This window comes from Oncorhynchus masou, chromosome 20, assembly GCF_036934945.1.
Source record: "Oncorhynchus masou masou isolate Uvic2021 chromosome 20, UVic_Omas_1.1, whole genome shotgun sequence".
Taxonomy (NCBI): Eukaryota; Metazoa; Chordata; class Actinopteri; order Salmoniformes; family Salmonidae; genus Oncorhynchus; species Oncorhynchus masou.
The window spans coordinates 4,564,245-4,636,333 of record NC_088231.1 but is presented as its reverse complement, the minus strand read 5'-3'; the positions used below and the strand labels follow the sequence as shown (position 1 = coordinate 4,636,333).

The 72,089-nt window shown below is 41.1% G+C and overlaps 1 protein-coding gene across 2 annotated transcripts; it reads right to left on the bottom strand.

Moving 5' to 3' along the window:
• Window positions 1-48,926: 48,926 nt before the first annotated feature.
• LOC135506504 (leucine-rich repeats and immunoglobulin-like domains protein 1) lies at window positions 48,927-64,327 on the bottom strand. 2 transcript variants are annotated; one of them, XM_064925872.1, is made up of 6 exons: window positions 64,203-64,327; window positions 51,535-51,852; window positions 50,846-51,124; window positions 50,588-50,704; window positions 50,093-50,163; window positions 48,927-49,198 (listed from the first exon to the last, which is right to left on the bottom strand). In XM_064925872.1, the coding sequence occupies exons 1-6, from the start codon at window positions 64,252-64,254 to the stop codon at window positions 49,082-49,084; spliced, it is 954 nt and encodes a 317-aa protein (XP_064781944.1). In that variant the 5' UTR covers window positions 64,255-64,327; the 3' UTR covers window positions 48,927-49,081. The 2 variants fall into 2 exon arrangements, with proteins under 2 accessions (XP_064781944.1, XP_064781945.1); XM_064925873.1 differs by having other exon boundaries at window positions 51,706-51,852.
• Window positions 64,328-72,089: the final 7,762 nt, after the last annotated feature.

Sequence of the window (72,089 nt, the reverse complement as noted above, 5' to 3'; positions counted from 1 at the left end):
CAGAAGTTTCCAAAGCCATGACATCATTTTCTAGAATTTTCCAAGCTGTTTAAAGGCACAGTCAACTGAGTATGTAAACTTCTGACCCACTGGAATTGTGATACGGTGAATTTTTTGCGTCTGTAAACAATTATTGGAAACATTACTTGTGTCATGCACAAAGTAGTTGTCCTAACCGACTTACTAAAACTATAGTTTGTTGACGATACATTTGTGGAGAGGTTGAAAAACGAGTTTGAATAAACTTCCGATTTCAATTGTAGTTCTTTGATCACGTCCTGTGAATTTCAGATTTTCCAGATATATACTCAGCCATTTGTAGGTGTTTAGTTCTGTATCTTTCTTGTATTGCCTGAATTGTAAAGTTGTTAAACTTGGGTAGCTGGAATTTAACCAGTCACTGATATTGGGTAAATGAGGGACGTCTGTTGAAATCAGAAGGGTTGCATACAAAATGCTGTGCAGGCCTGGCTGGCTGGCTGCCTAAGCATGGAGTACACCAAGCATTGCACCCCCCCCCACCCCTTTGCCCTCAGAACAGCCTCAATTTGTTGGGCATGGGCTCTACAAGGTGTCAAAAGCTTTCCACAGGGATGCTGACCCATGTTGACTCCAATATGTCCCACAGTTGTGTCAAGTTAGTTGGATGTAATTTTGGTGGTGGACCATTCTTTATACACACGTCGAAACTGCCAGGCCCACCCACGGCCCAGCCAATCAGAATTAGTTTTCCCCGCAAAAGAGCTTTATTACAGATAGAAATAGTGCCGGAGAAAAAGGCTGACATTTTACGTGTCCCAAACTGATTGTTTTTCTTTGTTCGTTTATTTGCGTTGTTTGTAACTTATTTTGTACATAATGTTGCCTTCTGGACATCAGGACTGCAATTACTCACCACGGACTGATGAGCCTTACGCGAATGATATACTGCTTTCTCGGGAACAGGCCCAGATCCCCATGATGTGTGAAGAAGAAATGGGGCCAGAGGGCAGCCTGCTTTCTGAGAATACGTAGGCGATCAAATAAACCCCCAATTCCTTCCATTTTGCTAATCATTAAGTTTGCAGATGACACAACCGTGATCACCGACAACAACGAAACAGCCTATAGGGAGGAGGTCAGATACCTGGCCGTGTGGTGCCAGGATATACACCTCTCGCTCAACGTGATCAAGACAAAGGAGATGATTGTGGACTACAGGAAAAAGAGGACTGAGCACACCCCCATTCCAATTGATGGGCTGCAGTGGAGCAGGTTGAGAGCTTCTAGTTCATTGGTGTCCACATCACCAACAAACGAACATGGTTCAAGCACACCAAGACAGTTGTGAAGAGGGCATGACAACCTATTCCCCCTCAGGAGACTGAAAAGATTTGGCATGGGTCCTCAGATCCTCAAAAGGGTCGACAGCTGCACCATCGAGAGCATCCTAAATGGTTGCATCACTGCCTCTGACCTCAAGGCTGTATATAACCTCGCTATTGTTATTTTAATATTAACATTATTATTTTTATTTATTTTTTAAGTTTCTCAAAACTGCATTGTTGGTTAGGGGCTTATAAGTAAGCATTTCACTACGGTCTACACCTGTTGTATTCGGCGCATGTGAAATACAATTTGATGTTGTAGAACTATCCCAAAGATGATCAATAGAAACAGGATGCACTTGAGCTCAATTTTGATTCTCGTAGCAAAGGGTTTGAATACTTATGGAAATCATTGTAAATCAAAGGTAAGATACATTTACTGTAACACAGTTCACTTATCCTGTACGTGTCCCTCAAAAATAGCTGTTTCTGTCTAACTTATTCTATGTGCATTCATCCTCTTACTTCATATTCTCCAGAGAATCTTTGAATGTTGATGGAGCAGAGATCAATGTTAGTGAGTAACCCAACGCTGTTTGGAAGCCTTTGGAATCTCCCTGATATAAAGCTTGTCTGCAGGTGTCTGAACTCAGCCATACGTTTGGGAGGAGCAGCCAGATCGTGGGAGAGTTTGGGGCCTGTATGGGGTAACCAGAGATCCGTGTGCGTATGTTGTGTCAGCTAACTCAGCCAGGTGAAACCTTGAAGATTATACTTGTTAGGTGTGGGTGGGATAAACAAGCTGTGTGGGTGGATGAAATGTTCCTTGGCAAAGATCTCATCAACTGATTTAACGTTTAACAATCAGACGTACAGTGCAGGGGGCCCTAGGACCGAGTTTGGGAAACCGTCCTCTAGATGACAGATTGATATTGCAGCTTATCTATTGATCATATTTTCAAACAGCCTATGAAATATGATGCAATAGATAGTTTTCCATTCTGTCTGAAGGCCTGCGTATCATGCCAGGGTATTATGTAGATTACAATGAAGGTTACTGAATGTTAATGTCCATCAGAGAGAATGGTAAATGGTAGTTCATGTGTCAAGACAAATAAATGCAGTTCAAAAGAAAATGCTATAAAAAGTGCAGCTGCTACATCTTTTCAATAATGTATTTGAAGGTTGTTACACGTTTCCTCTATCAGATCAGAGTAGCATGTCTCTTTCTATAAGCATGGTGTGGTCCTGATAGAAATGTGTTGTATAGAACTTACTGTACAGACACCTCTTCTGTACATCATTCTGCAAGGTTCTTTGAATAAGGCCCTGATGTTAGTCTCAACAACAGCCCTGTGGTTGCTATATCTCAAGTAAAGCCACACAAATACATGTATCAAAATGAACATGTCAACATACATGGATTCCGTCAACCCCCACAATACACTCATATTGTCTGTCTGTGTGCGCGCGCATGTACGCCTCTCTATCGCCATCTATGTCAGCGTATGGTTATTACTTATTTGTTCTCTCTGAGGTCAGTAACCTATGTGTCAGTGGCTGTCATTCTCACTTGCTTATATGGGAGATGTGGTACCTCCCTCTATCTCAGCAAATTGGATGCAGTCTATTGCCATCCGTTTTGTCACCAAGCCCCATACCACCCACCACTGCGACCTGTATGCTCTAATCGGCTGGCCCTCGCTACATATTAGTCACCAGACCCACTGGCTCCAGGTCATCTTTAAGTCTTTGCTAGGTAAAGCTCTGCCTTACCTCAGCTAACTGGTCACGATAACACCCACCCGTTGCACACGCTCCAGCAGGCATATCTCACTGGTCACCCCGAAAGCCAACACCTTCTTTGGCCACCTTTCCTTCTATTTCTCTGCTTCCAATGACTGGAACGATTTGTAAATTGCTGAAGCTGGAGACTTATATTTCCCTCACTAACTTTAAACATCAGCTATCTGAGCAGCTAACCAATCATTGCAGCTGTACATAGCCCATTCAATCTACCTACCTCATCCCCATATTGTTTTTATTTACTTTTTGCATACCAGTATTTCTACTTGCATATCATCATCTGCACATCTATCACTCCAGTGTGAATTTGCTAAATTGTAATCACTTCGCTACTATGGCCTATTTATTGCCTTACCTCCTAGACTTTCTTTTTTCTATTGTGTTATTGACTGTACGCTTGTTTATTCCATGTGTAACTTTGTGTTTGTGTGGCACTGCTTTGCTTTATCTTGGCTAGGTTGTAGTTGTAAATGAGAACTTGTTCTCAACTATCCTACCTTGTTAAATAATGGTGAAATAAAAATAAAATAAAAAAGCTCTGCACAGCTTCTCTCAAGCAAGAGAGCTGACACCAGAAACCATGCTCTCAGTCCCCTGCACCTACATTAGCAGACACTTACTCACAGTAAGTGCCTACAACTAAAGTACAGTAGGTATGACAACATACAGTATCACAATCATTCCAAAATAACCACCATCAGCAAGTTCTGTGCTAGTAAGCTAGTCAAATTATAGACCCCTGTGCCTAACTTTCAAGCTTAGTTTCCCCTGCTTTGAAAGGAAAATTAACAGAACTAAATGGCGGCCAATGTTCTGGGGTCAAAGGCAATAGGACGGCCACCTGCTACATATAACCAGAATTCGCTTGAATCGTGTGGTAATAATGGTTTGCCAGGCTTAGCCCGAAACTGGAAAGTGTGTGGTTGCCATGCACATGCAGTAGGGCAGACGGATGGGGTCTTAGTGTTTGAAATGTGTGAGAGTTTAAAGCAATCTTCCACTTGCTGTGAAATACATAATGACAAGCTCTCCAATAGTATCTTAATTGAAACCTGTACTGCAAGATCATTCTCTCATAAGCCCATTTTAACAAAAAGAGGGTATGAATGATGTTTATGGAGATGTGTAGTGAGGGTCTGTCTCTAAGCGAGACCGGATGTGGAGGAGCTACAGAGAGTATAGATGGAGGCATAGAGAAATATACAACATCTGACTAATAGCATCAACCACATGACCAAGGTGACAAACACCAAAAAAACTGTTCAAACTAGATCCATTGAAAGTGTTAAAATGTGGGGTTCTCAGTAGACCTAGTGCCAAAGTGTTGAATTATATATATAGATTTTGACCTTTTGAGGAAATGGTAAGTGCTTTATTTGTCTCTTTCCCATGGTGGAGGGGGGATAAACCCTGCGATACAGGGAACAAAATAAGAGGAACAACTGAAAAGTGTAATTAAGAAACCAGGAAATAAAGGAATATACATGCAAGATGCACAAAAGCCCTTTCCACACTGACCTGGAGGATAAGAATGCGGCAGTGTTGAATACTATCGTCTAAGGGGTTGGACTTTTAACGAAATCCACAAAGGAGGAAGTGGTACAGTGATCGTCTGGTGGTCAGTGAGCGTGAACAAAACAGATGACGAAAAAGTTGTGGGAAGCAGACATTACGCTACGTGTTGCTGTATAGTGCTCCTAAAAGTCCCTCAAACCACAGCTCATCCTCTCTCATAGTCCATAAAGTGCTCTAGGCTATAGCAGGAGCAACATATAGAATACAAAGGCAAAAAAATGATAGAGATCTGTTATCAAGTGACACTGCTGTTATCAAGTGACACTGCTGTCCCCAAGCAAGAAATTAGAAACGGCTTATTCCTGGGAAAACAGAAGAGAACCACATAAGTCACATACTGCCCAAGAGAGGTTACCACGCAACCCTAGCATCAAAGATGGTTGCATACTGTATAGGAGTGAATGGTTGCATCCCTATAATCCTTTCTATAATCTCTTTTCTACCGAAGTGTGCACTTGTTAATTTCCCACCATGGATTTAAAAAGGAAATTACTGGTTTAGCCCTACACCAATCCAAAGCGTTTATATTTGTAGGCAGTAGTAAACAAGTGCACACTTCAGGAAGTAGGAGATATTATTTGGAGGCATAATTACTCACATGACAGTAGAGTGAATGGTCACTATAGCTCTGAAGTGTGTTCTCCTGTAATCCTCCGTCAGATCAGACCACAGACAGTCTCATGAGGCTTTATTCACACACACATTTAAAGAACCCAGTGAGACCAGGTTCTCACTTCCAATGGTGCCCTGAGAACAACAGTTTAACAATGTGAGCAACAATTCAAACAAGATCACTACAGTTTCAACATTTCAAATAAATTAGTAGAAACAGTAGAAACAAATATATACAGTCAATCAATCAGAGCACTAAATTCACATGTCCCTTTCAAAGCAGAAAATGTATCATAGGAAGCAGAGTCCACTCTGCACTTGATGCTTTGTTTCCTGAGACGGCCGCAGTGCTTGCAGAAGTGACCGAAGGACAAGAAAAGTTCACCTTAGCTACAATATCGCATGACTCTCAAGGAGGAGGGAAGTTGCTCACTCAGACTACTGGCTCGAAATCATTAAAAGAAAAGTCAATCAGGTTTGCTGATTGACTCAAGCAGACATTATGATATCACATTCACATTCTGCACCAAGAGGTGTCAAAATGTCTTTTTCCCCAAGGGGTACTGTCGACAGGTGCCTCTTGTAAATGTCGCAGTCAGCGTTAGGAGAAGACAGTGTTGTCAGTGGATACGGCAAGGTTACCTGTGACCACAATTGGTCGTGTTTTCAATCCATCAGTGGGACCAATCTATCCATCAAGTCTGCTCCGAGTAGCAGTTGTTCAGTTTAGATTCCTGGTAAGATACACAGGGTGAACAAGCGATACGTCTTGGAATTGTGGTTTCAACATGAGTCGCATTGTGAGAGGCGAGGTACTCTGAGTGAAACCTCAAAGTTTAGTGTCGCATCATTCCGTTTTTAACCAACGTTTAGCTGGGTTCAAAGCCCTTTTGAGATCATTGAACAATGTTTGAGAGATGAGTGATATTGTCGAGCCTGAATCAATTAGCGCATCACAGGTTAAGCAGTCCTCCAGGGCTTTTTTGAAGTATGGCCTCTGAGTTGCTTTTTGTGGTCATATTCACCACAAAGTGTTGCAATGGCATGATGTGTCATTTGTGTTCATGGTTAAAACAGATCGACTCATTGGAGATTGAATGGAATTGGCTATTGCAATGTTTAATTTGATTGTTGCAACATTTGTATCGGAGTCTATAGTCAAAGCCTGTGGGCTTGTTTCTAAAGAGCGGGAGTAAGTTTATTGTTTACGTCCTCACTAATGGAGTTAATTTTGTCTGACCGGTTGTCCGGCAAATCCACACCTACATGATGACTTAGCGATCTCCATTTTTTTCAAATAGTTGGCGCTTTTGTACTTCTCTAAGCAGAGCTTCTGGAGAGTATTGGTCTATGCTTTGGTCGTCATTGAACCTTTTGTTAACCTTGTGCCTGACACTGTGTTGGGTGCAGGAACGTAGTGATCAAGTTGATTGTAGAGGTAGTTGTTTCGCTGATGACGTACTTTATAGATGTTTTGACCACGGTTGTTATTGGTATCGTGGTTTCGTGATAGATACCTTTGTTGTGCGTCAAAACTCAACGCTCCTATCTCTGTTAACGCACATTCTAACTGGAGTGAGTGCTCCTGTTCAACTTTTGATGCCTCAAAAGAAGTGCTCGCAAGCCCTCAGTTCTGAGAGCCAACGTTGGCTGTAGGGCCCAAGTAGTTAATGAAGATGGGAAACGTGCGACAGAAACATTTGTTTGAAGGGGAATAGCTCTTCCATTCGTTTCAGTGAGTAGGCCAAAGTAAGCTGAACGAAGCCTATAATAAAATGCTTGTGGGTGTTATTCCTAGCTTGTTTGACAGTTTTAGCCAGCGAACTGTCGAACCACTGATTTCTATTTTCAAAGCCGTGGCAAGTTTCTCGTAGCCGTTTTGCACGTGTTGCTGTTGTAGACGGATGAACCTTGTCACGTGTCTATTTGACATTCACGTCAACAGGTAAAGCACGTCAGTACCCGTAGCATTCAGGTAGCCATCCAAGGCACGGAGAGGTTGGCTTCATCCTGTGGGGAAATTGGGGCCAAGAGGAGAAGACAAGCTTTGGCTTTGTTAGCGAGGAGGCACCATATTACGCTGTGCCGAATGGCCAAGAGGAGAAGACCGAGGGACACCTGGGAGAGGCAAAGTCTGAAACCTTTTTCGTCTTCACACCTTTGTGTACTGAGCTCTGGTTGCGAGCTTGGTTGCTTGGTTTGGTAGTGACGCTGTAGTGTGTGACTGTTCTGGAATTCCTCCAGATGGTACCTAAGTGTGGTATTCAGCTGCATAGCAGGGTCCACTTGGGCGCTTAATATACTTATTTCAGACACTTGAGTGTCGCACTGGCTCTGTTCGGCCTCATACTTATCGGTCATGGTTTGCAGGTAGAAGTCTTGAGTGTGGAGCGAGAGATTCAGTGATCAGATTTCCTCTGCTTGATTGGAGATACATTTTTCCATCATTCTCACCTTGGTTCTCTCAATCATTTGAACAGCGACTTCAATGAGTTCAACTGTTTTTATCCAACTTGGTCATTGTGTTCATTAATTGATTGTCTTTGGTCTGCAGCATTTGGACTAGAACATTATTTCTTTGAGCAAATTTCATCAAAACTGCATGCATATTATCAAGTTGCGCACCCCTGTTTGTAGATAACTCGTCAGATTTATCTATTTTTGCATGGACTTCGTCGTATTTAGTTTTGGCTAAATCAAGATGTTCCTGTAGAAAACAATTTTGCTCCTGTAGAAGATGATTTTGTTGAAGAGTTTGTGCTCCTTCGTCATCATAAGTTTTCCCGGTTCTCTCCACCCGTCCCTTCATGTCAACTGTTTCTTGCTTTCGTGCTTCTGCTGTGCACTGCGTTTCTGGACCGATGAAATTCTGTGATGGTAGCCATACGTCAGGGCTAAATTGGAGAGAACCTTTACAAGGCCTGCGCCTGATGGTTTATTTGGGAGGGTGTTTTTCGCAATTTCAGCTGTTTTTTTCAATAATGTCATAGTTGGGTTTATATCGCTGCAATTAATTTCAATCCTTCTATGAGTGAGTTCACTAATTAGCGGGGGAATGGGGACCACATTCTTGATAGCTTTCACATTATAAATGTTTTTTTATAAAAATGTTTTAATCAATCATCAATACTTGATCAGTAATGTGGGAGTTGGGCTTCAATGAGCTTGCAAAAGCAAATTGAATTGATTTATCAATGTTAATTTTACCTTTATTTAACTAGGCAAGTCAGTTAAGAACAAATTCTTATTTTCAATGATGACCTAGGAATTGGGTTAACTGCCTTGATCAGGGGCAGAATGACAGATTTGTACCCTGTCAGCTAGGTGATTTGAACTTGCAACCTTTTGGTTACAAGCCCAACGCTCTAACCACTAGGCTACCCTGATGAATCATACCTGTATAGGCTATCTGGAAATTAAACTTAATTTAACCTGAACGCGTTGCTGTATCGAGGTTAATGTGGAAAAGTTTAAAATGTCTCATTGGTTGTTACAATTCATTTGGTCCTTATCCATAGATCAACCTGGTAACAGGTGTGTTTGGTAATTTAACTTCCTTGTTAAATAGAATGAGACAATGATATCCAATCAGTTGAGATTCATTGGATATTATAAAGTGTTACACTTCACACATGTGAGGAGATCTTGTCCCACACAATGGATTTTTTACTTGCAATTCTTCACCACAAAGGGTCAATTACCCCTGAAAGCTGAACTCACAAGGGATTCCCACAAGGCGGAACTTCTGTCACCCAAATCACAGGGTAACGCCTTGAAAGCTGAAATCACACAGGATTCCCGCAAAGCTTGGGATTTCGCTGTGAACAAAGAGAAATGGCTGCTCTCCCTTTATTAGCTTAGCATCGAATGCAGAGCTAGATGTCCTTTTCAAGAATGTTCACTTCCAGCACAGACAGTAGTCCCCGTCAATACAGGACCAGGGGTTTACTAATGACGTCTTACTTTCAACCCAATCTGCGTTTCTTTGCTAGCAATGTTTACCGGAGTACGCAGTAATAAGAAATACTCACCGTGGTCTACCCACGCTACTGAAACGCGAGCAATAGAGAGACAATGCTTTGCGTCGGCCAACAAATATATATCGCAAATTTCTTAAAATCGTCTGGCCCAATATGTCCCAGCTCTTAGAAATTCGGTAATTCACCCTACACCGATCCTTACTCAGTATGCAACCCTGGAGGCAATCCTCTTAGTATCTTGTTTAAATGAAAACGCGCACACACACACCACAACAATCCTGCCCACAGCGTTTATTGGTGTATAACGTAATCTGCTACACATTTCATATAGACTGAATTCAACAGCAATGTCTAAATCTGTTTTAGGTTCCTCACATGGGGGCTCCAATGTCATGACGAGACTTTCATTAATCTGATGACTAATTTATTTAATCCACTAACTATGTTTAATTGTTACCCGATTTAAATGAATCATGTATAACAATGAACTCATTAGGAATTTGGGGCACCACGGAAGTTGTTAAACGAGTTACCGTCTCCCGAATTCAACTCTAGAAGATAAGTTATATATCGATAAAAGTCACTTATTAATCATTACCTCAGTCTCATTTTAAACAGTCGTAACTTTATTGGATCATTCCGTACCACCCAAATTGGTTTAATTATTTATTTACTAGATAAATAATAACACAGAATACATATACACACTTACATGAGACAAAAGGTCCCTAGTGGACTGTCAAGATATGAAGGCTTATTACAACAAAACGTTAGATGAAGAGGGGAAGAGATAGAGACAAAGGGACATTTATCGTGGATACATTCTAGGACTGTCCTCACATTAATCATACAGTTAAAGTCGGAAGTTAACATAAACAAGTTAATGACTCCCACCTAAGTGTTTCAACCACTCCACAAATTTCTTGTTAACAAACTATAGTTTTGACAAGTCGGTTAGGACATCTACTTTGTGCATGACAAAAGTAATTTTTCCAACAATTGTTAACAGACAGATTATTTCACTAATAATGCACTGATTCACAATTCCAGTGGGTCCGAAGTTTACATACACTAAATTGACTGTGCCTTTAAACAGCTTGGAAAATTGCAGAAAATGGTGTCATGGCTTTAGAAGCTTCTGATAGACCAATTGACATTAGTTTTATACATCAACACACTGATCATTTCCCACAATTGGATGTTAGAAATATTGTTCCAAAGTTCACTTTTTGGACGTTAAGAGTTTTTGAACAAAGACATTCCTTTGGTTCATACTTGAGTGCCAGAGAGTCCTATGCTACATAAGATGTATGACTCCCGCTCTTCTGTGGGTGAGAGAGGGCCTGATTATTTGTCAAACATTGCCAAGCTGATCTGAGCCACTGGATCCTCACGTGTAGTCATGACAATGTAAAGCTTTTTGCTTTCATAAATAAATTAAAATAAAATCACAATAAAATTAAAATTAAAAAATAAATAAATTAAAAAATAAATAAATAAATTAAAAAAAAAATGTTTTTATAAATAAATATGTGTTCTTCAGAAGGTTGTGGGGCATTCAATGTGTTTTACAATTGGAACAGGTTACTCCAGTATATCTCTAGTGATAGATTGATAAAGCCATCACTTGCTGCTCCAGAATCAAACAGCCTATGAAATATGATGCAATCCACAAACAGAATGGAAAACTGCGTGAAGGCCCATAATAAAGAAACAGGTCAGGGGATTGTGTACATTCAAAATGAAGGTTACTGAATGTTAATATCCATGGAGAGAGAATGGTAAACGGTAGTTGTGTCAAGACAAATGCTGTAAAAACACCTGGCAGGATGGGGCCATTGGCTCACACTGCTTACGCCAAATCCATACTCTGCCATCAGCATGACGCAACACGAACTGGGATTCGTCAGACCATGTTTTCCACTCTTCAGTTGTCCAGTGTTGGTGATTGTGTGTCCGCTTTTGCCGCTTGTTTTTAACTGATAGGAGTGGAACCTAGTGTGGTCATCTGCTGCAAGTTCCGAGATGCCGTTCTGCACACCACTGTTGTCCTGCACTGTTACTTGGCTGTTTGTGGCCCGCCTGTTAGCTTGCACAAGTCTTGTTATTCTCATTTGACCTCTCATCAACGAGCTGTTTCACACAGGACTGCCGCTGATTGATGTTTTTTGTTTGTCGCACCATTTTTGGTAAAGCCTAGACACTGCCATGCATGAAAATCCAAGGAGCCAGTCCATTTCAGAGATACTGGGAGCAGCGATCTGGCACCGATGATCATACCACACTCAGTCGCTTATGTCACTCGTGTTGCCCATTCTAATTGTCGATCAAACACTAACGGAGTCTCTCGATGTCTGTCTGCCTGCTTTATATAGCAAGCCATGTGACTGTAGGAGCAAACTATTTTCATGAAGAGGATGGTGTGCCAAATAAACTGGCCAATGAGTGTACATGTTTCTAAATGAACACATGTCAACATACATGGATTCCATCAACCTCCACAACACCCCCACATTATTGTGCGCACGTGTGTCTGTGTGCTTCTCTATCGCCATCTATGACAGCGTGTGGTTATCGCTTCTCTTCCCTGTGAACAGTTCAAAATCAAATCAAGTTCAGTATATGTATTCGCTTTTATTTTTACTTGCTTATAGGGGAGATGTGGTACCAACCTTCACATCTCTGTATAGTTATTTTCCCGCAAGATAGCTCACCCAACAAACCATGCTCTCCATTACCTGCACACATATGTCATCTACATTTGACATTCTAGTCATTTAACCAGAGCAATGTAAGACAACCAACCACACAGTATCACAATCATTTTAAAATAACCAAGTTCTGTGTTAGTAAAATAACAGTAAAATTAAAGACTTGTACGCCTAACCTTTAACCTTAACTTGGTTTAACCTGTACAGAAAAGGAAATGAACAGAACAAAAAGGCCAATGTTCTGCGGTTAGAGGCAAAAGGACAGCCACCTGCAGCACACAGCCAACATTCGCTAACACTGAACCCAAAACGGCTGTGCAGTGTGCCATCGTGCATACATTTATTTTGTCCCCCAACACCAAAAGCAATCGACACGCAGGTTAAAATATCGAAACAAACTCTGAACCAATGACAATTTGGGGACAGGTCGAAAAGCATTAAATACAGTGGGGCAAAAGAATTTAGTCAGCCACCAACTGTGCAAGTTCTCCCACTCAAAAGATGAGGACTGTCATTTTCATCATAGGTACAATACAACTATGACAGACAAAATGAGAAGAAAAAAAAATCCAGAAAATCACATTGTAGGATTTTTTAATAATTTATTTGCAAATTATGGTGGAAAATAAGTATTTGGTCAATAACAAAAGTTGATCTCAATACTTTGTTATATACCCTTTGTTGGCAATGACAGAGGTCAAACATTTTCTGTAAGTCTTCACAAGGTTCACACACGGTTGCTGGTATTTTGGCCCATTCCTCCATGCAGATCTTCTCTAGAGCAGTGATGTTTTGGGGCTGTTGCTGGGCAACACAGACTTTCAACTCCGTCCAAAGATTTTCTATGGGGTTGAGATCTGGAGCCTGGCGAGGCCACTCCAGGACCTTGAAAGGCTTCTTACGAAGCCACTCCTTCGTTGCCCGGGTGTTGTGTTTGGGATCATTGTCATGCTGAAAGACCCAGCCATGTTTCATCTTCAATGACCTTGCTTATGGAAGGAGGTTTTCACTCAATCTCACGATACATGGCCCCATTCATTCTTTCCTTTACACGGATCAGTCGTCCTGGTCCCTTTGCAGAAAAACAGCCCCAAAGCATGATGTTTCCACCCCCATGATGTTTCCACCCCCAAATTGAGTTACCAAAAAGTTATATTTTGGTTTCATCTGACCATATGACATTCTCCCAATCTTCTTCTGGATCATCCAAATGTTCTCTAGCAAACTTCAGACTGGGCCTGGACATGTACTGGCTTAAGCAGGGGGATACGTCTGGCACTGCAGGATTTGAGTCCCTGGCGGCGTAGTGTGTTACTGATGGTAGGCTTTGTTACTTTGGTCCCAGCTCTCTGCAGGTCATTCACTAGGTCCCCCCATGTGAGATTTTTGCTCACCGTTCTTGTGATCATTTTGACCCCACTGGGTGAGATCTGGCGTGGAGCCCCAGATCGAGGGAGATTATCAGTGGTCTTGTATGTCTTCCATTTCCTAATAATTGCTCCCACAGTTGATTTCTTCAAACCAAGCTGCTTATCTATTGCAGATTCAGTCTTCCCAGCCTGGTGCAGGTCTACAATTTTGTTTCTGGTGTCCTTTGACAGCTCTTTGGTCTTGGCCATAGTGGAGTTTGGAGTGTGACTGTTTGAGGTTGTGGACAGGTGTCTTTTATACTGATAACAAGTTCAAACAGATGCCATTAATACAGGTAACGAGTGGAGGACAGCTGAGCCTCTTAAAGAAGAAGTTACAGGTCTGTGAGAGCCAGAAATCTTGCTTGTAGGTGACCAAATACTTATTTTCCACCGTAATTTGCAAATAAATTCATAAAAAAATTCTACACTGGGATTTTCTTTCTCATTTTGTCTGTCATAGTTAGAGTGTACCTAAGATGAAAATTACAGGCCTCTCATATTTTTAAGTGGAAGAACTTGCACAATTGGTGGCTGACTAAATACTTTTTTGCCCCACTGTATGTATGGCAATTTAACTAGTTAGATCGCACTTGCTAACAAATTTGTCCTATTTCGCTAGCTTGCTGTTGCTAGCTAATTTGTACTGAGATATAAAACATTGAGTTGTTATTTTACCTGAAAAGTATAAAGGTCCTCTACTCCACCTATTAATCCACACATAAAACGGCCAACCTAATAGTTTCTAGTCATCTCTCCTCCTTCCAGGTTTTTTCATCTTTGAACTTATATGGTGATCGCATCTAAACTTTCATAGTATTACCACGACCACCTGCAAAACAGTTAGTCTTTCAATCACCCACGTCGGTATAACCACTTAGGAGATGGCACGTGGGTACCTGCTTCTATAAACCAATGAGGAGATGGGAGAGGCAGGACTTTCCGCACGATCTGCGTCAGAAATAAAAGGAGTTCTATTTCAGCCCTTGGCATCGCAGACGCTCGTTGGTGCGCGAGCAGTGTGGGTGCAATAATTGAATACCATGGATTTCTACATTTATTTTGTGACACTCGCGATGTGTCCGGTCTGGTCAGCATGTTAGATGTTTCATGTCCTTTATGACTTCCACCTGTTTACGCAGGCAGCCCAATTCTGATATGTTCCCCAATTATTGATCAGAATATGGTTGTATGTGAAAAACGCAGCTTTAGTGTTTGACGTGTGAAGGCTTCAGTCTATCTTCCACTTGCTGTGAACTACACAACAACAAGCGCAACAATAGCATCTTAATGGAAATACATACTGCAAGAGCATTTGCTCATAAGCCCATTTTTAGATACAAAGGGTATGATGAACTAAGTTTATTTCAGCTCATGGAGATGAGGGTCTTTGTTTGTATTTTTCAGTGTTGTACCTTACTTTGCTAGACGTGGGCTGATAAAAATGCAACTTAAATGTTGTTGTTTCCATCCTAACATGTGTCAACTACAGCGTTGACCTGATCCTGGTGCTCCAGCTCAGAAAATTACATTTCCACCAAAACAAACAGCTTTTGTACAGATCTGACATTTACTAATTTCATTATGACTGTTATATGATTGAGTAGAGTTCATTGCACATACATACTGTATAGCACTGGTATTTATTTGTCAGTTGCATGCTGTGTGCATTTTTTCATTGTGCTTGATGAAAATGCGATATTATTGTTTTTTTTAGGTCATTAACATTTGTTTGAAAACCGTGATTAGTAGTATGTAAACAAGTAAATGAGTTAAATCATGGCACCACATCCACACCCTGAAATGCGGACTGCCAAACCTGATGATCTCATGGGCATGTTTAAACGTGTGGATGAATGCTTTTATGTAGGTTTGTCCTACCTGTATCTCCGCTCTAGAGTCTCTGTTATGTTCTCCACTATTTACCAAACTGCATTAAAGCCTGATAGGAAGGTTTCTGTAGTGTTCTTAACCATATTGGACATAAGTGTCATAGTCATTAACTTATTCACTTTATATTAACTTCGTATGTATTTGACACTATTGTATTTCAACCAGACACAGCATACAACTACCACCAAACTTAGTGATGTAAAAAAAAAAACACATGACAACTGAAAAACATACTCAAAATGCAAAGCCTTTTAACAGTTCCACCCAGAACAAGCTGCCATTTATGGTTAAAAAAAAAAAATTACTCTGCAAAAAAGGCTGAGGCCACCATGGCATTAGCTATCGCTGAACACTGTTCTATGCTGGTATGTGATCACATTGGAGAAGCTGCTTTCTCAGAAAAAAAGGATCCAATCCTTAGTACAACGCAATACAGATAAGAAAGATTCAAACATGATTAAATGTTTCTTTAGACACAAATACCCCAGTTTAGTTAATAACATACAGCTCATGAGAAAGTGCAGACATACAGCTTAGAAGTTTATCAACTTTCAAAGAATAATTACTTTCCCATTGTTCCTCAAATGCAGTGTATGATATACCATTGTGTAGCTCTGTGTCTCTGCTTTTATCCAACGTTAAAAACACAATTTCAAATTTTGCTACATAAGACCGAATCAAGGCGGTCGGTCACATATGTCATTTACATAATTATTGCACGTTCAGGTTTCAGTGGCAATTGGTGGGGCAAATTCAACTTATTTTTTAGATGCATGCCAGCAAAGCCACTACAGAACACCACACCAAACAATACATTAATTGCACTATAACAGTGACAAACGGAGCCCACAAACTGTTAGGGCCTACATGTCCCAACAGCAGAACTTTCTTTTCAACCCCATGGAGTGAATCCTTACCACCGCTACACCTGGCTGTCAGTGGAGCCTTGTCTGGCAGCGAAACAGTTAATTCAGCCTCATTTACTGCCTTTAAAAAAAACATAGCTGATATGGCTGACTTTCTCAAACAAATGTGTTTTCTACTGACAATTTAAATGTACAAACTATGGCAAAAGGGAACGATGAGCAGATGAGGCAATCCGTAATTTCGATTAAGACATTAATGAGCAAGCTAAAACGGACGTAATCAATCTAACTATTTGTTCAGCACTTTTGAAATGTATAGCGACAGAATTCAGAACATGGGTCATCCTTACAGTATTCTCGCTGTACACCAAGTCAGAACTGTAGGATATATAAAAGAGACATAAGCAGACAATGAAAGCTCTTACAATATTTGATTGATGGGGGGTGTATGTGCTCAAACTAAACAAATTGCACACCCACAGACTCTTGGGGAATTATTACAAGAAGAGGGGAACGCAGCATAATCTGAGTAAATAATTTAGCAAAACTGTTTTGAACTGGAATAGGCACACAATTCCAGTCAAAATAGAAGACTGTCAGAAATATCATTACTATATCCAACCCAACTCCATTTGTTGCCACTATCATATATCAGTGGTTTTCAAACTTTTGATCCACTACCACCAAAAAGTAATGTTGCAAAACTTGGGACCCGCTCGCAAGTCCATGTATGTGTGAACACTAAATCATGCGCACAAAATCGCTGCGCAAATGTAGCTTGTCATTACAGCATAAGGGTTGATGCATTTTCAAAACGCCAGATACAGAAATAAACTGTTTTACACCTGCATTTGGAGCAGAAATTAATTCATTTTAGGATCCAATTTCAACTAGGAGTACTCCTTGCCAGCCGGGTAGCCCTGTTCTTCCTCGTTACCTAACCACGACCAACACCGATGTAATGGATTAGTAATTATTGGTAGATTACATTGCCACAACATTAGGGAAGATCATGTCATGACATTACCAATAATTACCAATCCATTTGTTGGGGTTGGTTGCGGTTATGTAATATGTTTGCTGGACTAGGCCCATCTGAAATATTAAACTGATAAATCAGATCGCCAGGTAGCCTATTAGTGTTCTGGCAAAAATATCTCCCTCGTAGTTTTTTAAACGGTATTTTATATGTATAAACTATTCTTTCGTCAGGTGAAAATGGAGTAAATTGCCACATCCAACGAGCATCATCTCCTGTTGTCTGATTTTCCCAATTTCCCAGTATTGGTTCACCACTACATTCTTACATGCCAAACCCACATCCTCACACAATGACTGCAGAGTGCTGTGTTAGTATCAAGCAGGTCACACATGACACAAATCAGTATTTGAAGTCCATCATCACTCGGTCTAATTTCCAAGTATAATGATATCCTGTCCAGTCCATTATGTGGTACAAAATAGAAACAATGCTGTATTAACAAAGCTTTCTCTCAAGCTTTTAGTAGCCACTATCAGAGTCAGTACGGTTTTCAGAGGACTGGGGAAACAAATCAACAAGTCCAAACCTGTTCATAAGATGAACAGGTTCAGGCAGTCAGTTGATGGTTGTCTTTTGAAAATCAACACAACACATCACATCACTACCACTTCATATTTTCAAACATGGTGGTGGCTTCAATGTGTTATGGGTATGTTTGTCATCGGCAAGGACTAGAGCGATTTTTGGGGATAAAATAAATGGAATAGAGCTAAGCACAGGCAAAATCTTAGAGGTTGACTCAGGGGTGTGAATACTAATGTAAATGAGATATTTCTGCATTTAAATTGTCAGTACTTTTTTTAGATTTAAAAAAATATGTTTTCACTTTGTCATTATGGGGTTGTGTGTAGCTGGATGAGAGGAAAATAAATGTAATCCATTTTTAATTCAGGCTGTAATACAACAAAATGTGGAATAAATCAATGGGTCAAGGGGCAGCAGGTAGCCTAGTGTTTCGAGGATTGGGCCAGTCACCGAAAGGTTGCTGGATCGAATCCCTGAGCTGACAAGGTAAAAATGTCATTCTGCACCTGAACAAGGCAGTTAACACACTGTTCCCGGTAGGCCGTCATTGTAAATAAGAATTTGTTAACTGACTTGCCTAGTGAAATAAAAAAAAGTAGGAACTTCAATTTCCATAAAAATCTCCCTTTTACATCAATTAATGGTTTACACAAAAGTAAGAGTTGCATCTGCAGATCTCAAGTCAGAACACCGCCATGTCTATACTCCAGCAAGTATGGTCAAGTTATTAATGGTAAACTAAGTAAATACCAGACAGACATTAATTACAATCTGTCCTAATTAATAAAAAGTGTCAGGTGTGCAGTGCATTTTAAGCCTAGCATCACTCATCTCATCCACAAAAAGGTATAACATTGGGAAATGGCTCATTCTCGGGTTGGCCAAAACATTGTTAATAGGTTGAATGAGCCTGATTACAAACAGGCAAGTCTACAAGATCATTTTGTGGGTGTAGTCTGATATCACAGATGAAGGTGATGACATGCCAGCATAAAAACCTAGTCCAGAGAGCAGCAGCCGGCAGGCTTTGTTCCAGTGAAGCACTAACAAACTGATTAAAACAATTAGCTTATTATGGTCTTCATTCAAAAGAACCATTCATTCAGTTGAGCTGGAACAAAAGCATGCATGAACTTCAGCCCTAGCAGACCATGGATTGGACACCTTTGGTGATGTACTCACCATGGGTTCTATAATCAACTCTATATTCTAAGATGTCAAACACAGTTGTGTTCTTTCATTTGCAAGAATACATATGTGTAAACTGCAGTACGAGTTACACAACTATTGTAGAACAACCAGTGAAGTTGTGAAATCTAGTTTAGTTGGGAAGAATGCCAACCCAGTATGCCTGCTTTGCCAACCCAGTATGCCTGCTTTGCCAACCCAGTATGCCTGCTTTGCCAACCCAGTATGCCTGCTTTGCCAACCCAGTATGCCTGCTTTGCCAACCCAGTATGCCTGCTTTGCCAACCCACACCACTTGTAAGCTAATACCAGACATTAGATTTCATAATGTGAAGAAGCAGGCCGACACTAGCCTCATATAACCATCCTGATCTTACAATGTGTTTCGCTACAAAGATAGTGAAACACTTTGTAATGCTTGCGAGATCAGGATGGTTATACCAGGCTAGGCCTATACCCCAAGCACATACCGAGTTGTTCTGAAAAGCCGAAAATGTTGTTTACAAAAATGTAAATGTTAAGAAGAAATGGAAGCTCACATAAGACGGATTGCAGCTTCAGTTACAGTAATGCAGCAATGTGATTAGCAGTTGCTAAACATTCAGGACCGTAAGGGACAGTTCTGAGTAATGAAATGCCATAGACCTAATAAGGCAATATTATGAACAATGACTATGGTCATCTTCAGTGGGTTGTCTAATGCGAACACCTGAGTAAAGTTTCTTCAACCCTCTGAGGCATCTGCACCATCATGTCCTCCCTACAAAAAAATAACAAAGTAGTTCTTTACTTTAACACTTAAAGCACAGAGACCGAGAAAAAACATTACGTATAATACTAACTGACATTACACATTTCTGTGAGTGTTCCGTTTTTTCCTTGTGTCAGCTGTGGTCTTTTCTGGACAATGTGATTCCTAATTTTACCAAGCGTCTGTCTGTCTGTCTGTCTGTCTGTGTGTGTTATGATATACATATATACATACATACATACATACATACATACATACATACATATATACATATATACATACACACATATATACATATACATATTAGAGTTCGAGAGAAGATAAAAGGAGGGACATACTGAACTCCTACAAGCATGCCTTCTTCCATTTACTTAGTGTAGGCTCCATACACTATACATAAATACATACAGTTGAAGTCTTATGTTGGAGTCATTAAAACTCGTTTTTCAACCACTCCACACATTTCTTGTTAACAAACTGTAATATTGGCAAGTCGGTTAGGACATCTACTTTGTGCATGACACAAGTCATTTTTCCAACAATTGTTTACAGACAGATTATTTCACTAAATCACAATTCCAGTGGGTCAGAAGTTTACATACACCAAGTTGACTGCCTTTAAACAGCTTGGAATTCCAGAAAATTATGTCATGGCTTTTGAAGCTCTGATTGACTCAAATGATGTCAATTAGCCTATTGGAGGTGTACCTGTGGATGTATTTCAAACCCTACCTTCAAACTCTGTGCCTCTTTGCTTGACATCATGGGAAAATCAAGACATCAGCCAACACCTCAGAAATAAAATTGTAGACCTCCACAAATCTGGTTCAGCCTTGAGAGCAATTTCAAAACGCCTGAAGGTACCACGTTAATCTGTACAAACAATAGTACGCAAGTATAAACCCGTCATACCGCTCAGGAAGGAGGCGTTCTGTCTCCTAGAGATGAATGTACTCTGGTGCAAAAAGTACAAATCAATCCAAGAACAGCAAAGGACTTGTGAAGATTCTGGAGGAAACAGGTACAAAGTATCTATATCCACAGTAAAATGAGTCCTATATCGACATAAGCTGAAAGGTCGTTCAGCAAGGAAGAAGCCACTGCTCCAAAACCACCATAAAAAAGCCAGACTATGGTTTGCAACTGCACATGGGGATAAAGATTGTACTTTTTGGAGAATTGTCCTCTGGTCTGATGAAACAAAAATAGAATGGTTTGGCCATAACGATTATCGTTATTTTTGGAGGAAAAAGGGGGATGCTTGCAAGCTGAAGAATAGCATCCCAACCGTGAAGCACGGGGTGGCAGCATCATGTTGTGGGGGTGCTTTGGAGTCTGCAATCATTGCCCAAATCGGGATTCGCCTGCAGTTTTCTTTAGTCCACCAACAGCAGCCAGGGGCCGTCAACATGGTGACAAATCAAATGTTTTCAATAGCTCTTTAACCATTACTTCTAAAACTTTTGAAACTGGTTCCAGCTAACCCGATGGCAGAGACACATTGTACACACTTTGTTGATTTACATCTCACACTATTTTAAATTATTTATTTAAACATTTTAAATTCAATAGCTCATTATGAACCTGAACACAGTGTGCCTACACATTGCACACACGTTTGTTTGTCCATTTGCATCATGAGATTTTACGATAATTTTCTAAAGTTTTAAATTTCAAAAGCTCCTTAGTCTCATGACCTACTACCCTCAAGCTACTTTCAGAATATCTACCGACTAGCCTTATATATTGCACAAACTTATGTTTGTCCATTTTCATCTTGCATGATTTCACATGAATTTTCAATGTTTTTCAAGCTTTCTAATTTCAATAGCTGCTTGGTCATGTGACCAACTGGACTCAACCAAGGTTCAGAATGTCCACGGACTGGCGGAGATGGACGCGCAGGCGTCCAGTGTGGTAATGTGACTGTTCCCGGAGGAACGGGCGGGAGCCCCGGGGAGAGTTCTCTTTTCTTTGTGATAGCAGGGAGCCCTGGAATGGGTTTGCCAGAGAGGGGGCCCAAGCCTTGAAAGCGTTGCGGTTCCGGCGGTGTCTGGTGAGCTCTCATTGGCCCTTGAAACTCTGGGGGAGATGGTGTAAATCTTGCGCCGGGCTTTAGCCATATCCGCAGCAGGTCTCCAAGGTGAACAGCCACTGGCATGTTAGAACAATGTAGGTAAGGGAAGTTGGAAAGTCACATCCTAAACTTCGGGATAAGGATTGGATCTAAGGGCTGGGTCGGTTGGGCTGGGGTGTGAAGTGGGAATCGAGTCACAGCTGGGGAGCAGTCGCTCCTTCGCCATCCTCTCGCCACTGGCTAGGAGACAAATTGTCTCCAGCATGTTAGGACAGTGGGGGTAAGGGAGATAACAAGGTAACCTTCTAGCAGGGCTCTTCTAATCCCTCCCAGTATGTCACCTGTTTTCAGGTGTCGCTAACGATGCAAACCAAACGGCAGTTACCTCGGCACTAGTCCGTACGCAAAGAGTCCTGCAGATGGTGACGGCTGTTGATCGTTAACGGAAGGCGGCAGTCGGTTCTGGAATATGGGGCTTTCAGTCAAGCATGAAAATAAGATGGTTCCACCAGACTCAATGATTTGCTGTGGGGCTCTTGTAAGTTAATCCTGACCTTGACAGAAACCAATCAGTGAATGATGGCTTGAACACATGCCTGGCTTTGGCTAGGAGGGGGGGGTTAAATCTTGGAAGACGGCTGATGAAAGTGTACTACTGGCATCAGTCTGATCAGAGCATATGCGGTGAAACGTTTAAACACACGTCCCCGTATACTTATCTAACTCTAAATCGTCAAAGTTTGAAACCAAAGCTGGCCTCGGCTGGACCCGTTAACAGTGGAGCACTAAATGGAGATGGAATGTGCTTAGTGGTTATAGACACTGCCAGGTCTCAGGTCTGCCTGCGGGACTCTATACATTCTATGTGGGAGCTCTGCTCTATGCTCCTTGGATCATGTAATGGAGATGGCATGTGCCTTACCATTTGCTGACACTACCAGGCCTTAGGCCTACCTGAGTGTGGGACACCACACATTGTAGGTGACGAGGTCTCCTCTACACTCACTAGACTAGAGGCGGAGACTAAACCCATTGGCCCCGCAGTGATATGGAATTGCATGGATCTGACTCATGCCCTACGAAGTGGGGAGAAGTATCTACAGCTTTTCTGAGGAGGGAGGCCTACATTTATGTGGGTAGTACCATCCATGCCAATTGATTTGCTGTGGATCCATAAAACAGATGGAAGAAGCCTAGGTTCCCACCGGGCACAGATCACTGAATGTAAACTTTGATGAAGTTCAAAGGAGCGTATCCACCTGTTGCGTTTGCACTCAAATCACCCAAGTACATATGTGCTTGGCTGAGGAGCCAATGGTGTGAAGATACCATCTGTGGAACTATGACTGAATGCCTCTAAGTCAGAATCCCCCATAAATGTAACGATACGTAGCGCCACGGATCTTCGGTTGGCCTGGGATAGCCTGCCTCTTTTGGCAGGTGAGATGAACCATTCGTGATGATGTTGGGGTGCGGCCGGATGAGTTGCCGCCCCTCTCCTAATGTGCATAGCATGTTTGTGGGGAACCTGGTTCTAAACAACTCGTAGGCGACCTGATTCTGGGTCAGGGTTTCGTATGTAGAAGAGCAGCTCACTCGCTGCGATCTATTGAAAGTCAGCCCTCGATCCAAGCTTTTGTTGTGACGAAAGGAGTCTTCCTCCACCATCCTCATTCTTTACTTAGGGGTTACCAGGTGCACGCAGAAGAGCCAGACAGAGTGAGAGAGAGCCCCAGCAGGCGGGTAGATGGATATGGATGGGTTAGAGGGCTAGGTGATGGTCACCCATCCAACCAGGCCCGTCCTCTGTTATATGACTGTGAGTCAGGTTGGGACTCGCTGTGGAAGTCAAAGGGTCACCAGGTGCACAAGTAGGCCTCCATACAAGGCGAGGGGGCACTCAGAGTCCGAGCAGGGGTAGCCGGACTCGGGGGCTAGGGGCAGCACTCAAGCCATAGAGGTTGGAGTGGGGACTTAGTCTCTGAGCTGGAAAAAAAGTGGGTGGGTCACCAGCCTGTGTCGGGTTACCAAGTGCATGTGGTTCCTGACAGCCAAAATATAGACATCTTAGTGTCCCAGGAGGGGTGCTTAAGTATGGGTGCCCCGGTTCACCTGGTGGGCAAGGTTATGGAGCTGGCTGAGCCCCTCCCGGGACATGGTGATAGATGATGCCCAGTGAGAGGGGTGTTGACCGGGTAGGGAGAATAGGTGTGGAGGACTAGAGATCTGTAGTTCCAGGGAGTAAGCTCAGGCCTAGGGAGAGGGCAGGCAGGCGGGCAGGGAGTGTAGGCTTAGAGGCCTGGAGTCAGAGGTCCCCAGGTCAATGGGGGCATGCCTGGAGGTCAGGAAGGCTCCAGGGGGAAGGCCCAAGTGAATAGGTGTGTGAGTGGCACTGTCCTTCAGGGGGCAGAGCAGGCAAATTCATGTCAAATTGTGTGAGATGAAAATGTGCAAATTAAAGGGTGTGCAATATAGGATAGTCAGTGGACATTCTGAACCTTGGTTGAGGTCAGTAGGTCACATAACCAAGGAGCTATTGAAATTCTAAAGTTTACAAAATTAATGTAAAAACATGTGAGATGAAAATGGACAAACTAAAGGGTGTGCAATGTGTAAGCCCACTGAATGTACATTCTGAACTGTGTTTGAGGTCAGAAGGTCACTTGACCAAGGAGCTTTATAGAATGTAAAAAAAGTTTGTTTGCGCTCCCCTAACTAATTAAACTCTGAATAAGGAATGTTGCTCACATTTCCAAGTGTTTATTAGCTTTGGAAAGTGAATTAATGTCAAAATCGTGAAAATAAGACCTGTGCAATGTTGTGCACAATTTTTCCAACATCATGACACTTATTTGGAGTCTGTGGCCTAAGTGGTTTGAAAGCCCAAATATCTGGTGAATATCCATCCTGAAACCGTCTTTATCTTGGTCTTAAGTTAGTAGGCTAAATAGTGCATACAAAACAAAAGAAAAGAGTTGGCTATAGACTACATGGGGGCAAAAGCGCACTCTGATAAATTATAATGAGGTAATCAGTCAGCACAAGTTGTTGCATCTCCATGTGACTGACTGCTTCTATATACCTTTTTTAAAGTATTTCAATAAGGCATCATACAAATTGACACATTTTGATCTTATGAAAAGGCAGAGGCTATATGAGTAATTTAGTCTACATTCAAATTTGACACCAATTATTTTTGGAATGCTTTTTACAATTTGCTGATAGCCCATGTTTGGTTAGCATGTTCAGGTATGACATTCCTCTCCTTGTACTCCGTGTCATCTGGTATCATAACTGGCGATTTCCCCCTGGCAGTGAGAGCTGTTCAGTGGTGTGTTCTGTGGACATCGGGAGAGATGTGACTCTGTTGTGGTACGGTAGAGAGGAGAAACTGAACCAGACTAACAGCACTGTTCTCACCCACAACCTCTTACCGGGGAAATGGCAGGTTTTGATACCAGAGCTGTATACTTTTTGCGCGACTTTATTCGTGGGGAATGGTGTTCAAAAAGGACAAGGACTATAGGCTAAACAATAGATTGACAACGAATTAAATGTATAAATTAATAACAGTAGGTCTAAAAGGCTAGCCTGTACATTGAGAAGACATGCCTGTATATTACAACAGTAACAAACACTAACACAAAGTACTTCTACATGAATAGCCTACTTACCGATGAAGAAACGTACTGATATTCCCAAATATTGAAGCGTTGTCATTTTCGAGTTCTCTATTGCTGGGACTTCAGCGGTCTCTTCACAGCCGCTTTATTTGCACCACTGTGTTTCGTCCTTGTGTTCACCTACTCAACATGGCATTGTATTGGCTGGTTTGGGTAGTTGCTTACGAGGGGGATGTTCCAGTTAGAATCGTCCCAGTGAACAATCACCAAACCAGCGGTAAGTTGTTGGTTGCCAAGCACTGTACATCAAAAATGATTCTTATACTCTCAAGTGATGATTTAAATGTACAATTTATATCAAATTGTTTGTAAATGTTATGCGAACATCACATATAAGATGCAGCGGTTTTTGGAGAATATTTGTTGTGCATTTTGTTGTAAAGAATTCCCGCCAGTACTTGCTAGCAACTTACTGCGTCTGGTGGGGGGGGGTTCATATATTTTGTACAGTGCGTGAGTGCAGAGTTGGATGGTGAGACGTGTATTGCATGACGTGCAATTTTGTGCCGTTCCTAACAGGTACATTGTTAAAGATATTATATTGTAATTGTATTATTTTGGCAACTGGCTCAGTGAACAAGCACCAAACCACCGTGCGTGAGTGCAGAGTTGGGTGGTGAGACGTGCATTGCATGACGTGCAATTTTGTGCCGTTCCTAACAGAATCAGAATAAAGCTACATGACTGGTGCTACATGTTGGAGTTCCGTGTCGATGACCGATTGTACACAACGCAAGAAGAGTACTGTTACACTTGTTTTGATTACTTGTGGCAGTATGCCAACCTGGGCGATACTGGGTTTGGTCTCGTGGTATTGGGGCGCTGAGGGTTTGTTTTAGTTGTCTGGTGATGTAGATGCAAAGTAAACTGTAATAGTGGGTCAATTGCCACATCCTGGTCCCAAAAGCCCAAAACATTTCATTTATATGGCCTTTATAGGAACATCTTTAAATCTCCGAGCTGTTTCCTAAAGCAATCTTTATTAATGTTGCACTTGATAAAGCTCGTAATCTAACGCTGATAAATAGTCTGAGTCCAAAGTGGACTACAAATAAAGTTGCCACTCTTTGCAAACCAGCGATGTACAAAAAGATGCTTCAAATTAAAACCGAGATGACTGCATTAAAATATTAAGTACAGTGGGAGAATAACATTCAAATGTATTTCATGTTCAATCAATTGAGTTATATATTTTGATACTCGTAGGTTGTAATATATCGAGACAAATTACAGACACGTGTAGCCTAACGTGCAATGATTTGCAGCCATAAGTGAAAATATATTTCTCGGAGCAATTTGTCCTGGGATATAAACATCGAGTATTTCAGGTAAACTACCAACTCAATGTTTATATACCAGGACAAATTAGCAAGCAAGTGCTAGCTAGCTAAATTGCCATAAATGTTTAATGCTTTTCGACCTTTCTCCAAATCAGTGTTGCCAACTTCTCATTAAGGAAAGTAGCTATTAGCTGTCCTAAAAGTCGCTAGAAGTTGCGAAATGACATCAACACCTACTTTGCATAATTGACCATGTAATTGTGATGGACGCAGAATGAGAGTGTCAGGGTTTACCAGAATTGGACCCAGAAGCAGACCAGGACAAGGTGAGTATAAAGATGGTGAGTATTTATCAATGAGAACGTGGAGGTAGATAGTTCCGGGTGGAGGAGCGGGCAGCGGAGGTGGGTTGATGGGAGTGGATAGGCAGATCCAATGGATAACACACTGGCGACGAGCAGACAGGGATGGGGTATGGGTTCCGGGCGAATGGCTGTAGACAAAACAAACGGCGGTAAGTTAAAGGCAAGCAAGACGTACAAAACAATAAAACAAACTCTATACACTGGAGGCTGGTTCGTAGGCACAACATACTGTTCATAGCTAACGATCCGGCAGGGAATGGATGTCAGGTCAGAGCTTTTGAAGGGGAGAGGTGATGATCAGGACAGGTGTGCAGATTACTGATTTGATACAGGTGCGGGTGAACATCGATCTCCCAACAAGCAAATTCGCACGGCAACCAGACAGGGTGCGTTCCAGGACACCGGAAACACACTCCAGGACAGAAACACAGGCAAACACAGACTCAGGAAGCGGGATTCGTGACAGAGAGAGGAATAAATAATGTTTAGAACTACAAATGAGCAAGTTACAGAGAGTGAATAAGAACACACAGCGAATAAGAACCAGATATTTGAGGCCATACTCCTCCAGAACATTATGGACCCCATTGTTAATCCCCATCATAACAGAGGCATTAACAGTCCCTATCCCCAGGGGTTTCTCTTTTTAAGACAACACTTCGAGGAAAGCCACAACAGCACTGACTATAGATTTGGCATCTCCTCCTCCAACTCAACAAGCCCAAGAAATGGTGATACAATTGTCTGCTTGGTGTCACTAAAGTACCTTATCACAACCTCCGGGTACTTAGAAACACTTACATCCATGGACTCTTCAAGGAGGAGGCTGAAACGCTGCTCACCCACATCTGCCATCAACCTTGGTGCTAGAACACCATTAATAATTTCTGTGCACTTTGAAGTGGGTAGCAGCAGTGGAGTCTGAGAAAGCAACTCTACATGCTCCTCCAATGTGATCACATACCAGCATGGAACAGTGTTCAGCGATAGCTAATACCATGGTGGCCTCAGCCTTTTTGAAGAGTAATGTAATTGTTTCAGAGCCTGTTTTCATATTTTAACCTGCATGGCGTGATCGCGTTTGGTGTGGGGGGGACAAAATAAATGTATGCATGATGGTGCATGCGCGCAGGTAGTTTGGGTTCCTAGTTTGGAGCAGCAAGCAAGCTAGCCTCCATCAGGGTGCTCTGTTGTCCCCTCACTAGGTGTCGCTTGTGCCATCATTTGGGTTGTGTCCTTGTTTTTATTAATTGTGACAGTGTACCAACCTGTGTGCTACCAGTATTGCGGCGCTGAGGATTTGTTGTCCTTGTGACTTGCTTGGGGTTCGAGACCGTGCCTACACCCAAGATCAGGAGACGGTATGCTTTGCTCTAGCTGGCTTGCAGTTCTCCCCTGAGACCGAGGTGTAGCGAGGCGCACCATGTTTAACGATACTCCTACTAAGGTTTGAACAAAGAACTTAAGATGCCTTTGGGAATCCGGGCCCTGGCTGCTGTGGAAATTGACCCACTACTACAGTTTACTTTGTGCGTGTACTTCATCTGGCTGAGTCTACCTTTAAACCTAACCTATGACCTGACCCATCAACTTATGCATTACTGCCTCAGAAAGGCAAGAAGTGACATCAACAAAAACTATACAACACATAAATGCCTGTCTTTCTGTCCCCAACACTAAAACTTAAAATAAATATACAAAGAAGTGTTTCTATAAAACTTAAACTAAATAAAAACTAGTCGAGTGGATCTGAAAACTAACTGAAACTAAACTGAATATCAAATATAAATCTATTATAAAAACACAGTATGATTTGTGCCATTTGTCTTTGCTACTGAACAAAGATTATTTTGGGGAGCTGTGAATGCGGAGGTAAATACATTGACACAGACAGAGGCAGTCTGTCATTCTACACACTGGACTAATTGGACTACAGGCTGATAAGATATTTTGGTTCTTTGGTCCAGTCATTCCAAACACGTCAATAGTTGAGAGTCAGGTCATCAGAGGAGAGAACATCACAGAATTAAAAGGAAGATTCCCAGACAGACTACAGCTGGACACAGAAACTGGATCTCACCCTCTACAACTCTGGAGTTTATCAGCTAAACATTTACACACAAAACATCTCAGAAATTCAATCTTACTGTCTATGGTGAGTGTTGGTTTAATATACATATTTTTTTTGTTCAGCGTTTCACGTGGGGCCCAATGCCCATACCTTACAGTTATTGATGTGACACAACACATTACACAGTGCCTGTAATATTCACCACCCTTTGACTTTTTCACATTTTGTTGTATTACAAAGTGGGGTTGACATGGATTTAGACCAATAGGGTTGTTTTGACATTAATCTACACAAAATACTCCATAATGTCAAAGTGAAAAGAAAAAAAAACTCTATAAAATGTTCAAACCCTTTGTTAGGACAAGCCTAAAATAGTTCAGTTGTAATATTGGCCTAACAAATCACATACTCTGCGTGAAATATATGATTTTTGAATGATTTACTCTGTACCTGATAGGCTGAAGGTCCCTCAGTTGAGTAGTGAATTTCAAGCACAGATTCATTGACAAAGACCAGGGAGATTTCCCAGTGCCTCATTAAATCCATCCCATTTTGTAGCATATTAAAATACTTATAGGCAATATAATTTATTATTAGTATTATTATTTAATAGGCTATATTGTAATGCTAGTCAAGTTGTAGTTTTTCAATCACTTTGGCACATTCTTCACATGTTAAGTGTATTTTCAAAACTCTTGGTACAACACTTGTAATGCCCCTTGTCTTATGTTCTGAACATTTGATTGAGGATTCACTGGATGTCAACACAGGATAAGTAATCCTTCTCACCACCCCCCCCCTTAATGATTTAGATGCACTATTGTAAAGTGGCTGTTCCACTGGATGTCAGAAGGTGAATTCACCAATTTGTAAGTCGCTCTGGATAAGAGCGTCTGCTAAATGACTTAAATGTAAATGTAAACACATCTTTTACCCCTGAGTTATTCATGAAAAAGCATGAGAACATTTTTTTTAAATTCACCAATATATCAGCTAATGATATAGGCTCACCATTTAGTCATCTTAACATTTAATCTAATAGCACAAAATACATCATACAGTTTTCAAAACGGATCTTTTTGATGTGCTGAATAGAAGGAATAATAGAGGGTAAATACCATTTTCCATAAAGTCTATAGCTATGTACCAGTTCAAGTTTACTGCAAATCTTCTCTTTTTTTAAATCAAACTTTAGGGCATGTTGAGAAAAAATGTCAGTCTTACAGAAACAGTATCCTTATACAGTACATAAGTAGAAGAAATCGTCAGATATAGGAGTATTGTGGCATGTATTGTAAAACAGAAGCCTACATTAAATGGTATTGATGTAGTGTACTGTATGCCATTTCCAAACAACATTGCACAATATCAACTTTTCTATGTGACTTGTTACTCTAACTGCTACAGTATCATCAGCTAAAATCATCAGCTTACAGTGTACCCCAAACAACATTGCTCCAGCCCTGCAATCTGTTTCTCCCTCCTGTCTGTATCTCCTCTGGAAAAAGTCAAAGGGTCTGAATACTTTTTGAAGGCACTCTATGTATATGATAGTGTGTTTAGACATTGACAGTAAATTAATAGAAAAGGTATGTACAGAATAAAGTATATACAGTTGAATTTGGAAGTTTACATACACTTATTTTGGAGTCATTAAAACTTGTTTTTCAACCACTCCACAAATTTCTTGTTAACAAACTATATTTTTCATAAGTCGGTTAGGACATCTACGTCACGGCTTTAGAAGCTTCTGATAGGCTAATTGACATAATTTGAGTCAATTGGAGGTGTACCTGTGGATATATTTCAAGGCCTACCTTCAATCTCAGTGCGTCTTTGCTTGACATCATGGGAAAATCAAAAGAAAATCAGCCAAAACCTCAGGAAAAAATGATAGGCCACAAGTCTGGTTCATCCTTGGGAGCAATTTCCAAACGCCTGAAGGTACCACGTTCATCTGTATAAACACCATGGGACCACGCAGCCGTCCTATCGCTCAGGAAGGAGATGCGTTCTGTCTCCTAGAGATGAACGTACAAAATCAATCCCTGAACAACAGCAAAGGACCTTGTGAAGATGCTGGAAGAAACAGGTACAAAGTATCTATATCCACATAACCTGAAAGGCCGCTCAGCAAGGAAGAAGCCACTGTTCCAAAACCTCCATAAAAAAGCCAGACTACGGTTTGCAACTGCACATGTCGACAAAGATAGTACTTTTTGGAGAAATGTCCTCTGGTCTGATGAAACAAAAACATAACTGTTTGGCCATAATGACCATCGTTATGTTTGGAGGAAAAAGGGGAGACTTGCAAGCCGAAGGCCACCATCTCAACCGTGAAGCACGGGGTGGAAGCATCATGGTGGTGCTTTGCTGCAGGAGGGACTGGTGCACTTCACAAAATAGATGGAATCATGAGGTGGGAAATTTATGTGGATATTTTGAAGCAACATCTCAAGACATCAGTCAGGAGGTTAAAGCTTGGTTGCAAATGGGTCTTCCAAATGGACAATGACCCAAGCATACTTCCAAAGTTGTGGCAAAATGGCTTAAGGACAACAGAGTCAAGGTATTGGAGTTGCCATCTTAAAGCCCTGACCTCAATCCTATCAACAATTTGTGGGCAGAACTGAAAAAGCGTGTGTGAGCAAGGAGGCCTACAATCCTGACTCAGTTACACCAGATCTGTCAGGAGGAATGGGCCAAAATTCACCCAACATAATGTGGGAAGCTTGTGGAAGGCTACCCAACACGTTTGACCCAAGTTAAACAATTTTAAAGGCAATGCTAAGAAATACTATTTGAGTGTATGTACACTTCTGACCCACTGGGAATATGATGAAAGAAATTAAAGCTGAAATAAATCATTCAGCTTTCGCTGAACACTGTTCCATGCTGGCATGTGATCACATTGGAGAAGCATGTAGAGTTGCTTTCTCAGACTCCACTGCTGCTACAGTTATTTGACATTTCACATTCTTCAAATAAAGTGGTGATCCTAACTGACTTAATACAGGGAAATTTTACTTGGATTAAATGTCAGGAATTGTGAAAAACTGAGTTTAATATATTTGGCTAAGGTGTATGTTAATTTCCGACTCCAACTGTACATATGTTTTACGTATGCAAACATTAATGTGACCAGTGTTCAGACACTGTACACAGGGAAGCAGTCTCTAAGGTGCAGGGTAGAGTAATGGGTCGTAGCCGGCTAGTAACAGCGACTCAGTTCAGGGTGGAGGCTGGCTAGAGGTGACTATTTAACAGTCTGATGGCCTGGGAGAATAGTTGTTTTTCATTCTCTCGGTCACAGTTTTGATGCACCTTTACTGTCTTCACCTTCTAGGTGGTAGCAGGGTGAACATGCCGTGGCTCGGGTGACTGAGGGCCTTGATATAATCATCTTGGTCTTCCTATGATACCGGTTGCTGTAGATGTCCTTGAGGATAGGCAGTAAACTGGGATCTGGTGTTTGGAGGGTGTTTAGTTGTAAACCCAATGTAAGTGATTTAAAACACAAATTAAGTGCTAAACCCACATATTGGTGTTTTTACTAAGTGTGTTGTAAAAAAATGTTTTGTTTTTCATTGATTTTAAAAGGAAGCATCAAACCCCAACTCTGTTTCTTATTCAGTCAATGGTTAAAACTTCTTTGGGCTCATTGGGACGCTAACGTCCCACCTCGACAACATCTGGTGAAATTGCAGAGCGCCAAATTCAACTGACAAAAATAGTAATAAACAATCATGAAAATACAAGTGTTATACATCGGTTAACAAGTCACATAATAACTTGCATGGACTCCCTATGTGTTGCAATAATAGTGAAGTGTTTATTAACATGATTATCATGATTTTCTGTAATGTTCCTCAGTCTAGCAGTGAATTTCAAACACAAATTCAGCCACAAAGACCATGGAGGTTTTACAATGCCTCAAAGACGACCACCTATTGGTAGACGGCAAAATAAATAATATGATATTGAATATCCCTTTGAGCATTTTGAAGTTATTAATTACACTTTGGATGGTGTATCAATACACCAGTCACTACAAAGAAACAGGCGTCTTTTCTAACTCAGTTGCCAGAGAGGAAGGAAACCGCTCAGGGTTCACGGTTAGGCAAAGGGTGACTTTTAAACATTAGTTTAATGGCTGAAAGGAGAAAATTCAGGATGGATTATCAACATCGTAGTTACCCAATAGACAGTGAAAAGGAAGCCTGTACATAATGAAAACATTCCAAAACATGCATCCTCAAAACACTAAAGTGTTACTGCAACAAACAAAAAAATGGTGGTAAAGCAATTCACTTTTTGTCCTGAATACAAAGTGTTATTGGATTTGCCCTAAAAACTGTATAAAAAAACATTACTGAGAACCATATTTTCAAGCATGCTGTTGGCTGCATCAGGTTTTGGGTATGCTCGTAAGGACTGGGGAGTTTTTCAGGATGAATGGAAATGGAATGGAGCTAAGCACAGGCACAATCCTAGAGTAAAACCTGGTTCAGTCTGCTTTCTACCAGACACTACAAGATTAATTCACATTTCAGCAGGACAATAACATAAAACACAAGGCCAAATCTACACTGAAGTTCCTTACCAAGAAGACAGTGAATGTTCCTGAGTATGCGAGTTACAGTTTTGACTTAAAATTTGTAAAACCTGAAAATGGTTGTTTAGCAAGATTTTTGATAAGAGTAATGGGCAATTACTGCACAACGCAGGTGTGGAAAGTTCTTAGAGACTTACCCAGAAAGACTCAGAAAGACAGCTGTAATCTCTGACAAAGGTGCTTCGACAAAGTATTGATTCAGGGGTGTGAATGCTTATAGTACCAGTCTAAAGTTCAGACACACCTACTCATTCCAGGGTTTTCCTTTATTTTGACTATTTCATGCACTGTAGAATAATAGTGAATACAAAAACTATAAAAAACATATGGAATCATGTAGCAACCAAAAAAAGTCTTAAACAAATCAAAATATATTTTATATTTGAGATTCTTCAAAGTAGCCACCCTTTGCCTTGACGACAGCGTTGCACATTCTTGGCATTCTCTCAACCAGCTTTATGAGAGTCACCTGGAATGCATTTCAATTAACAGGTGTGCCTTGTTAAACATTAATTTGTAGAATTATTTTTCTTCTTAATGCATTTGAGCCAATCAGTTGTGTTGTGACAAGGTAGGGGTGGTATGCAGAAGATAGCCCTGTTTGGTAAAGACCAAGTCCATATTATGGCAGGAACAGCTCAAATATGCAAAGAGAAATTACAGTCCATCATTACTTTTAGACATGAGGGTCAATCAATCTGGGAAATATCAAAATCGTTGATAGTTTCTTCAAGTGCAGTCACAAAAACCATCAAGTGCCATGATGAAACTGGATCTCATGAGGATCTCCACAGGAAAGGATGACCCAGAGTTACCTCTGCTGCAGAGGATACGTTCATTAGAGTTACCAGCCTCAACTTCTCAGTGTTCAAGTAACAGACACATCTCAACATCAACTGTTCAGAGGAGAATGCTTGAATCAGGCCTTATCGCCGAATTGCTGCAAAGAAACCTCTAGTAAAGGACACCTATGAGAAGACTTGCTTGGGCCAAGAAACACGAGCAATGGACATTGTACCAGTGAAAATCTGTCCTTTGGTCTGATGAGTTGAAATAAGATTTTGATTCCAACCGCCGTGTCTTTGTGAGACGCAGAGTAGATGAACAAATTATCTCTGCATGTGTGGTTCCCACCCTGAAGCATGGAGGAGGTGGTGTGGTGGTGCTTTGCTGGTGATTTATTTAGAATTCAAGGTGTAATTAACGAGCATGGCTACCACAGCATTCTGCAGCGATACGCCATCCTATCTGGTTTGCGCTTAGTGGGACTATCATGTGTTTTCAACAGGAAAATGATCCAACATACATCTAGGCTGTGTAAGGGCGATTTGACCAAGAAGGACAGTGATGGAGTGCTGCATTAGATGACCAGGCCTCCGCAATCACCCGACCTCAAGCCAATTGAGATGGTTTGGGATGAGTTGGACTGCAGAGTGTAGGAAATGCAGCCAGCAAGTGCTCAGAACATGTGGGAAATCCTTCAAGACTGTTTTAAAAGCATTCCAGGTGAAGCTGGTTGAGAGAATGCCAAGAGTGTGCAAACCTGTCATCAAGGCAAAGGGTGGCTACTTTAAAGAATCTCAAATATAAAATATTTTTGGTTGCTACATGATTCCATGTGTTATTTCATAGTTTCTACAATTTAGAAACTAATAAAAATAATGAAAACCCTTCAATGAGTAGGTGTGTGCAACTGGTACTATATATATCTGTATTTCGCTTTCAATACATTTGCAAAAATTTCTAAAAACATTTTTTAACTTTGTCATTAGCAGCTGTCTTTTCTCTGATGGGTGAGAGAATTATATGTATGTACATATTTTAAATTTAGGCTGTAACACAAAATGTGGAATAAGTCAAGGGGTATTAATACTTTCTGAAGGCACTGTATGCTCTTCAAGAGGTGATGATTTTACAGCCAAACAAGTCAATAAATGTCAATGGTTTTAGTGGAGCTGTGGTCTCCTTGCCCCACAGCAGGCAAATCGAACACTCTGCACTGTATCGTGACGTCTTATTGAAAACGACCTACAGAAAAATATAAAAATGAAATAGCAGAGTACAACAACTCACTATGGTATCGACAGATTTAGTTCAGACCATGGTAATCTAAAACAAATTATTGGCACCCTTGACAAAGATGATAAAGAAATACTGTATGAAATAAATAAAAACTACTGAGCTATGTAGTATTTTATACTAATACAATTGCTCAGAGAAAGAGATTTTGTTTAACAACTCCCCCAAAAGATTTTTCAAAAATAACCCTTCAATACCTCACCTTGCAAGGATAACGACCTTGATCCATTTTCTAAAATGTTTTGTCTGGAGACTGAGATGGCCATTGCACAATATTGATTGTGGTCAGTTTATCATTTCTTAGTGGATTTTGATGTGTGCTTGAGGTTATTGTCTTGCTGGAAGATCCACTTGTGGCCAAATGTCAGCCTTATTGCAGACGCAACCAGGTTTTTGGCAAAAATGTATTCGTACTGGGTAAAGTCCATGATGCTGTTGACCTCAGCAATGGCCACAGGACCAGGGGAAGCAATTAATATCCCCATTACCAGGGTCTGAGTTTTGGTGATGACAGGAATAATGGAAATGCCCCCCTGCCCCCGCAGCTCATTTACTGCATTTCTATACAATAAAATTTTTTGTTTTAAATGTATTTGGAGAACAGCAAAAACAAGACATTATCCTAGCCATTACCACCTTGGCTGCTGGAAGTTTATTCACCTGAGTTGATCAACAGACCATAGGTGAAGGCAAGGATGGGCCTTGGTGCGCCAGGTCCACCCAATCAGATTGAGAGAAAAATAAAAACTTTTTGTCAGTGTTCCAAACGGGACATTATTTATCTTTTTACCTAAACACAATACTTAGGCAGGAGCTCACCGGAACTGAGTACCAGCACCTCATATTTTCCTCTGCTAAGAGTTCCTGCACCTCTTCTCTGTCTGCATTAACAAGGACAGGTGTCCTCTGCTTCCTCCTGCATGCATTGCAGCCTGCCTCTGCCTCACCACTGAGAGCTACTTCAATGTTTGTCTCAGTATTCTGCTCTCTGTAAAGCAAAGTTATTAGAACTTAGTAGGGTATTTCTTTGCTCCTGCTGAGTTAGGCTCCATTTAATGTTAGCTTCTTACTTCATCCTTCTAGCTGGCTAAGTAATACTAGCCAGAGCTCTTCAACATTACTGCAATACAAGTATCTGGCAGGAGCTAACCACCTGACTGACTGACATATCTATGAGTGACTATTTACCAGTTGTGCACTCCAGAGGAGGTTTTAGGAGGAGCTATAGGAGGACTGGCTCATTGTAAAGGCTGGAACGGAACACTTTGTTTCCATGTGCTTGGTGTGTTTGGTACCATTCCATTTCATGGCCCCCTCCTCCTACAGCTCCTTCCACCAGCCTCTTCTAGTGCATTCATTCCCCGAGAGAGTCGGTTTTTGATTATAATCGGGGATGTCTGTGGACACGGCAAGAGTTGCCGGACAGTTTTAAAATTACCTTTTGTCCTTTTAAGAACATGTGCAAAGATTCCTGGGTACACCACAAAGGCTGCTGGGATAAGAGTATAGTATCTTCTTCTCCATGCCTCTCATCTTTGTTGTGTGGTGTTGTGTGGGTGAAAAACAAATACAATATATTACATAGTGTACCTCACATAATAGAACACAGAAGCATACAAGGTCATGTAAACTGCAAACAGTTGAAGAAGCAGCAGATATTCTTCCTGGCGTCCACAAGTTCAAGTATATAATTGTATAAGTTCACAGTGAAATTCTAAACTTTCTCCAGTAGAAGGTGCTCTTGACCAAGCTAAGCTCAGATTCATCACAATACAACAAGTCTACTAAGCCTTTGTCTCAAGAAAGATTTATACAACAGTGTAATGAGCTCAGAGCTGATAGCAATAAAGGATAATGATTTATCTTAGTGATGATAACGGTGATGGTCTGTTTAGTGACAGGGATGGCAGCCTACCAGCTGTAAATGGAGTTGTAATGTTCTCTCTCTACCTCCAGTGGGAGTGAGAGGTTGGTGGTGAGATCGGGGCCTCATTTATAAAACTGTGCGGACGAATCACGTCAAAAGGTGGCGTACCGACGAAACAGAAAGTGCTTACTCGCAAAAATATTCTGATTTATAAGAGTGCGCGCACATACACACACACACACACACACACACGTCCCACACCGGTTTCACTCTATAAATCAAAATCAAATTGACATTTGGCGCACGTGAGCGAGCGTCTTGTCCCACCCTTTTAACGCTCATATTTGTCTAATTCTTCCATTTGCCAAATCTTCCAACAGTGCCGAAGCAGCCATTGTGCGTCATTACGCATTGTAATTGCATGCCTTTTTTATCCACCCATTAGCGAAGCATCTGAGTGAGTTGGGTGCGCAATTACGCAGCACCTTTCCCGAAACGGATGACACAAACAACTGGATTCGTTATCTCTTTCATGACCTGCCTCCAGCCCACTTACCGATATCTGAACAAGAGAGCCTCATCGATCTGAGCGAGCGTCTTGTCCCACCCGTTTAACGCCCATATTTGTCTAATTCTTCCATTTGCCAAATCTTCCAACAGTGCCGAAGCAGCCATTGTGCATCATTACACATTGTAATTGCATGCCTTTTTTATATCCACCCATTTGATTGTCAAAGCTACTCAATTGCGTAACACCTTCAGGTGTGGTAATTACCCTGATTGTAACTGACAATGACAGGGCTATTATCACTTTGACAGTTCTGCACAACGACCATGTGATAACAATTTATAAAACTGTGCACTCGTATCTTCCAGCCTGAGGCATCGAAAACAGCATCAGTTTAAACTCAATTTGTCCTACTGTTCACCTCATTATTTATGATAATACATTTAATAACATGCAGGTATTGTTTAATAATTACAGATCCAATTAAATTTGATTCCCGATTAGGGTTTTTTGCAAAAACAGATATCTCCATTGATATTTATTATCCTAAATCATGTTTTTGTGCACTCCAGGGAACCCTTCATATATAATATGTGAGAGCGATTTATTTTACACAATGGTATCAATTTCAAAGCGTTTCTCGAGTTTCATCCTTCTGCCATCAAAGTCGCAGTTTCTAATTTCTCCAGTTTATGTATGTATGTATGGGTCAAAGTGTCTGTGGAGGACCGCACATCCTCCCCTCAAGTTTGTTTTCTATAAATCCCAAAGTTTGCTTAGAAAGTGGTGTACATCTTCTTTTGTACTTTCGCAACATTTATAAATGAGGCCCCATGTCTGAGATCTCACATGCACCTGTAAGGTCCTAACCGTTAGGACATGCTATAGAGGGCTTAACTTAACTTGGTATGTAGGCCCATGTTATGTCTTGACTATCATTGATATGTTTGACTGTTATTTGATCAAATAATTACATGCCACGTTCATAATGCGATTAAATTAATAATATAACAATTAATTAAGTAGTAATCTGCTGCCCCACAGGAAAAGTTTTTTAACGAGTTACTATCTCCTAACTAAACTCTACAGATATAAATATGTCTTACATCAGTCACAGTCAATTCATTCATTCTTATTTACCTTCAGTCTCATTCTGAATGTCGCAAAACTCTTGGAAATCTGCACGAACCCTAGTCTCCATGATGAATCAGCGATACACAAATTGGCTTAATTATTTATTTACTGACTAACTAAATAATCACACAGAATGACATAAACACACACGCAGGATAGATTATACATTGGTTACTAACATAATGCAATGATAGGTCCCTAGTGGACTAACCCGATTTGACGGCGTGGTAGACAATGGAAAGGGGTGGGGACAGTTAAAGAGCGGGAGAGACAGAGAGTGGGCTTATTGTACATACATGTGAACCATCGTAAATGTGGATATTTAGCACCCTAACAACCGCTCATTCGGATTTAGAAATGCAATGTACATATTTACGCTTGCATGTCTCTGTGGTCTCTGTTGAAATCGCCGGTCCATCTGTGGAGAGTAGTTCGACGGAAGTCTCTGGTTTGTACACCAGAGATCAAATTAGTTTGTAGTTGTAGCTTGTTCAGCGGGCTCTGTTCATTAGAATAGTGGTGAGAGGATATTGTTATTTGTCTCGTCTTTGGTCGAGTTTACTAGACTATTTTATATATAGAGCTGCAGACTGTGAATGTGTAGTCTTTATCTTCTTCACTGTTGAAAGTTTCAGAGTTTCTAACTATTTTGTACCTTTCAGCTAACGCTGTCTGTGTACTGGTCTTGTAGAGTCTAACCATTTGTGACGTCCGGCTTTACCGTCCACCTGCTTGGTCTAATGTACATTTTGTTAGCAGGGGTTTTATGCACTCTGGTAAAGGGGGCGTTCCATAATGCCGACATAATGTCTGTGCTCACGTGAGTGTGGTCACTGACTGGGTATAACTTTTATATGATAAACAATTCTCATTTAGAAGGCTAACATCACATTTCGTCTTTTCACAAATAGTTTCATATTTAATTCTGTGAGTTCCACAGCATTTGGATGTAAACCTGACAACTGTTAAATATACACATTCAGAGATACAGTTATGCTGTCATACCATCCTTAACCTGTTAACTCTGGGGGCGCTATATCATTTTTGGATAAAAAGACGTGCCCGTTTTAAGCGCAATATTTTGTCACAAAAAGATGCTCGACTATGCATATAATTGGTAGCTTTGGAAAGAAAACACTCTGACGTTTCCAGAACTGCAAAGATATTTTCTGTGCGTGCCCTAGAACGTGAGCTACAGGCAAAACCAAGATGAAACGGCATTCAGGAAATGAGCAGGATTTTTGAGGCTCTGTTTTCCATTGTCTCCTTATATGGCTGTGAATGCGAGAGGAGTGAGTCAGCCCTTTCTGTCGTTTCCCCAAGGTGTCTGCAGCATTGTGACGTATTTGTAGGCATATCATTGGAAGATTGACCATAAGAGACCACATTTACCAGGTGTCCGCCCGGTGTCCTGCGCCGAAATTGGTGCGCAAAAGTCAGCTGCAAGTATTTTTCCACAGAATTCAGAGAAGAATGCAGGCTTCCACGAACGATATATCAATGAAGAGATATGTGAAAAAACACCTTGAGGATTGATTCCAAACAACGTTTGCCATGTTTCGTCGATATTATGGAGTTATTTCGGAAAAAGTTTGACGTTGTAGGTGACTGAATTTTCGGTTAGTTTCGGTAGCCAAATGTGATGTACAAAACGGAGCGATTTCTCCTACACAAAGACGCTTTCAGGAAAAACTGCACATTTGCTATGTAACTCAGAGTCTCCTCATTGAAAACATCCGAAGCTCTTCAAAGGTAAATGATTTTATTTATTTGGTTATCTGGTTTTTGTGAAAATGTTGCGTGCTAAATGCTACTCAAAATGCTAAGCTAGCTTAGCATACTCTTACACAAATTAGTGAATTGCTATGGTTCAAAAGCATATTTTGAAAATCTGAGATGACAGTGTTGTTAAGAAAAGGCTAAGCTTGAGAGTAGGCGCATTATTTTCATTTTATTTGCGATTTTCAGAAATCGTTAACGTTGCGTTATGCTAATGAGCCTGAGGCTTTAGTCACGATCCCGGATCCGGGATGGGGAGTTTCAAGAAGTTAATGAGATCCCAAAACAACAACTGATTTGACATAATTGTTCTTTAAGTACCCACGGACCATTCCAACTGTTTGGATTACAGATATATTATTTCATTATCCAATCTTGGATGTCACAAACTGCTGTAACAAAGGGATGTTTAACTTCCTTCCTCCAGAATGGGAGAGAAAGAGTTCCTGCAGGTATTTACGATCATCATAAAATGGCCAACTTCACCCCTCTCCCTCTGTGGGAGAGGGCTCTGTAAAAGAAATAAATAGTTCATTTCGTCAATCAAGTAATATTTAAATAATTATCGAGTTATGCTGATATAAGACAGATGGTGCAGAGGTTGAGTAGATACAGACTTTAATTTAAATTAATTTAATTGCAACATAGATGTTTCCTACTATTTTAACTACAGGTTGTTGGTTTATTGTATTGAAACAATGTGTTGTATTTGCATCACTGCAAGCCATTCCGCTCTTATGTTGGAGAGAGAAAGATAGAGGTAAATAGGGTATTAAATAGAGCTCTTTCATGGGAGAAGGAAGGGTTGAGGCCTGCACAATATCTCTAACATGGTCTCAGGGGAATTTGTAAGACTACTATATAAATATGTTCCCAACCATTTAGTATGATACATTACTTTATGTTACATTACATTACATTATGATTGGAATAGGTTGTGTACATTATCAGGAGGACGGTATCATAGTTATTACGAATTGGATGATGTAAATGATCATACAGCTTGGAGGATATACGGCACATTCGGGAAGTATTCAGACCCCTTGACTTTTTCCACATTTTGTCATGTTACAGCCTTATTCTAAAACTGATTAAATAGTTTTTTCCTCATCAATCTACACACAATACCCCATAATTACAGGTTCAGGGATTTTTGCAATTGCAAAAAACAAAACAGGTTTAGGAGTTTTTGCAAATGGAAAACAGGATTAGGAATTTTTGCAAATGCAAAACAAATTATAGAAGGCCAGCAACCCGGAGTCGCCTCTTCACAGTTGACGTTGAGACTGGTGTTGAGGGTACTATTTAATGAAGCTGCCAGTTGAGGACTTGTGAGGTGTCTGCTTCTCAAACTAGACACTCTAATGTACTTTTTCCTCTTGCTCAGTTGTGCACCGGGGCCTCCCACTCCTCTTTCTATTCTGGTTAGAGCCAGTTTATGCTGCTCTGTGAAGGGAGTAGTGCACAGAATTGTACGGGATCTTCATTTTCTTGGCAATTTCTCGCATGGAATAGCCTTCATTTCTCAGAACAAGAATAGACTGACAAGTTTCAGAAGAAAGTTCTTTGTTTCTGGCCATTTTGAGCCTGTAATCGAACCCACAAATTCTGATGCTCCAGATACTCAACTAGTCTAAAGAAGGCCAGTTTTAATGCTTCCTTAATCAGGAACAACAGTTTTCAGCTGGGCTAACATAATTGCAAAAGGGTTTTCTAATGATCAATTAGCCTTTTAAAATTATAAACTTAGATTAGCTAACACAACGTGCCATTGGAACACAGGAGTGATGGTTGCTGATAATGGGCCTCTGTACGCCAATGTAGATATTCCATTAAAACAAACAGCAGTTTCCAGCTACAATAGACATTTACAACATTAACAATGTCTACACTGTATTTCTGATCAATTTGATGCTATTTTAAAGGACAAAAAAAGGACATTTTTAAGTGACTCCAAACTTTTGAACGGTAGTGTGTATATATATAATTTAGTTAATGAAGCCGCATACAAACATGGTCTCTTTTTTGTTTTCTTGAGTAAGGTTGCTCCAAAATGCAGGTGTTTCAGCCTAGCTCAGTGCTTTCTGTGGTGGTGGGGCAAGCCAGCAAAAAATAGGAGCATTAGCTCAGTGTTCTGTCACTCATGGGGACACGACGTCACCACCAGGTCTAAGTCCTTAGTAAGGGTAGACGTCAAACATTTAAGCCCTTTGGGTCCTGCCATAGAGTTGCATTATAAGTGCCCTTCCAAGAAGGCTTAAGGTCATTGGCCACAGATAAAATGACATCAAATTACGTTATATGTACAGCAGCTTTGATTGGACTGATCATGTCAACATCTAACTTTCAAAATATTAGCTAGCGGTCATCATCATGAATCAAGTTGACAATCTACTGGCAAAATCTACTGGTTTTAATCCTTATGAAGAGAAAGTAATGACTTAATAGAAATTACGTATTGCCTCTTATCCGCTTGTCGTCCCGTTATGCCATAGTTTGTACATCTCAATTGTCAGTAGAAACCACTTGTTTCAGCAAGTCAGCCTTATCAGCTATGGTTTTTTAAAGGCAGTAAATGAGGCTGAATGAACTGTTTCGCTGCCAGACAAGGCTCCGCTGATAGCCAGGTGTAGCAGTGGTAAGGTGTTGGGACTGGAGTCACAACATTGCAAAATCTGAACTTTGTGGAAAAATACATCACATAGATACACAGACTGATAAATGAAGCACTCATGTTTTCTGACCAAATGAGTTTAAACATATCATTGGCATGGCATAATTTACAAGACATGTTTTTATATAAAATATAAATTGGCACAATAATGCATGGCCACAGTCCAAATGTAAAAGCATAGAAAGGTTTGAGAACAATTTGCTGACACATGATTTAAGTTACACTTACAATATACAGTACACTGGCTCAGAGTACAAAATAATGTAGTATGCAAAGTACAGTCTGCAGTATGCTGAATGATAAAAACATTCAACCACTAGATGAGGAAAATACATTAGAAGAAAAGCATTGTTTCCTTGAAAGCAATGCTTGAAATGTAATATGATTAGTCATCATTCTTTTCAAATTAGAAATGTACAGCTGCCTGGCATTAAAAGTAACAGATCAAACGTCCCAAATACACTTAAACTCAATAAATCAAGAAACTCACTTCAAAACCACCAAACTATTACAGTGGTCTCTCCTAGACCCCAGAAGTAGGCTCCATTTGGTACTTTATTAGGATCCCCATTAGCTGTTGCAAAAGCAGCAGCTTCTCTTCTTGGGGTCCACACAAAACATGCATAATACAGAACATTAATAGACAAGAACAGCTCAAGGACAGAACTACATAAATAAAAAAAGGCACACTAAGCCTACATATCAATACATACACAAACTATCGAGGTCAAACATTAAAACCAGAATCTAGAGGTTGTGTGTCTCTGGAGAAACATTGCCAATCTCAAACTCTTGAACGTAGCTGTGGTTGCATGGACTGACATTTTTCACAGGTATGTTGTAGCAGTACAATCTTTGTTTGTTTGTCATAAAAAAAAGCCAGACTACGGTTTGCAACTGCACATGGGGACAAAGATCGTACTTTTTGAGAAATGTCCAATGGTCTGATGGAACAAAATTAGAACTTTTTGGCCATAATAACCATCATTATGTTTGGAAGAGAAAGGGGAGGCTTGCAAGTCGAAGAACATCATCCCAACCGTGAAGCACGGGGGTGGCAGCATCATGTTGTGGAGGTGCTTTGCTGCAGGAGGGACTGGTGCACTTCACAAAATAGATGGCATCATGAGGACGGAAAATTATGTGGATATAGTGAAGCAACATCTCAAGACATCAGTCAAGAAGTTAAAGCTTGGTTGCAAATGGGTCTTCCAAATGGACAACAGCCCCAAGCATAATTCCAAAGTTGTGGAAAATGGCTTAAGGACAACAAAGTCAAGGTATTGGAGTGGCCATCACATAGCCCTTACCTCATCCTATAGAAAATCTGTGGGCAGAACTAAAAAAGCATGTGCGAGCAAGGAGGCCTACAAACCTGATTCAGTTACACCAGCTCTGTCAGGAGGAATGGGCCAAAATTCACCCAATATTGTGGGAAGCTTGTGGAAGGCTACCAGAAACGTTTGACCCAAGTTAAACAATTTACAGGCAATGCTACCAAATATTATTTGAGTGTATGTAAACTTCTGACCCACTGGAAATGTGATGGAAGATATAAAAGCTGAAATAAATCATTCTGTACTATTATTCTGACATTTCACATTGTTAGGCTAGGGTCCTTTTTTCCAGAATTTCAGCCTGACTGACGTGCTGAAAGTAAACTGCCTGTTACTCAGGCCAGAAGCCAGGATATGCATATTATTGGTAGTATTGGATAGAAAACATTTAGAAGTTTCTAAAATTGTTAAAATAATGTCTGAGAGTATAACACAATTGATATGGCAGGCGAAAATCAGAAGAAAAAACAACCAGATTCATTTTATTTTTTAAAGTCCCAGGCTTTTATAAAGGAAAGCTATGGGTCCTATGTAATTTGGGCTCCTGATTGCAATTCCAGTAGCTTCTAATAGATGGCAACAGTCATTGTTCAATGTTTCAGGCTTGTTTCTCGTAAAACTACTAAGAATTTTGAATTTCTGCATAGAGACCACCGGAACCATATCAGACTTTCGATGCGCGAGGAAGAGATCGCACGCTTACTAATTTTACTTTCCTATTGAACATATTACTTTCCGTATTAAATATTATAGTTTATTTACATTTTAGGGTACCTGAGGATTAAATAGAAACATCGTTTGACTTGTTTGTAGGAAGTTTAGCGATAGCTTTTTGGATTCCTTTGACTGCACATTGAACGCGTGGATTACTGAAATCGAGGGTGCCAACTAAACAGAATTTTTGGGATATAAAGAAGGATTTTATCTAACGAAACGACCATTCATGTTGTAGCTGGGACCTTTGGTACTGCAAAAGGAGGAAGATTTTCAAAAGTAAGTGATTTATTTAATCGCTATTTGTGAAGCCCGTGCTGGTTGAAAAATATGTTGATGAGGGCGCCGTCCTCAGACAATCGCACCGTAGGCTTTCGCTGTAAAGCCTATTGTAAATCAGACAATGCAGTTAGATTAACAAGAATTGAGGCTTTTAAATTATATAAAATACTTGTATGTTCATGAATGTTTAATATTACGATTATTTATTTGAATTGCGCGCCCTCCAATTTCACCGGATGTTGTCGACTAGCCTTAAGAAGTTTTAAAATGAAGTGGTGATCCTAACTGACCTAAAACAGGGATTACTAGGATTAAATGTCAGGAATTGTGAAAAACTGAGTTGAAATGTATTTGGCTAAGGTGTATGTAAATTTATGACTTTAACTGTAACTGGGCGGCACGTAGCCTAGTGGTTAGTGCATTGGACTAGTACCCGGAGGGTTACTTTGTAAGATAAAAATCTGTCATTCTGCCCCTGAACAAGGCAGTTTACCCACAGTTCCTAGGCTGTCATTGAAAATAAGAATTTGTTCTTTCTTGACTTGCCTAATTAAATAAAGGTAAAATAAAAATAAAATCACTGGGGGATTGACGACCATTTAACATTAGGAAATATCAGAGATTGTATAACTTAAAATGAAATGTATAGGTACAGTGGGGCAAAAAAGTATTTAGTCAGCTACCAATTGTGCAAGTTCTCCCACTTAAAAAGATGAGGCCTGTAATTTTCATCATAGGTACACTTCAACTATGACAGACAAAATGAAAAAAAAAATATCCAGAAAATCACATTGTAGAATTGTTAATGAATTTATTTGCAAATTATGGTGGAAAATAAGTATTTCGGTCAATAACAAAAGATTATCTCAATTCTTTGTTATATACCCTTTGTTGGCAATGAGAGAGGTCAAACTTTTTCTGTAAGTCTTCACAAGGTTTTCACACACTGTTGCTGGTATTTTGGCCCATTCCTCCATGCAGATCTCCTCTAGAGCAGTGATGTTTTGGGGCTGTTGCTGGGCAACACGGACTTTCAACTCCCTCCAAAGATTTTCTATGGGGTTGAAATCTGGAGACTGGCTTGGCCACTCCAGGACCTTGAAATGGTTCTTACGAAGCCACTCCTTCGTTGCCCGGTTGGTGTGTTTGGGATCATTGTCATGCTGAAAGACCCAGCCACGTTTAATCTTCAATGCCCTTGCTGATGGAAGTTAGTTTTCACTCAAAATCTCACGATACATGGCCCCATTCATTCTTTCCTTTACACGGATCAGTCGTCCTGGTCCCTTTGCAGAAAAACAACCCCAAAGCATGATGTTTCCACCCCCATGCTTCACAGTAGGTATGGTGTTCTTTGGATGCAACTCAGCATTCTTTGTCCTCCAAACACGACGAGTTGAGTTTTTACCAAAAAGTTCTATTTTGGTTTCATCTGACCATATGACATTCTCCCAATCTTCTTCTGGATCATCCAAATGCTCTCTAGCAAACTTCAGACGGGCCTGGACATGTACTGGCTTAAGCAGTGGGACACGTCTGGCACAGCAGGATTTGAGTTACTGTACAGTTACTGATGGTAGGCTTTGTTACTTTGGTCCCAGCTCTCTGCTGTTTATTCACTAGGTCCCCCCGTGTGGTTCTGGGATTTTTGCTCACCATTCTTGTGATAATTTTGACTCCACGGGGTGAGATCTGGCGTGGAGCCCCAGATCGAGGGAGATTTTCAGTGGTCTTGTATGTCTTCCATTTCCTAAAAATTGCTCCCACAGTTGATTTTTTTCAAACCAAGCTGTTTACCTATCGCAGATTCAGTCTTCCCAGCCTCGTGCAGGTCTACAATTTTGATTCTGGTGTCCTTTGACAGCTCTTTGGTCTTGGCCATAGTGGAGTTTGGAGTGTGACTGTTTGAGGTTGTGGACAGGTGTCTTTTATACTGATAACAAGTTCAAACAGGTGCCATTAATACAGGTAACGAGTGGAGGACAGGGGAGCCTCATAAAGAAGAAGTTACAGGTCTGTGAAAGCCAGAAATCTTGCTTGTTTGTTGGTGACCAAATACTTATTTTCCACCATAATTTGCAAATAAATTCATTAAAAATCCTACAAAGTGATTTTCTGGATTTTTTTCTCTCATTTTGTCTGTCATAGTTGAAGTGTGCCTATGATGAAAATTACAGGCCTATCTCATATTTTTAAGTGGGAGAACATGCACATTTGGTGGCTGACTAAATACTTTTTTACCCCACTGTAAGTCTGCCTTAATATATTGAAGATCAGTAAACAAATCTTTGCCCATTTGAATTAGTCATAAGCTCATTTTATAATTGTGAAATGTGAAGTATATTATCTTAATATTCAGTATTGGTAACTACTCGGTTACTATGAAAATGAACGCCTCCAGTGCAACAATTCACTATGGTATCAGTAGATTTGGTATTTTATCACAGTTATATTTTGTATCCTGGCTAATGTAGGTGGAGCACAAAATGCTCTAATAGAAGGAGTGTCTGCAGGAGGGCGAGATTGTAACCCTCCCCTACATGTTAAACAACAGAACAGACAATACTGAAAAGAAGCTTTGGCCCAGTAATGGCATAAACACACTAGTGAATTGTATTAAGAGGTTCCATTTGTTTTAACGTATACATTGGGACAATGGGCACTTGAAAAGAGGGATCACCCTACTAATAACCCTAGGCATAGCTATTGAATTTGTCTGTATCAGTTCATCTCATCGAGGACCCAATTCAACAAAAGAATGTGAGAATGAACAACACAGGAAGTCTGAACTGGTTCAATGGGAATTTTCTCCATTAACAACTGTGACTCCATTAGGTTTCCTAATCTAATATTTACTATAATTCTGTCTCAACGTCCACTTTATGATGTAACACCTTCTCTTGGATGTGAATTACCATGTCAATCTCTCAGAACCTTCCTGTTTTGCACCTTCATGCAGTGTCAACATTCTCGCTGGCAGCCATGCGATGTAACTGGAGTGTATCATAAACTGTCAGGTTAGGGTTGTCTCTAAGTGACTCCAATCCTTGTATACCTGTTCCCTCCTCCTAGAATGGGAGAGGGAGGGAAGAAAGGATTGAGAGGGACAAGGAAAGAGGGGGGTGTAGGAAAGTGACAAAAAAGTAAAACCGATCATATGTTACGTTATTAGATACTTTGCACCAGAGGAAGGAAACAATAGAAGTCTGATGCTCTCTTGTCTATTCTCATTGTTCTGCAGTAAGTAACTCAGTCAACACATCTAGAACCATTCCTAAATCTAGTGGGAGGAACCATGAAGCCAAGCTTAAGTCCACCGACTTGGCAAATACTGTAAAAGACATGGGAAGATCAAAGCCATCGCTATACTGAACAAAAAAATAAAGGCAACAACTTCAAAGATTTTACTGAATAACAGTTCATTAAAGGACAGTCAATTTAAATAAATTCATTACACTCTAATCTATGGAATTGACATGACTGGGCAAGGGCGCATCAATTGGTGGGCCAGGGAGGGCATAGGTCCACCCACGTGGGAGCCAGGCCCAGACAATCAGAATGAATTTTTCCCCACAAAAGGGCTTTTTTACAGACAGGAAAAGCCCCCCCCCCCCCCAGACGTCCCACAGGTGAAGAAGCCGGATGTGGAGGTCCTGGTTGGTATGGTTACATGTGGTCTGCAGTTGTGAGAAAAGTTGAATGGGTAGGTGTGTCCAAACTTTTGACTGGTAATGTATGTGCAATATGCAGTGTGGCGTCTCATTGTGCAACCCAAACATTTCATTTGGGCAAAACTGGTTGCAATGACATCAGGCCGGTTATCAAACTCTGGTGGTCTGTGCAACTCAATACCACATGAACCCACTGACACTGAGATAAAGCCAACAGTTGTAGACATGAGGGCTGCAAAAGCAGCTCTATTACACCTCCTATGTTAATCAGCCTGTATAATTATTACTAACCTGGTTTTCTGCTGGTTTAATGTGAGTTATCTCTGCATACTGAATGTCATCTTGCTCTCTTTCAGGTGAATCTATAAAGGCAAATAAAGTAAATTAAATATACAGTGTGGGTGGGAGTTACTGACATAAATGCACACATGCTCATCCTCAAGACCGGTTCTGAAAACACTAAAGAATCATGTTACTATGGAATCCTGTGTCTGAGGTCTGTTTGGCACCAGAGAAGCTAGGAAGTAAATATTGTCAGAGTGTGCTTGTGTGTGTGTGCCTTCTGCTTTTTCAACATTTAGAGAAGTGGTCTGAGACAATGCAACTGTCTGACCAAGCAGAGGAAGTGTGGAAGATACGCCACTTCATTTGACCTGCATCCGTTGTTCAGGCAAACATTTCTTACCTTTTCCAAAACACTATCCATGATAATTCAAAAAGGGTTTGTGCACAAGATGTTTTGACTTTGACAAGGAGAATGACCTCACCCCATTAAAAGCTAAATACCTGCATGTGAGTGTCCGTTTCTCCTCTTCTTAAGATATATTGCAAGACCAAGTCCTGAGGCAACCAAAATGCAGATTACAGCAATAATAAGACGACCCTGAGTCCTCTCATCACCATCTAAATGAAAAAGATGGCAACTATATTTTAATTAAAACATTGCGTTTCATAAAATGAGCTCTACCATACTTATTGTTTCATATAGAAGTTGGTATTGTCTGGATATCTGCAATGTAACATTGCTACTGTACATGTGTTTACCTGTCACCTTGAAGGGATCACTCTCTATACAGGAATGTGGAACAACAGCTGTCTCCTTGCTGACTGGGTTGGCAGCCTCACATCTGTAAGAATCTCTGTTCTGTTCATCCACCTTGAGAGGTATAGAGAGGGTGATGTTGTGGTCAGTGCTGCTGGTCTGGTTGAGTATCTTCCCTCCTTTATACCAGGACAGGGTCACCTCTCTCCCGTTCTCCACAGAACACACCACGCTACAGGAGATGTTATCATGGACCGTCACCTGAGGTTTGGACAGAACATCTGGAAGACAAATAATGAAAAAATGTGAATTAGTGAAATGGATCTTATCTTTAAAGTGGCAAAGAGCAGTTGGTACATTCATTTTTGGACTCATTGATTCTTGAAGTATATTTAAAATTGCCTCTTGACCATAGTCCCAATCAGAGAACCCATAAGCTTGTTTTACTCTGGTGTTTGTAAACAAAGACATTGTAAAACAAACACTATATAACTATAAACTACAATCTTTATAGAATGGCTGATCAGTCCTTGCATCCATTGCTCTGTCTATGAATTTGAGAGTGGTTACATTTCTCCAGAAACATCCCTCAGCTTTTTACCGAACCAATAAAGTGACAGCTTCAGTATTGTTTCTACTGCTCATTGCCACTTTTATGATTTTGTCATTTACAGCACACACACACACTTACAGTACACAGTCAGCAGAAATGTATGTGTTGTCTTCCCTTCATCTATATTCTCCACAGTATAAACCCCAGAATCGTCTATTTGTAGATCTGTCAAAGTGAAGAATCCAGTGACATTGTTCCAGTGAAGGCGGTTTTTAAATCTCTCCTCAAGGTTGGTAGAAGTTTGTTTACCAAGGTACACGCGTACAATATTGCCACGGTCTCCATAAAGTAAATTGCCGGACTTCAACACCATCACAGGAAAACAGTGTATCTTTCCCACAAGGCCTTTCACCTGGGAAGCCTCAGGCTGAGCTGAATGCTGGGCTGCACAGAGTACTGTGGAGAGAAAGAGAGACTCAATATCAAAGCACTGATTTAAATATCATAGTTATTCTCTAATAACATAGCAATGTAGCAAATTTCAGTTTCTCGATTGCTTGTTATCTTCTAAAAAATTCACAGTCAGCCCCAAATTGAAGCACGTTGGCCAAAATTACACATTTATTTTGCAAAATTCATTAATACTCTAAAAACATTAAATACATGACTCAAAATCAACTACCTCCATCAAAACATACAGCTTGTTATCTAATGAAAAGTAATTTCAATAAATCATTACACAATGGCCCAATAAATGCTAACTACAACTATCAATATAACCTAACATGGTTAACCCTCTCATATTTCTGTGACATTTGTTGATACTATAATTATAGTATGCACCATAAAAGACAACTAAACATATAACAGCATGGGCTGTATTCTTTTTTTCCTAAAATTATTTTACCAAAGATCACCAATGCAGAAAAACCCTTTTAGGTTCCAGGTTGAACCCTTTTGGGTTCCATGTAGAGCTCCCTGGGATAAAGGTTCTACCTGAAACCAAAAAACCAAAGGATGGGGACAGCTGAAGAACTGTTTTAGGTTCTACACACCAAAATTAAGTAAACATGGAAATAAAGACTGTCTCAGCAAATTCTTCTTCTGCTGTTAATGGCAATATTTCTGAAATACCATCATTGTAAAAAAACATCTATCCATTATTACACAATAAATAACTTCCTACTTCTATACTCAAGAAAGAGAAAAACAGACTGTTGCATCACTATTTAAATCAATGCTCCTATTGTTTTAATTTCGTAAAGCAGCTTGTGTTTCTTAACCAGGCAAAGAAAGTCAACTGCACGAGTCGTCTGCGCGATGTGTAGCCGATAATCAGAGTGGAGTCTGTCTGCCTTTCTGCCCACACTCAAAGCTTCCTCACCTGCAGCTCACAAGCTGGTAAAACATCTTCCCTTCTGCTGAACAGAACTGCCCATGGACAGACACAGAAAATCTCTCAATCTCTCCAAAAACTATTGTCCAGTCTATTTAGCGCGCAGCCGGATTGGGTTCCGTGTTACAGACAGACCCACAGAGCCTGCAAAAATTAGTATATTTATTTTTATTTAAATCCAGAGCCAATTGTGCACCACCCTATGGGACTCCCAATCACAGACGGATGTGATGCAGCCTGGATTCAAACCAGGGACTGCAGTGTCTTAGACCACTGCATCACTCAGGGGCCCTAATAGTTACCGGCATTCGCCCCATCAAAGAACCTTCAGACCTAGAGCTCTGAAATTGTGTAAACCTGTTCTAGAGCTTAGGTCAGGAGAGCACTGAGTTATGTGGACATTTTTTTATAGTTATGTGATAATTGGCTTCTAAATGAGTTGGACAAAGTGAGTTAGGTGTCTGTATTGGACATTTCAACAGTATATTAGAGCATGTCCAATTCATGAAGGTAAATGCCCATTGTAATATATTGCAAATGGACACTGTGGATTTGTACATTTACAATGTATTTAACAAATGATTTACCATCACCAAATGGACAGACTGAAATCACCACCAATGAGCGAGGGAGAGGAACCATTATCACATCTAGGCCATCCTGAGTTCAACAAGCCAGACATTTGGGCATTTCAGCAGTAGAGCATGTCCAGTGGTCAGGGGCAGAACAGCAGATTTTGCCTTGTCAGCTCGGGGATTCGATCTTGCAACCTTTACGCTCTAACCACAAGGCTACCTGCCACCCCAAGTGAAAGGCTTGGTGTGTTAACCTCTTGAAACTCCCCATCCCGGATCCGGGATTGTGACTAAGCCTCAGGCTCATTAGCATAACGCAACGTTAACGATTTCTGAAAATCGCAAATAAAATTAAAATAATGCGTTTGCTCTCAAGCTTAGCCTTTTCTTAACAACACTGTCATCTCAGATTTTCAAAATATGCTTTTGAACCATAGAAATTGACTAATTTGTGTAAGAGTATGCAAAGCTAGCATAGCATTTTGTGTAGCAAGTATGCACGCAACATTTTCACAAAAGCCAGATAACCAAATAAATAAAATCATTTACCTTTGAAGAGCTTCTGATGTTTTCAATGAGGAGACTCCCAGCCACATACCAAATGCGCAGTGTTTCCTGAAAGCGTCTGTGTGTGTCAGCATTTGGCCAGGGTTGTTCCGGGTTTTGGTCAGTAGATGCCCCCATTGTGCTTTTTGTCCTTATGTTTTTCCCTTGATCCCCATTAATTATTTGCACCTGTGCCTCGTTTCCTCTAATTGTATTTAAACCCTTAGTTTCCCTCAGTTCTGTGCTCTGTGTTTGTATGTTAGCACCCTGCCCTAGTGTTCTGGGTACTCTTGTCGATTCCGGGTGACGCTCTTGTGGTATTCTGTTTTTTTGTTTTTGTTTATTTTTTGTGAGTTTCTTTTGAGGCTTTTTTGTGCTTTTCCTACCACCTTTTGGATTTGCCACTTTTTGTATTTAAGGATTTTTCTTTATTAAATACACCGTCTTAAGTACTGCTGTGTCTGCCTCATCTTCTGGGTTCTGCTGACTATTCGTGGCTCAGTTGGTTAAGTGACTGTTTCTCACCCCGGAGACCCAGGTTGAAACCGGGTCCTGACAGAAACACAGAGCCAAAATGAACCCAGAGGCAGCCAGTTCCCAGGACCTTTTTGCCACGCTGTCCCACCACCAGGAGACTGTCCAACGCCACGAAGCCGCCCTGGTTCAGCAAGAGGCCTTAATGGCTAGACATTCTCATCTTCTGTCGGAGATGCTGACTTCCATTAAGCAAATATCTGATCGACTTACCCCGGCAACAGTTCCCGTCCCAGTACCTCAGGTTCACGTATCCATGGCAGTTAACCCCCTGGCTGAACCTCGTCTTCCACCTCCCCAACGGTTCTCAGGTGATCCAAGTGCTTGTAAAGGGTTTCTCACTCAATGTTCTCTCTCCTTTGAGCTGCAACCCTCGTCGTTTCCCACCGACCAGTCTAAGATCGCATATATCATCACCCTGCTTTCGGAAAAAGCCCTGGCCTGGGCTACTGCTGTGTGGGATGCCCATAGTTCCTGCTGTGCCAGCTACTCTTCCATTGCAGAGGAATTCAAACGAGTGTTTCAAGGCCCAAGCAGTGGTTCTGACTCAGCCAAACAGCTCCTGACTCTCCATCAAGGTTGGCGCAGCGTGACGGACTATGCCATCCAGTTCCGCACGGTGGCAGCAGCGAGTGGCTGGAACAACGAGGCGCTCACGGTGTGCTTTCTGAAAGGCCTTTCCGACACTATCCAAGATGAACTGGCCACTCGGGAACCACCGGACAATCTCGAGTCCCTGATCAAGTTGGCCTCACGCATTGACCAGCGTCAGAGAGAGAGAACTCAACCGTAGACCTCTAGCCCCTATCAGTCCCAGCTCCGAGTCCCCACCTTTATCATCGCTGGCTCCACCGGAACCCATGCAGATTGGACGCATCTCCCAGGCTGAGAGAGACCGCCGGATGAGGAGCGACGCTGTCTATATTGCGGCAAACCGGGCCATTTCCGTTCCACGTGTCCCGGGCTCCAGGGAAACGCTCTGTCCCGTACAGACCGGGGGGAACTGTAACGGGAAACATAACCTCCTCCCATCCGTCCAACTCCCGTCTGCTCATTCCAGTCACCCTCTCCTGGGACAACCACAAGCTTCACCTTCAAGCCTTGGTAGACTCTGGAGCCGCAGGTAACTTCATGGATGGTGTCTGGGCGAAGGAGAATGGCGTTCCCTCTGAACCTCTAAGTGACCCCATGAGGGTTACTACATTGGATGGAAGCCCTTTGGGATCTGGACTTGTCACTCATGTCACTACCTCCTTGCGACTTTCAGTTTCACAACACCAGGAATTGATGAACTTTCATTTGATCTCCTGTTCCGAGTTCCCTCTCGTCCTTGGATACCCCTGGCTTCACAGCCATAACCCTCACATCGACTGGTCTGTGGGCACTATCAAGCAGTGGGGTCCCTACGTGCCAAGCTACTTGTATTTTCCAGAATTCCCCGAGTTCTACTCCCGAGTCTTTAGAATCCATCGACCTGACCCGAGTTCCCGAGTGTTACCATGACCTCAAACTGGTGTTTAGCAAACAGAGGGCCACCATGCTACCACCCCATAGACCTTACGATTGCCCCATCGACCTGTTTCCGGGCACTTGCCCCCAGGGGTCGGATCTTTTCCCTATCTCCACCCGAACGAGCTGCTATGGATACCTACATCAAGGACGCTCTGGAAGCAGGCCTCATGCGTCCATCCACCTCCCGGCGGGAGCAGGGTTTTTCTTTGTGGCCAAGAAAGACGGTGGATTACGTCCTTGCATCGACTACCGGGGACTCAATGCCATAACCGTCCGTAACCGTTACCCGCTACCCCTTATGGCCACAGCCTTCGAGCTGCTCCAGGAAGCAGTTGTTTTCACTAAGCTTGACCTGCGGAAGCGCATACCATCTTGTGCGGATCAGACCTGGTGACGAGTGGAAGACCGCTTTCAACACGCCTACTGGTCACTATGAATACTTGGTGATGCCCTTCAGCCTGACCAACGCCCCAGCGGTGTTCCAAGCGCTCATAAACGATGTGCTTAGGGATATGCTTAACATATTTGTGTTCGTTTACTTGGATGACATCCTCATCTTTTCGAGCTCCCTTCAAGAACACACTAAGCATGTCAGACAAGTACTCAAACGCCTCCTAGACAGCCATCTGTACGTTAAGCCGGAAAAATGTGAATTCCATTCATCCCAGTACAATTCCTGGGATTTGTAGTGGAACCCGGTCGAGTCCAAATGGACCCTAGGAAGGTAGGGGCGGTAGCGGATTGGCCCACCCCCAAATCCGTTAAGGATGTTCAGCGTTTCCTGGGCTTCACAAACTTTTACCGCAAGTTCATCAAGAACTTCAGTTTGGTGGCAGCTCCTCTCTCAGCTTTAACCAAAGGTGGCAATGCAAGGTTTTTTTGGGGAAGAGAAGCTGAGACGGCCTTCCAAGGACTCAAGCAGCGCGTTCTCTCTGCTCCCATCCTGATACTACCGACTACGGATGAACCATTTGTGGTGGAGGTAGACGCATCAGAGGTTGGTGTTGGAGCTGTCCTGTCTCAGAGGGGTGAAGACAAGAAGCTTCATCCGTGCGCTTTCTTCTCACACTGGCTTACCCCGACTGAGAGGAACTACGATGTGGGGATCGTGAACTCCTAGCGGTTAAGATGGCATTGAAGGAATGGAGACACTGGCTCGAGGGGGCTTCTCACCCGTTTCAAGTGCTTACGGACCACAAAAATCTGGAGTATATCCAGCAGGCGAAGCGATTGAACTCTAGACAAGCTAGATGGTCTCTTTTCTTCAATCGATTCCAGTTTATCCTCACCTATCGGCCCGGGTCGAAGAATCTCAAACCGGATGCCCTGTCCCGAGTCTACGCTCCTGCCATTCGAGATGACACGGACATGCATGTCCTTCCTGCTGCTAAGATTGTGGCTCCGATCTCGTGGCAAGTTGAGGATACCGTGAGACGTGCTCAAGCTAGCGAACCGGACCCTAAAGGAGGCCCTGCCAATCGGTTGTTTGTCCCCAAGGCAGTGAGGACTCAGGTCCTTCTGTGGGGGCACTCCTCTCGCCTCACCTGTCATCCGGGCGTAGGTCGCACCTTGGAGTTCATCCAGCGTAAGTTCTGGTGGCCTACCATAAGAGAAGACGTTGCCACTTTCGTCAATGCCTGCCCCGTGTGCTGCCAGGGCAAATCTTCTCACCTCCGCCCTCAAGGACTCCTTCACCCTTTACCTGTTCCCCACAGACCCTGGTCCCATATCTCATTGGACTTTATTACTGGACTTCCTCCATCCCATGGCAATACTACTATCCTAGTCATAATCGACAGGTTTTCAAAGGCGGCCAGGTTCGTCCCTCTGACTAAGTTACCTTCTGCCAAGGAAACGGCTGAGTTGGTAATTAATCATGTGTTCCGAGTCTTCGGCATTCCTCAAGATATGGTTTCTGACAGAGGTCCCCAGTTCGCCTCAAGGTTTTGGAAGGCCTTCTGCCAACTCATGGGGGCTTCTGCCAGTCTATCTTCAGGGTACCATCCGGAGTCCAACGGCCAAACAGAGAGGATGAATCAAGAGCTGGAAACCACCCTCCGATGTATGACTCGTGACAACCCGTCCACATGGTCATCCTTTATTGTTTGGGCCGAATACGCGCACAACACCTTGCGCTCCTCCTCCACTGGTATGTCCCCGCACAGTGTCAGTTTGGCTATGCTCCTCCATTGTTCCCGGACCAGGAGGCAGAAGTCAGAGTGCCTTCAGCCTTGAAGTTCGTCAGACGCTGTCGGCTTATGTGGAGGAAGACCCGTCTTAATCTTATGCGTTCCTCACAGAGGTATCAACAACAAGCCAACAGACGTCGCCGTCCCGGGCCTACCCTGCGCCCCGGCCAGAGAGTCTGGCTCTCCACTAGAGACTTACCTCTACGGGTGGAGTCTCGCAAGCTGTCCCAAAAATACATCGGTCCCTTCAAGGTTGCCAGGAGAGTTAACCCAGTTTCTTATCGCCTACACTTACCCAGATCCCTTAAGATTAATCCCACATTTCATGTTTCATTGTTAAAACCTGTTGTTTTTTTCTCCCTTGTCCCGGCAGACAGACCTCCCCCTCCGCCTCGTGTCATTGGAGGCCAGCCGGCTTATACCGTCCACCGGATACTGGATTCCCGCCGGGTGCAGCGGTCCTGGCAGTATCTGGTGGACTGGGAAGGCTACGGTCCTGAGGAGCGCTCCTGGGTTCCTGCCAAAGACATCCTGGACCCTGACCTCATTCGTCAGTTCAGGGTCCTCCACCCTGAGAGAGCTGGTAGGAACGTCAGGAGCCGTTCCTAGGGGGGATTCTGTCAGCATTTGGCCAGGGTTGTTCCGGGTTTTGGTCAGTAGATGCCCCCATTGTGCTTTTTGTCCTTATGTTTTTCCCTTGATCCCCATTAATTATTTGCACCTGTGCCTCGTTTCCTCTAATTGTATTTAAACCCTTAGTTTCCCTCAGTTCTGTGCTCTGTGTTTGTATGTTAGCACCCTGCCCTAGTGTTCTGGGTACTCTTGTCGATTCCGGGTGACGCTCTTGTGGTATTCTGTTTTTTTGTTTTTGTTTATTTTTGTGAGTTTCCTTTGAGGCCTTTTTGTGCTTTTCCTACCACCTTTTGGATTTGCCACTTTTTGTATTTAAGGATTTTTCTTTATTAAATACACCGTCTTAAGTACTGCTGTGTCTGCCTCATCTTCTGGGTTCTGCTGACTATTCGTGGCTCAGTTGGTTAAGTGACTGTTTCTCACCCGGAGACCCAGGTTCGAAACCGGGTCCTGACAGTGTGTAGGAGAAATCGTTCCGTTTTCTACATTGCGCCTGGCTACCGAACCGAAAATGCAGTCACCTACAACGTGAAACTTTTCCGGATTAACTACATAATATTGACCGAAACATGGCAAACGTTGTTTGGAATCAATCCTCAAGGTGTTTTTTCACATATCTCTTCATTGACATGCAGTTCATGGAAGCTTGCTTCTCTCTCTGTGCCCCATGGAAAAATACTGGCAGGTGACTTTTGCGCACCAATTTCGGCGCAGGACACCGGGCGGACACGTGGTAAATGTGGTCTCTTATGGTCAATCTTCCAACGATCTGCCTACAAATACGTCACAATGCTGCAGACACCTTGGGGAAACGACAGAAAGGGCAGACTCATTCCTCTTGCGTTCACAGCCATATAAGGAGATCATGAAAGACAGAGCCTCAAAAATCCTTGTCATTTCCTGGATGCCAAGTCATCTTGGTTTTGCCTGAAGCTCACGTTAAAGGGCACGCACAGAGAAGATATTTGTATTTCTGGACACGTCAGAGTGTTTTCTTTCGAACAGTAGCAATTATATGCATAGTCGAGCATCTTTTTGTGACAAAATATCTTGTTTAAAACGGGAACGTTTTTCTTCCAAAAATGAAATAGCGCCACCATAAGTGTAAGAGGTTAAGTTAAAACCAGGACTCGGATTGAGGACATGTGTGTGAGGGTATTGTGTTCTAACCCCTTGTTAGATTAAGATTTTGAAAAAAAATGATGGACCTGATTATATAACGCAATCTATACCAATGTTTTATTCCGCAATGCTGTATGCTAGAAGCAAGTTGAAAAATGCCGGGTAAAGACATGACTCTGAGCATATGGGATATCTTTGGTTTGTCTCTCTAACCACGTTTCTATCTGCAGTTTTATGTGAATAAAGTCATATAGATTTTTTTTTAAATCACAGTTTTATAAATGCCGACGATCATTTGTTCGTTCGACATGGTGGGATCTTTTTGTGTCTGTAAAATAAATAATGGAAGAGAAAATGGTGGAAACATCTTTATATGCAAATATTGATATAAAAACCATAATGTCGAAGTAAACTTGAAGTCACACAATGATGTAGTGTGTGGTCCTCCCATTACAACTCGGGAAACCATGCAATTTATTAGGCTACAGATTAAATAACTTACGATGAACTTCACAGGGTGTTGAAATTGTACGGTGATCTTGATGCTCCTTTCCAATAAATATTGAGGATCTGATTCTGGTGACATTATGATAAATACTTGACTGCCGTTTTACAAATAAAAAATTCCATAATAAATCTCATCATGTAGACCAGGGGTAGGGAACCCTGTTCCTGGAGTTCTGCAGGATTTTGTTCCAACTAGGCACCACACCTGACCAACTGATGCAATTCAGCAGTTCTGTGATATCCTAAATTCAACACACCTGGTCTTCCAGGTAGGTTAAATCAAAAACATGAAGAGCCTGCGACACTCCAGGACCAGGGTTGCCTACCCCTGATGTAGACTTTACCCGCACAGCCTAAACACTATGTCTGATCTGTTGAATAGAGCGTACATGCCAAGACCATAGTTCACATTTGCTCATGACAATACTATTGGTATAGTTTGTGATGGAAACTTATTGAACTTTCAAACTTTCTAAGTCAATTTGGTGGAAACACACCACAGGTGGGAAAATGTGCATGCCGGATTCTAGGGTATTCACATGAAAATCTGTCCCAATTACATGAAAACCTAGCTTATGACATAGCTTATGACATGCGCTACAACCTCCTTTAGCCTAGGAGACAAAATGTTCTTTGCTTAGGAAGTACTATGTGATTCTGTCACTATCAATTGAAGTTCAACATTTAAACAGGCAATTAAACAACATACTATCTCTAAATCAGTCAGGAATAAGCCAGGAAGGAACGGAAATGAATTATTTAGGCTGTATTAATATTATTTCAAGGCTATAGCCTGCCATTTAAGAAATTAATTGTGAAGCATTTGTGACACTACAGGCAGGAAGGAGCACTCAGCATTTCAACAAGACATCAACAACAGCACTTTAAAACCTCTACGTCATCGGTGTGCCTAAAACGGGACTGTTGTTGATTAATATGCAATAATGTGACAAGAACGACGTTGTAAACAGCAACCAACTTTCCAGGACATAGACATGTCTAATATGGGCAGAAAGCTTACATTCTTCTTAATCTAACGGCAGTGTGCTATTTAAAGTAGTTATTACAGAAATAAAATACCATGCTATTGTTTGAGGATAAAACACTTATCACGGTAACTGGTAATGTACTTACATTCAGTAATCTTGCTCTAATTTGTCATCCTGAGGGTCACAGAGATAAAATGTAGCATAGTTCTGTTTAATAAAATCTACTTTTATATTTTTTTTTATAAAATCCACTTTTATACTTTTATATTTAAATATAGAAACTGGGTTCTACAGTTTGACCCCACAGCTCTCTGGCAACACCCAGAGTGTGTAAGCATTTTTGTATGTTCTCTGTAGTTATGTTCTTAAATGTATAAATTGACCAATTTGGCACATTTTGGAAAACTCATGGCAGACTTGATACAACATTTTGTGTAGTGAATTAATTATTCACTGGATCAGTCTGAAACCTTTCACACACTGCTGCCATCCTGTGAACAACATCTAAATTACACCTAGAGTTCTACAGTATCTCAATCAACAATGTATGGCCTTTCTCTTGCATTTCAAAGATGACATTACATTACATTACATTACATTTAAGTCATTTAGCAGACGCTCTTATCCAGAGCGACTTACAAATTGGCATTTTTTATATATATATTTGACCAGATCTAAAGTGTTAATTCCACAAACTTCAAAGTGTTTCTTTTCAAATGATATTAATAATATGCATATCCTTGCTTCAGGTCCTGAGCTATAGGCAGTTTGATTAGGGTAAGTCATTTTAGGTGAAAATCGATCCTTAACAACATGCCTATACATTTTGCATTTAGGCCGTTTTAAATAGACATTTCCAAAAACAATTACTTAGAATTAAACAATAATGAAACAAAAAAAGCCTTATTATACTATACAGTGCCTTTGAATTCAATTTAGAAACACGAGTTTGGCCAGTCTTTGGTTTGAGGATCATGTGGTGAGCTATGCATGCAGTTTGTTAATTTAGCATAGCAGATGTTCAACACTAATGTATTTAACGACAATATCATGGAAAAAAATATGATAAATCAGTAGATAGTTTCCTGAATGTAAAAAAAGTTACAAGTGCATATAGGCCTACCTTATGATATGCGGCTCTGTGTTAAAAAAAATAGGCTTTTTCTCAAATTCAACAATTAGATACTTCAGATGTAATTGGTTCATTTTTACACTGTTAGCACTGATGCTAACTTAGACTATCCTCTTTTTTAACAGTAGCCTGTATAGAAATTAAAACCTCTCTGGTGCTGCAGCAATGCGCTCATTCGTTGTCATGTTCTATTGTGGGATTAAAAGATTCCGCTTGTCTTCAGTAATTTAAAATGATGTAGAATTGCATGAAATGCATCTACAAAAGGCTTTTTTTCTCAGAATTCAAATAATATGATAGATTCATTCAGTACTTTTATTATAATGGAATATTTTAATTTACACTTGTTCGTGGTGGAATGTGTATCCACAATCTTCTGACAACTTTTCTGAAACAGCGTATCTAAAAGCTCTGGTCTGTCCTAGATTGTGGGTAAACGGTAGGCAGGTTCTCTGCTATCCACATTGTTTTAATTATTATTTTGGGTATAGGAGGGTTACTTTTTTTTCAAGCGTTCAGGGAGGGTAAAAATATATTTTACTGAAGGGTCATCCATATTCATTTCAGAGAGGTCCTATTTTCTCCAGGTATCCCTCATTATAAATACCTACAGTCCTTTAACAGTTCACAAGCACCTCAGTCAAAAAACTCAAGATAGAGCTAACAGACAAAATCCAAACCTGAAAACCCACATCATTTCCTTCTCACACTACATCTTAAATACTTTGAGGTTTCCCAGACACATATTAGGCCTAGTCCTGGACTAAAACCCTATTTTAATGGAGATTCTATATTGTGCATACTTTTTAGTCCAGGGCTTAATCTGTGTCCAGGAAACAGCCCCTGAATGTTTGGTCTACGGGGGTTCATGACAATAATGTTATAAAAAATAATGCAGTTTCAGAAAATGGAAGTTGTTCGAGATCAGCGCTTTAAGCAAGTTGGACAATAAAATCTCATTACCAAGAGGAAATGCTCTCTCTTCTCCATCCTGAACACAGAGGGGAATGACTTGTGTGAGCTCACATTCAAGTCCAGCATTCAAATAAGAGGCTAATTGGTTGCAGTCAGATCATTAGTCCCAGAGAAATAGATAAAGTCACCTGCCTGTTAAAATGAGTTACTCAAGTTGATAAAACAGACAGTTTGTCTGCACACATTTTTTCACACAACTGTTAGGTGTAGCCATCAACGCTTGTGAACAAAGCCACGGGAAATAGTGGTGCTGTAACACCCCCTGAAAAATAAAAAAGAAGGAAAAAAACTAACAAAAACAGGGCCCAGCCCCCACCATCAAACTGCTTTTTGCGGCTATGCTTGTCTAAATGCTTTTGCACAGAAAAACTCCCTAAAACCTTATAAAAAAGGAGGCATTGACCCATTGGCTATCAGTTGTGTAACTTGAGGGTGTACGCTACGCCTGGAACAACAGTGGAAGTCCCATAACATTGTATAAAGCATCAGGTAGCCAAGCCTGCAGACACAGTAATTACATTTGGGAACATAACTAATAAGTCTAATAAGCCTACATATATATATATATATATATATATATATAACATTTCTGTTTCACATGGAAACATGTCTAAAGGTGTCACACATGAGTTTAACACAGCTGTCTCTAATCTCAAGTCTCCACAACCACAGTCACAATAATCAAGGGGCACATACCGAAGAGATGCAGCAGCGTCACCTTCAGTTTTTTTCTTTGAGAAAACAGCATTGTAGCCTACAGTCCATACAATAATCCAACTGGTTCCACTAAATCATCTTCAAATAACATGACATAGTCTGAGATACTCAACCAGACATTGACTTTGTTAGTTTAAGCTGTCCCAGGGGCTGGGTGGGTGGAGTTTGTGAGGGGTAAAAAAAAGAGTTAGGGTTGCATTAATTTTGAAACAACTACAATTCCATCTACAGCTGTATTTGATTTTCACATACAACATAAAAAAGAGGAGGGGCATGGAGGGAGATATTATCCTGTTATCCTAGCAGCATCCTTGGTGGTGTACCCAGGAATCTTTGCTGTGTTTTTCAATATGATGAAACCGCAACAAAGGTAATACCTGTTAATTTTTCTCTCAAAAGACTGTTATAGAGGAACTTATCCTGTTGCATTCTTTCTTCTCCAGATAATTTTTGAATGTTGAGTGATGATGGATGAGCATTCCATTTCGAGGCAGAGAACAGAGAGAGAGAGAGAGAGAGAGAGAGAGAGAGAGAGGAGAGTGAGAGAGGGGGGAGAAGGAGAGAGAGGGGTGGAGAGAGAGAAAACAGCCAGAAACACTCTCTAAATCACTCTTGATTAAACATTATTTCTTAACTTTTTTTTTTACATCAAATTAACTAAATGTTTATTGGTCACATACACATATTTATCAGATATTATTGCGGGTGTAGCGACGTGCATTTATTTACAGGATATTGTATGTTTGTGAAGGATTCACCATCCTGCTTTGTTAACAATTTGAACAGGTGACACAATAATGTTCAGGACATAATGTGTTTAGTGTCTGTGTGTGCAGACAGTCAGCTTTAATTTGAGGGTATTTTCATCCACATTGGGAGAACCGTTTAGGAATTACAGCACTTCTTGCACATAGTTCCCCTATTTTACGGGACCAAAAGTATTGTCACATTTCTACAATTGTTCTTTTAGTTTTAAAATGTGTTGTAGGTTGTGTGAAAATAAATCCCAATTTAATCCCTTTTAATATTTTAATTTAAGGTGGCAAAATGTGAAAACTGCGCAAGAGTATGTTGGGTGGCAGGTAGCCTAGTGGTTAGAGTTGTTTGGCCAGTAACTGAAAGGTTGCAAGATTGAATCCCCGAGCTGACAAGGTAAAAATCTGTAGTTCTGCCCCTGAACAAGAAAATGCCCACTGTTCCTAGGCCGTCATTGTAAATTAGAATTTGTTCTTAACTGACTTGCATAGTTAAATACATTCAGAAGGCAATGGGGACCCTATTCAGATTTGAGATAAGTTGATTTAAAATGGACTTAAGTAAATTTTGGGGGGCTAAAGTACATTTTCTGTCAATGTATCTCCATCTGAATCAGAGCCTGTAAGATCTAAACTACCTAACCCTACACCTAAAGCTAATAATAGCAATTTAAAATCAGTTACTGTACACTGTACACTCAATAGTAACAATATCCCTACTTTTTAGCACTTTGAGATTGTTTTTAATTGAATGCAGGTTAAGAAACTAAATGTATTATTATTGATTATTGTTGCTCTTAAAATAATATCAAGCAAATATGTCTACCTAGATAAGCTTTGTCACAGACACGTTAATTTATTCTTCTCATTCCTCACAGCTCATTAAATGCATTCGTAGGTTGTGGAGTAGATCCCTTGGAATCAGGACAAGACCGAGGTAAGACAACAACGGACACATTTATGTAATAGGGTGAACTATAAGTTTTATAAGATACACCGGACACAAACGACATGGCGACAGACAGTGGTGGCTGCTGAGCTGGATGTAGATGGGTCTTTAATGGTCATGGGACAGACGGCACAAGCTGTGGTCAAAGACAGACTCCAGAAGAAGATTGTTGCAGCTTAATGTCCCACATGGGAATAAGAGGACTGACTTAGTAAGTATAACTTTTAACGCTAAGAAATATTGTAAATCTTGAACCTTTAAAATCTTGAATCTTGAAATTAATACCACAATCATTTTGACATTCAGGGCAGTCATTCAAATACAGGATAGTTGGTAAATACTAGGCTTCTTTGAATGGAACATGGATATGCTGCCAGTAAACAGTTTTGATATTGGCTCATTACAACATCTCTAAAAAACACATTTATGAAAAAATTACTACCAATTAGAGATAAGTATTGTATTTATTTATCCTTTAACCAGGCCGTTGTTGTTAGAAACCTATTTTGAGAGGGTTATGTTAGCTAGTTAAACCATGTAGTGGTTAAGTCAGTTAATTCAGATGTACTAATGGCACTAAAGACCTCTCTTTTCTTGTTCTACAGAGTGTTTTTAACCAGAACAAGAACAGCTCACCATGTTCATACACTCAACTATGACAACTGCGATACCCTCATAACCCACAGCTTTTTTCTTCTCACGCTATAACAGTATCATTATTGAGACATTCACAGCGTTCTCATTTACTGGTCTGACCACATTGACGTTTTACGTGAAGCCCACTGCCTGTTTCCTCAAACACTTGTCTCTCGCTCTGCTATCTAGCTTCTCTATGTGACAGACATTTCCTTTTTGAAGAACAGTCTGATACCATTAAATGCATCTTAAATACTTGCCATACTTTTAATTTGATCCAAAGGGTTTTTCATTTTGTTGATGGACCCAACAACATTGGAAGACTTGATAGAGCTGATGTCACTTTAAATGGAACACTAGTCACTTTAATGTTTACATACTGTTTTACTAATTTCATAATGTACATACTGTATTTTCAGAAAATGCCACTCAGGCATGGCTTGTCATAATATTTAGATATTTCTTAATTCCATTCTTTTACTTTTAGATTTGTGTGTATTTTTCCGAATTGTTAGATACTTCTGCACTGTTGGAACACAAGCATTTCGCTACACCTGCAATAAGATCTGCTAAATATATGTGTATGTGTCCAATACATTTGATTTGATGTACAATACATTTGTATGAGGATGACACTGTTCTCTATTCAAGTGGCAGCAGTTTGACTTTGGCTTTTAACATCCGTCAACAGAATCAGTATGATTTGAAGCTCCTTCTGAATTCCTCTAAAACAAAACACATTGTCTTTTCCAATACTAAACACTCTGAAAACCGTGTCATTACTTCCTTGGAAGGAAATTCCATAGAGCGAGTGAAGCTGAGTTCCCATAATCATGTTGAGAACCTGGTAAAGAAGATCAAGTTGAGAATAGGTTTTTATTACCAGCATAAGGGTTGTTTTTCTTTGGAGGCCAGAAAATAGCTTGTACCGAGTATATTCCTGTCTGTCTTGGACTACAGTGATGTAATGTATAAACAGACCTCAAGCACAACCCTGAAGGCAATTGATTTCATGTATCATGCAGCTCTTAGGTTTATTAGCAACCAAAAGCATTTGACACATCACTGTGATCTCTATAGTGCTGTTGGCTGTTCGTCGTTGACTCTACTACACTTACACATTGTTATTTTTTTCTTTATTTTTTTCTTTTATTTATTTTGCTAGGCAAGTCCATTAAGAGCAAATTCTCATTTACAATGATGGCCTACCAAAAGCCCTCATTTAAAATAAAATAAAAATACTATATAAATATAGGGCAAAACGCACATCACAACAAGAGAGACAACACAACATAAAGAGAGACCTAAGACAACAACACTGCATGGCAGCAACACAACATGGTAGCAGCACAAAACATGGTATAAACATTATTGGGCACAGTCAACAACACAAAAGGTCAAGAAGGTAGAGCCAACAATGCATCACAAAAAGCAGCCACAACTGTCAGTAATAGTGTCCATGTTTGAGTCTTTGAAAGAAGATATTGACATAAAACAGTCCAGTTCGAGTGTTTGTTGCAGCTTGTTCCAGTCGCTAGCTGCAGCAAACTGAAAAGAGGAGCGACCCAGGGATGTGTGTGCTTTGGGGACCTTTAAAATAATGTGACTGGCAGAATGGGTGTTGTATGTGGAGGATGAGGGCTGCAGTAGATCTCAGATAGGGGGGAGGGAGGCCTAAGAGGGTTTTATAAATAAGCATCAACCAGTGGGTCTTGCGGCGGGTATACAGAGATTACCATTTTAGAGAGGAGTATAGAGTGCAGTGATGTGTCCTATAAGGAGCATTGGTGGCAAATCTGATGGCCGAATGGTAAATAACATCTAGCCGCTTGAGAGCACCCTTACCTGCCGATCTATAAATTATGTCTCCGTAATCTAGCATGGGTAGGATGGTCATCTGAATCAGGGTTAGTTTGGCAGCAGGGGTGAAAGAGGAGCGATAATGATAGAGGAAACCAAGTCTAGATATATTATGATTTATGAGGCCATTTTGGGAAAGTTGCCACTTTATAGCTGTTCTTCTTTGATAAGGTCAGGAAATAAATACCAGTTAGGGTCTCACTAATTACTTTTAACAGTTCCTAAAATCAGAACGGTTTTAGAAACTAAGCTCTGTGGTTTTGTTATTCTCTCCAGACCAGCTTGAATCTCCAGGATCTGGTTTCCTTGGAGGAGTGTAAACGTGTGGTTCACTCACATTTTACTGAGGAATGTGCTTGTCATTCAGACTTGATGCTGTGGTACATATGGTAAAACAAATTCTAAGACAATTGTATGTTTCTGTAATTGAAATGCATGTCTGCTATGTAACTGTTCTTTTTTATGGTGTGTCTATGTCTGTAAGTTGCTACAGTATGTCTGATATCTGTATCAAACATTGCTCCCCCGTTTCTGTCTTGTGTATTTTATCTCAATGAGACTAACCTGGATTAACAAAGGCTAAATAGAACATAATAATAATTCTCCTTCAATAATACATATTGGGGGCGTTTACCAACTCACTGTTCCTGTTACAGTGTCAGAAAAAGTTCAAGAGGAAGTGCGAGCTCTGCCAGTTGAGCAATCTTCAAAAGAGAGGCAAAATTGAGCTCCCAAGTAGTGCAACGGTCTAAGACACTGCATCTCAGTGCAAGAAGTGTCACTACAGTACCTGGTTTGAGTCCCATAGGGCGCTGCACAATTGGCCCAGTATTGTCCGGGTTTGAACAAGGTAGGCCGTCATTGTAAATAAGAATTTGTTCTTAACTGACTTACCTAGTTAAATAAAGGTTAAATAAAAAATAGTAGGTCAAGGGATGTCCCCCCCTCCTCTGCTTGTTAGTAATCTGATGTGCACTATTGTAGCAGTTGTGAAAAATATATTAGTTTGTTTTTTTTCCCCTGGGTTTAGTGATAGTTTTTGAATGGTTGGGGATATTAGCTATTATGATGCCTGAAAGCTATGACTCTCAGGAACACGCACGTGTCTTCTATCTCCCTCCACGATGCTTACAAGCCACACAGTGTAACGGCTTTCTTCTGTGGACGAAGGAGAGGACCAAAGTGCAGCGTGGTTAGTGTTCATTATGTTTAATAAAGACGATAAACGTGAACACTACAAAACAACAAATGTGAAGAAAAAAAAAACAGTTCTGTCTGGTGCAGACACACGAAGACAGAAGACAACCACCCACAAAACCCAACACAAAACAGGCTACCTAAATATGGTTCCCAATCAGGGACAATGACTAACACCTGCCTCTGATTGAGAACCATATCAGGCCAAACATAGAAACGGGAAAACTAGACACACAACATAGAATGCCCACTCAGCTCACGTCCTGACCAACACTGAAACAAAGAAAACACAAAAGAACTATGGTCAGAACGTGACACACAGGAACTGTTCGATGAGACTATGACAAAACCGCAATTGAAAAAGATGGCAATGCAGATCTTTTTTTCCACAAACACAATTATTACCCGATTACCTTTCTCAAATTTCCAATACCTTTCTTATGCATTTCACTCACTTGTTGATGCAAATACAAATTGTTACATCTTTCCCAGATTCAAGTCATTTGATATATTTTGTAATTAGCCTTATTAAAATATAAACTAGGTTGCAGTCTGTGCCAGAATGGTTCAAAAGTACAAATATCAGTATTGGTTGATAATGCAATGAAAAAAGACAGAAAATGTACACATCATAAATCCGTAACTTGAAAACTTGTAATAACGTACAGTTATGAATATAACTACTGTTCCCTGAAGGAAGGGACGAGGTACAATATACAAATGGGGAGTCAACGACCAATCAAATTCACCTGAAAAAAACTGAAATCATGCACAACGGGAAAATAGATGCCGTGCCCATCCTCAGAAGCCCCGGCTTCCTGGTTATAATACCAGGGCTCCCGTGCATTTCCTCAATTCAGTACCGTTCTTCAGTGATTTCAAGTCCCCTGATGTTGAAGGGACAAAATATGTTATACCTAGTTCCCTCCTTCAGGGAACATTTGTTATATTCATAACTGCATGTTCCCTTCCAGTCGGTCACTCGGTATAAACTATGGGGACTAACAATCATATCAAATCAAATGTTATTCGTCACATGCGCCGAATAGAACAGGTGTAGACCTTACAGTGAAATGCTTACTTACAAGCCCTTAACCAACAATGCAGATTTAAGAAAAATAAGCGTTAAGAAGTTATTTACTAAAATAAACTGAAGTCAAAAACAGATAAGTAAAAAAAAAAATATATATATATAAATAACAGTAGAGAGGCCACATACAGGGGGTGTCGGTACAGACTCAATGTGCAGGGGGCACAGGTTAGTCAAGGTAATTGAGGTAATTTGTACATGTAGGTAGTGGTAAAGCACTTTGCATAGATAAATAACAGAGAGTAGCAGCAGAGTAAAAGGGTGGGGGACAATGCAAATAGTTCGGATAGCCATTTTATTAGCTGGTATAGAGGTCCTGGATGGGAAGCTTTGCCCCAGTGATGTACTGGCCTGTACACACTACCCTCTGTAGTGCCTTGCGGTCGGAGGCCGAGCAGTTGCCATACCAGGCGGTGATGCAACCAGTCAGGATGCTCTTGATGGTGCAGCCGTAGAACCTTTTGAGGATCTGAGGACACACGCCAAATCTTTTCAGTCTCTTGAGGGGGAATAGGTTTTGTCGTGCCCTCTTCACAACTGTCTTTGTGTGTTTGGACCATGATAGTTTGTTGGTGATGTGGACACCAAGGAACTTGAAGCCATCAACCTACTCCACTACAGCCCCGTTAATGAGAATGTGGCTGTGCTTGGTACTCCTTTTCCTGTAGTCCACAATCATCTCCTTTGTCTTGATCATCAGGTCTCTGACCTCCTCCCTATAGGCTGTCTAATCATTGTTGTGTTGTCAGCAAACTTAATGATGGTGTTGGAGTCGAGCTTGGCCATACAGTCATGGGTGAACATGGAGTACAGTAGGGGACTGAGCACGCACCACTGAGGGGCCCCAGTGTTGAGGATCAGCATGGCAGATATGTTGTTACCTACCCTTACCATCTGGGGGAGGCCCATCAGGAAGTCCAGGATCCAGTTGCAGAGGAAGGTGTTTTGTCCAAGGGTCCTTAGCTTAGTGATGAGCCTTGAGGGCACTATGGTGTTGAACGCTGCGCTGTGGTGAATGAATAGCATTCTCAGATAGGTGTTCCTTTTGTCCAGGGGGAAAGGGCAGTGTGGAGTGCAATAGAGATTGCATCATCTGTGCACCTGTTGGGAAGGTATGCAAATTGGGGTGGGTCAAGGGTTTCTGGGATAATGGTCACACCCCAAGCAGGTTTAGAGGGTATCAAACTAGGAGCCCTACGGCAGTCCAAGCACACACAGGTTCCACCGGCTCCAAAAAGAGATTACAGATAAGACTGCACAATTAATTGAATTCAGATATCCATATCACAAGAGATCCATTTGGCATGCAATATTTTGAAACGCCACACGGAGGTGTATTGCGTCCATTTTCCTTACTCCGTTTTTTTCCCTTCTTGTGG

Bases quoted from the DNA above. Each gene is read 5' to 3' on its own strand.
- LOC135506504 (XM_064925872.1), bottom strand. From the start codon at position 64,254: ATGCTGTTTTCTCAAAGAAAAAAACTGAAGGTGACGCTGCTGCATCTC. The intron at 51,125-51,534 runs GTAAGTGTGTGT...TTTGTCTTCCAG, and splicing joins ATTTCTGCTGACTGTGTACT to ATGTTCTGTCCAAACCTCAG. The intron at 49,199-50,092 runs GTTAGTAATAAT...CTCCCATTCTAG, and splicing joins TTAAACCAGCAGAAAACCAG to GAGGAGGGAACAGGTATACA.